General features: G+C 40.9%; 1 pseudogene; it reads left to right on the plus strand.

The window, feature by feature from the left end:
- The first annotated feature begins 39,720 nt into the window (after positions 1-39,720).
- LOC141657514 (ATP-dependent 6-phosphofructokinase 3-like) lies at positions 39,721-59,629 on the plus strand (annotated as a pseudogene).
- Positions 59,630-72,089: the final 12,460 nt, after the last annotated feature.

A 72,089-nucleotide genomic window follows, 5' to 3' on the forward strand; every position in this document is an offset into this window, starting at 1 on the left:
TGACTTACGTAAATATTAATACTCTATCAAATATTTACATAACGATCTTCAGCAATTAAGGTATACTCCTCAATCACATTGAGATGACATAACCATCATGTCTACCTTATGCCAACGACTTTGGTTAGAGGATTAGCAACAGTTGCATCACTCTAATTTCCATTGCTATTTTCCTTTTGTTCTATGCAATATTTTCATCACATAGAACCTTTTTGAGTACGTGTCTAAACAAGTTTTTAGACTATGGTTCTAATGCCAGTCAAACACTCCCACTGTTTTCACAGTCTCTCAGGAGACGATATTCGGCTAACAGAACTACTCTAGTTCCATTAAATTCCGGATATCTACCGTCTCTTTTACAACATCGGATGTTGTAATGTACTTATCTTTCGTTCATGATTTATACGTATAATTCTTATACAAATCCTTAATATGACATCTTTTATGTATAACTTCTTATACATGTATAACTTCTTATACATATAATTCTTTATTATGCACATAACACTTTTACATGCGAACCATTCCTTAACAAGGCCCATAACATCTTATAAGCATAGGAATGTTATCGTGTAACCCTTTTACACGAAATTCATAAATTCCTCCAAACTACAAGAGTAAATCCTCAGTGCTTCTCTTGTACTCAAGGATGCTCTTGATAATCATCTAGTGACACTCATTAGGAAATTATTGGTAATGACTTCTCATATTCTCAATATGATAAGTGCCTGACGGAAGCAGCTTTTAGCATATTTAATAGATCTTGCAGCAGAAGCAAAAGATATCATATTTTGTGTTCAACAAGTTGAACGAGTCAAGAATCTTATCACATAAGCCTCTTGACTAAAATGTTAATATCCATGGAGATCTATCTCATTAGATCCGGATATTTAAGATGCGCCATGCCACTCTCAAGTATTCACCCGATAATATTTCTACTTACTAATATGTCAACACATATTTAGACTAAGAAACATAACCTTAGCTCCCACTAAACTCCATGTATCATCATGGTACCTCGACAACTCGAGTAATACCATTCTGATTGACGACATGATTAAACTCAAAGTTCCAACTATTTGACGTATATAAGATCAAAAAAGGGATCTTTCAAGCATGCTAGGCTTCTTAGCATTGACAAGATCAACAAAACTTCTCCCTTCATGAGTAACATTCAAGGAGAAAGTTTCGTTATTCTTTTGTAGAATCATCCTCATGAGAGGCTATATTGCTAAGAACATACGAATTGAAAAAGGCATTTGGGTTGTCACAAACTCTCTATAACCAACTTAAAATTAAAACAACTTATGTAACCTTTATGACAAGATCAAGGTAACCTTATTTGGTGCAAAGTATTCGCCCCAAATCAAGTCTCGAAAATATCTTATGTTTCCTTCCTTATCACATCTTGTGCAAGAAGACCAATTCGAATTGCATGGTAACACGCCATCACATAGAGTTCATACTATAGAAAAGCCATTGATGAGGGTTGAAGATTCGTCACTTTCGAAAAGTAACGCAATATTATCGCAAAATTATCTCTTTATAACCACTGAGCCACAATAAAGAACGTCTTTTTGCATTGTACTCAGTTTGTGGGTCTTGGACTTTTGTAAGTTCAAAATTTCTCCCACTCTGTCTTTCATAAAATGAAAATCTTTCTAGAAAGACAGCATTACGAGCCACAAACTCTTTGTTCTCGTTTTGGATGAGTAAAAATCAAGTGGTTCAATTTTGGATAACCCTCACAAATATATAAATTGGTTCTGAACATAAACATTTATGGTCCCAAATGTATCAAAATGACAAGTTAGGGACCCTCCCTATCCATATCTCATATGGAGTCATTTAGGCTATTATAGTCGGGTTTTAAAGTTTTAGTGATAAAATAGCTTACAAAATTGCGAAAAAACTTCAAACTATATCTCATAAAGTTCGGTTTATCTTCTTGACTACACCATACTCTATGGTGTCCCTAGTAGAAGGTATATGTGAACTGGTTCACAATCTTCTTAGTGATCATCAAGGTCATTACTTGATATTACCCATTTGACCTTCAAAGTCATTACTTTGAAATTTCCGATCAACATTTTTGAACTTGTCGTACTTTTGGTTTACTACTTCATTTTTAAAATATTCCACGCTTCAAAAATCACTTTTATGTCTTATTAAATAGATACGAAGTATTCATTTCTACTTAACATTACGGTAAAAGTAATGAAGTATATATAACCTACTATTGGCCTTACACATCCGTATGTATAAAGTCAATCACCTCACTATTTGTGTTTCTTTTCTGCAAAAGAAAACATAATAAATGCAGATACACCATAAGATTCTCAATCAAATGGTTGTACGATGTGCTAATCGTTTATACGTTAAACGAATTTACTTGAGGTTTTATCAATTATGTTCACTGGATTAGAGACTTTAAAATCTACAAGATAGTATAATATTTAGTTTTCGTGAAGAATGTAAATACCTCTAACTTGAGTGGTCTAAACCAACCACCAAGTTATCATAGGATTAGATACAACCTTTTGTTTTAAATCACATGAGTGATGACTTCTATGTATAAATATAGATGATTACATTCTTTTAAAACCAAATTTAGGTACATTTGTCCCTATTGAAATCATTGCTACTCTAACATCATTTCGATACAGAAATGTCCTATGCTAGACGTCTTACGTTTTATCAATTCATGTAAACTTCTTTACAAAGAAATGACCCGTACTTGGTATCTCATACCAAGATAGTGGAAGTAGCCTATCCATTTAGTAGATGTCTCTTTCAACTTTGTTCTATCGCATACATCTAGGGTTGCTTCTTCTTAACTCCCACTCACTTTCACATTCCTCTTTGCTTCAACAAGCAAAAATGAATCTCATGAAGACCTCTCTTCATGTCATTCGTGATATTTTATACACTTAGTAAGAGTAAATTACAATAAGGTGAGTGCAACATGTGGCAAAATCTCAACTTCTTGCGAAATTGGACTACCTTACCGTTCAATTGTCATCATATGCCTAAACTCTTTAGCGCATAAACAATCGATTTGGCCTTTCTCGAAATGAGCCATTTGACGGTAACATATTGGAGTATTCTATGTGTTTTTGAAAACTCTTTTCGCAAACTTTTGAATTACTCTTGAGCAAATAAAACTAATATGTCATCATCATGACGGAGGTGTCACTTTCGAAATCAAGACACTCTTGATAAAATGTGACTCCCATTTAAACTCGTAATAAGAGTTTGCAACATGAAACCCCTTTTTAATATGTATGGACGTTAAGTTGTAAAAAAAATCGCAAAAATCGTTGTAAGCTTATGTAGGTGATTTGGTAAATCATGTTACCAATCATTGCTACCGAATTCCTTCAAAGAAACCGCTTTCTATGAAAGAACGAAACGAGTATAATAATATGTTGGAGCTTGTGTCCTCCACAATTAGTGTGATAACATTTATAAATCTCTTATAGGTTCACAAGGGTATACTTTGTATTTTACCAGTGGATTAACGATTACCTAATAACGGTTGGCTTGCTAGAAAGTTTGAAGTTATTATCATACTGATGGCGGTGATCAACTAGTCCCTAAAAGTCACACCTAAAGGATGTGTTTGAGAGATGTGATTATGGAAATGTAATCACATTGATGCCTTATATGACTAAAAGGTTAGTCCATGTATTTGACTAAACAGTTAGTCAATGTGTTGATGAGACGATTATTTAATCTAATTAAATAATATTAGTAAGAGACAATTAATCGTAAAATTAAGTAAATTGAATATAAACATTATATTTAATTAATGTATATAATGTTAGGCTGAACAATTAAGATGTTAATTCGTAATTAAATGTAATCGGTTATATTTAATTAGCTAATTATAAATATGCGATATTTATAGTTAAAGTATATTTTATACGAGATTGTTATAATATATGTTGTCAGGCCAGATTTAATAAATCGACTACAATCGGTTATGTATGGACTTATTAAAACGGGACAACATATATGATAATTAATAAAATGTACACATAATATACATTTTGATAACTACCCAAAAATAAGAAGATATTTCTCCTTATTTTTGGTTGGTAGTTTGACCGAAAAAAAGAAGAGAAAAAATCTCCCCTAATGACTCCTCTTTCACGGTTTAAAGAGGGAGAATAGGTTAGATTATTTTCTCATTCTTTTTGACCTAATTTTTCCTCTCATCAAAAATCACACAAAACCCTAAATTAATTAGTGAATTTGGGGATCGATTCTAGCAAGAACAAAAGGGCATTTCTCATATCATCTTGGGTGCAACGATTAGGCGAATATCAATTTTGATATTGTTCATAGGCCATATTTGCAAGGACCAAGGGTTGATTCTTAATCCCTATTCTATTTTGTTTATGCAATTCATTTATGACTAGTTTTCATAGATTATAATTTCGTTATAATCCTTAATTTTAAGGGAAGTATACCGATATTTCCTACAAGTGGTATCAGAGCCAAGGCCGCGAAATTATTTTTGTATGATTTTCATAAATGATTTAAACATAAATTTTGTAGAAACGGAAAAAAAAACAATCGGCTGAATTTTTTTTTTTTTAAAAAAATGCCGAATCTTTTTTTTTTGTATGCCGAGTTGTTTTTCGGTTTTGTTGATGTTTTTGTTCCATTTAGATTTATTCATATTATTGTTTTAATAGGTTAAGATGATAATATAATAAATTCGTAGATGTTTTGATTTAATTAGCATTAAATTGAAATGTAAATGGAATTGTTTTGATTAATGATGATTTTGGTTGTTGCTATATAGTTTTTGGCATACATGAGATTAAATTGTTGTTTAAGAATCATGTATCATTAATTCATATTGGATTAATTCATATTGTTGATGATTATGCCAATCTTGTTCTAATAGCAACTATAAACAAATTTGTTCATCTTAATGGTTTTGTTTTGATAATAAAAAAAAGCGCTGTTTTGTTTTTTTTTCAGCCGAGAGGAATAAGAAAAAAAATTTGTTTTTTTCGTTTTTTATTCTGCCGAGAGGGCATTTAAGAAAAAAAAAATTTTCTGTTTTTTTTGTTTGTGAATGTCGTGAAGAAAAAAAAATATGGGCTGCTATTTTTTTTAATTCGGGCAAGAAAAGAAAAAAAAAACTGTCTTTGTTTTTTTGTGCAAAATGCCGAGACAAAAGAAAAAAAAATTTCTGTTTTCCCGTTTTTTTTAGGCCGTGGTCTGTAAAATAAAAAAAGGGGTTCGGTTTTTGTTAGTTTTTGGCCAATATTGATTATACATTAAATTTATAATGTATGATTATTGTTGTGAAAAGGTTCACAAATTAAGATACCTAATTATTTTAAAGAGGTTTAAAATAATATTGGATTAATTCATATTACAAGTTTAATATGTATTAACATTGAATTTATTGCGAGTAATTGAGGAATTGTCACATAATTTGATCAATTAAAAAGGTGCTTTGGATAAATTAATCTACATAATTAAGGAATTATGTCTTGCATGTTTAATTTATTAGTTGATGCATTTTTTTTAGTTGAATGAATCATTGAATGGATTTATTTACGTATTTTTGCAATCGGTTGTAATTTGTAATACCTAGTGTGGCCTTAGTTAAATTATGTTTTCGTAATGATGGAAACATAATTTTTAATGTAATTTGAGATCTCGTAGCTCCTTTTGGTTTTCTTTTATTATTACGGTTTTGAAATTAGAATGTAAATAGGTTTATTATGTAATTTTTAAATTGTAATTTTGAGAAGATTAAAGATGGAGATTGAATTGCTCACTCCCGCTACATGGACCAAGATGGAACATCAAGACAAGCTTCTTGGGTCCTAGGAAGGATTCCAAAGTTGTATTTATGTTCTTTTTGGTAGATAGGCCACACTAGGACTTTATTTTTGTTTTACGTTTTACCGTTCTTATTGCTTTTCATTCACATGATAGTTAGTGCATCATATTCCGCCTAAACCAAACCACCTACTAAAATGCATGAAAATTGACTCATATAGGTTGAATGTTAGTTTTCATTGACATACAGATGTCACACTATTAAGCCATCACCTTAGTTTATTCATTCACGCATGCTAGATATTAGTTCACTTAAAATGAATTAAAATAAAGTTGATGGGATCTTCCTCTAAAACTGAAATTGAGACTAGTCTTTATAAGGGCAAACAACTATGAATCCCTTCTTCGTCGGTAGGCATATAGGACCTTACACTCCATATGACCCCTTCTACGTTGGGTAAGTAGTTTGTGTTAACTTAGTTTACCTCAACATTATGATGGACTAAAGATAGAATTTACAGAAATGTATCGACCAAGAATTCTAACAGTAGAATTAGCCAAAAGGTTGGCTTATCAATTTACAGATAATTGAGTCTTGGGATCATTTATATAATTCTTGAGGGAGGTCAATTGTATAAATGCTTGAGTCTTCGCTTATAACAGTATTGCATTAAGACTTAAATCATAACGATGAGTGTGCTTATTATATTTATTTTTCTTTTCGCAGTGTAGAATACGTTTATTTTGATAATACTGTTACAACAAATGGCTGGAAATAACGAAATCCCAATGCCAAGTGCCACACTTGGACGCGAGTCCTGGCTTAAAGTTTTCATGGACAACATGAATCAATTCACACGACTGAAGAATGATGGGTCCAACTTTGCGGATCGGGAGGCAAAGACTACGGAATCTTTGCCATTGCTGACGGTAAGCTCAAGTACTTAACTAAGCCAATACCGGTAAACCCAGGCCCCAATGCAGGAGTTAAAGAGTCACTTGCTTATAGTGACTTCGTCATAGAAGCGGGTGTGATAAAGAACGTACTCATCTTTGCAGTGGAAACCAATTTGCAGAGACGCTTCATTGCCCAAGGTGCAAATAAGATTTTCACCACGCTCACTAACGAGTTCTCAAAAGCACCGAGAATCGTTACTTATGAGCATACCTGTCACTTCTTTGATGCGGAACTCCAGAAGGGCCAACCAGTTAGCCCACACATTCTTAACATGATTGAGAATGTCTAGAAATTGGAGGCACTTGATTGCAAAATCAGTGAGAGCATAGTCATTGACCGCATGCTTCATTCACTTCATGATGGTTTTGCCCTTTTTAGGGCAAATTACTACATGAATGTCACGAAGAAAAGTCCTCATGAGCTACACTCACTTCTCGTACAGACCGAGAAGGATATGAAATTGAGTGGGAGCATGAAGCAAGATGTTCTCATGATTTCCAACAAGAATAAGGGTAAGGGTAAAGCTCCCGGTGACCTAACTGTAGGTAAGCCAAAGTTTAAGAAGCCAGGAAACGGTAAGAGTGGGCCTGGTGAGACAAGTGGCTCACAAGGAAAGGCAAAGAGCAAGGGCGGTGATATTGAGTGCCACCATTGTCACAAGACTGGACATTGGAGGAGGAACTGTCCCGTGTACCGTGAGGACATAAAAGCAGGCCGCGTCATTCCTGTTGGTATGTCATCTTATATTCATATGATTGAGATTAACCATGCAAGTTTTGGAACTTGGGTACTTGATACTGGTTGTGGTTCTCATCTGTGTAATCATTTGCAGGGCCTAAAAAACATCACACCTCTCGGAAAGGGTGATGTGGACCTGCGAGTCGGGAATGGAGCTAGAGTTGCTGCAGTCTCGAAGGGAGCATACGTAATCCAACTCCCTAGTGGTTTTGAGTTATTTTTATATAACTGTTACTATGTACCCAGTTTGTCTAAGAACATTATTTCTGTTTCCGTACTTGATAAAGACGGTTTTTCATTTTCAATAAAGGATAATAGCTGTATTTTCTCTTTCAATGAAATGATTTATGGCAAAGCAGTTTCCATGAGTGGAATTTACATCTTAGATCAAACTACAGATATATTACACGTGAATAATAAGAAATTAAAGGTTGGTGACAAAGATCAAACCTATCTATGGCATTGTCAAATGGGACACATAAATGAAAAACGTGTAAAGAAACTCGTCGAGAATGGGACTATTCCCGCATTCGATTATTCTACATTTTGCATGTGTGAATCATGTCTTTTCGGCAAGATGACTCGAATTTCCTTCAAAGGTGTTGGAATGCGCGCTAGTGACCTATTAGGACTCATACATACTGATATTTGTGGACCTATGTCAATTACCGCTAGAGATGGCTATAGATATTTTATCACTTTCACGGACGATTTGAGTAGATACGGATATGTCTACTTGATGAAGCATAAAAGTGAGTCCTTTGAGAAATTCAAGGAATATCAGAATAAGTTTGAAAACCAACTGGGTAGAAAGGTTAAAGCACTCCGTTCAGATCGGGGTGGCGAATATCTTTCAAATCAGTTTGATCAACACCTTAAAGACTGTGGAATCGTTTTACAGTTAACTCCACCTGGAACACCTCAATTAAATGGTGTGTCCGAACGGAGAAATCGAACACTACTTGATATGGTTCGATCCATGATGAGTCACACGGTAGTACCTGATTCATTATGGGGCTTTGCTCTTTTGTCAGCTGCTCTTATACTTAACCGCAGTCCGACTAAAGCTGTCGACAAGACTCCATTTGAAATGTGGAAGGGAACGGTCCCTAACTTGTCCTTTATTTGGGTGTAGGGCTGCGAGGCTTATGTCAAGTGGAGACACGAGGATAAGATCGGCCCGCGATCGGTCAAGACATACTTTATTGGTTATCCAAAAGGAACGTTTGGTCATTACTTCTATTCGCCTACCGAACAACGAGTTTTTGTTGCGGCTAGTGCAAAGTTCTTAGAGAAAGAATTTCTCGAGAACAAGACTAGTAATAGAACCTTCGAGTTATCGGGGATTCAAAAACCAACAACCGAGGAACAGATGGAGGAAGTTGTTCCTCCAAATGATGATGCGGTTAATATTCCTCAGGAACCTAGGAGGTCGGGTAGAGTCTTTAATCCTCCAGATAGATACATTGGTATGGTCGAGAGAGTGATGTTTTACTCCTAGAGAGTAATGAACCCGCTACCTATAAAGGTGCCATGACCTGTTCCGACTCAAAGCTATGGCTTGAAGCCATGCAATCCGAGATGGACTCCATGTATGAGAATGACGTATGGGATCTAGTTGATTTACCTAATAAGGTAAAACCTCTACAGTGTAAATTGCTTTACAAAATAAAGCATTCTGTAGACGGGCAACCAGATACCTATAAGGCACGACAAGTGGCAAAAGGTTTCACTCAAGTGCACGGATTGCATTATGATGAAATTTTTGCACCCGTAGTTATGCTGCGTTCCATTCGGATAATCTTAGCGATTGCCGCTTTTCATGACTATGAAATTTGGCAAATGGATGTGAAAACCGCCTTCTTAAACGGTTATTTGGAGGAAGATTTGTACATGGTACAACCCGAAGGTTTCATAGATCCTGAAAATCCTAAGAAAGTGTGCAAGCTTAAGCGTTCCATTTATGGACTTAAGCAAGCTTCTCGGAGTTGGAATCATCGTTTCGACCAGGTGATAAAAGAGTATGGTTTCACTCGATCGGTCGAGGAACCATGCTTATATATCAAGTCGAGTGGGAGCAAGATTGTTTTCTTGATATATTATGTCAATGACATACTCTTGATTGGGAATGACATTCCTCTCTTATCTTCGGTTAAAGGATGGTTAAAGAACCATTTCCAGATGAAAGATCTGGGTGAGGCACAACGCATATTGGGAATCCATATCTACCGAGATAGATCACGACGGATGTTATCACTAAGTCAGAAGTCTTATTTGGATAAGATTCTTGAAAGGTTCAGCATGACCAACTCCAAGAAGGGGAACCTTCCAATGACGTCTGGGATGTAGTTGAGCAAGTCTCAGTCACCCACGGCGCCTGAAGGGATTGAGCGCATGAGTCGTGTTCCTTATGCATCTGCAATAGGATCAATCATGTATGCCATGATATGCACACGTCCAGACGTGGCATATGCATTGAGTATGACGAGTCGGTACCAAAAGAATCCAGGTGAAACACACTTTGGATAGTCATTAAAAACATCCTTAAGTACCTACGGAGGACTAAGGATAGGGTATTGACTTATGGAGGAGATACTAAGCTATGCGCAATCGGTTACGTAGATGCTAGATTCCAAACGGATCGAGATGATTCAAAATCTCAGTCCGGGTTTTTCTTCACTCTTAATGGTGTTGCGGTCAGCTGCAAGAGTTCCAAACAGGATGTTGTAGCAGATTCTACCACTGAATCCGAGTACTATGCCGCTTCGGAAGCTGCAAAGGAAGCTATATGGATGTGTCAATTCTTACAAGGACTTACGGTAGTTCCTAGTTCGAATGACCCGATCACCATCTATTGTGACAATAGAGGTGCCATCTTCCTGGCTAAGGAGCCTAAGTCTAGCAACAAGTCTAGACATGTACATCAGAAGGCTCACCTGATCCGTGATTACGTGGAGCAAGAAGAGATATTGATTGACAAGATAGCTTCAGATGACAACATCGCGGATCCTCTCACTAAACCGCTGAATTATGATAAGCATGAAGGGCACGTTATTTCCATGGGAATTAAAGATGTTCCTGAGTTGTAGTAGTTGATTATGGATTCGATACATTATCTTTTTCATATACTATTTATAACTTCATCGTTTTATTACATATTTTGTTTTTCATGTGGATTGTACCGACAACATTGAACGCCACAAAGTGAACTGAATTACATTATATTTGTTTTGGTCCGTAATCGCCTACATGAGCTGATAACTCTGGCTATTATATTGTGCAGTCGATTGATGGTGGGTTCAACGAGCCATAAGTCAAATAGTTGGCTGATCGATCTCAAATACGAGTTATAACGATATCTCGTAGGACAAAAATTGTGACAACATAATGGAGTCCTAAATGTTCAAAAACATTCGGTGCCAGTTCGTGGATTGGACGTCCATTGTGTTCCTAGAGTCGATTCTTTTGACTATCGACTGTCTCTTGAGATTAAGGCAGTTTTTGGGTGACTTTGGTTTCTTTCTCATGGTCTGCCGTAACAGGAGGCTAAACAGATTTTTTCTGGGTCATTTCATACTGTGCTTAAATCTGCAGGATTCGAGTTGAAGAAAATATCCAACCTTTATCAGGTTTAGTTATTTCTCAGGGCCACTCGAGGAGTTGTAACTGAAATGCATGGCCATGCTCGAATGATGATTCGTTTATCAGTTAAGTTACTCTCTAGTCGGGGAAACCACTCTTGATATTGATCACTTGTAAAATACGACCTTTGTGAATATGGATTTTGCAAATTGTTTTACATTGAGTCGGAGAAATTTTAGGATATGAGAATCGGTTATCGCAGATACACTTGTGAGGACAAGTGGGAGATTGTTGGAGCTTGTGTCCTCCACAATTAGTGTGATAACATTTATAAATCTCTTATAGGTGCACAAGGGTATACTTTGTATTTTACCAGTGGATTAACGATTACTTAATAACGGTTGGCTTGCTAGAAAGTTTGACGTTATTATCATACTGATGGCGGTGATCAACTGGTCCCTAAAAGTCACACATAAAGGATGTGTTTGAGAGATGTGATTATGGAAATGTAATCACATTGATGCTTTATATGACTAAAAGGTTAGTCCATGTATTTGACTAAACAGTTAGTCAATGTGTTGATGAGACGAATTAACTGTCAAATTCGTAAATTGAATATAAACAGTTATATTTAATTAATGTATATAATGTTAGTTGGAACGAATTAAGATGTTAATTCGTAATTAAATGTAATCGGTTATATTTAATTAGCTAATTATAAATATGCGATATTTATAGTTAAAGTATATTTTATACGAGATTGTTATAATATATGTTGTCAGGCCAGATTTAATAAATCGACTACAATCGGTTATGTATGGACTTATTAAAACGGGACAACATATATGATAATTAATAAAATGTACACATAATATACATTTTGATAACTACCCAAAAATAAGAAGATATTTCTCCTTATTTTTGGTTGGTAGTTTGACCGAAAAAAAGAAGAGAAAAAATCTCCCCTAATGACTCCTCTTTCACGGTTTAAAGAGGGAGAATAGGTTAGATTATTTTCTCATTCTTTTTGACCTAATTTTTCCTCTCATCAAAAATCACACAAAACCCTAAATTAATTAGTGAATTTGGGGATCGATTCTAGCAAGAACAAAAGGGCATTTCTCATATCATCTTGGGTGCAACGATTAGGCGAATATCAATTTTGATATTGTTATTAGGCCATATTTGCAAGGACCAAAGGTTGATTCTTAATCCCTATTCTATTTTGTTTATGCAATTCATTTATGACTAGTTTTCACAGATTATAATTTCGTTATAATCCTTAATTTTAAGGTAAGTATACCGATATGTCCTACATAATAAATAGATGATGAAAGGAGGATGAAATGCACGATGTCATAGAAAATACATTAATGAAAATGAACGAGAAATAAGTAAAATCAACATTCAATGTTATAAAAACTTGATAAACATTTTTAACAAGTCCATTTATATAATGACCTCTCACTAAATTATATAAATGATTCCAAGATCCGTTTTTAGACAAAAATAGGCATCGCTTGGGCGAAACATCCCATAATTGTGTAAATTTGATAAGTCAACGCTTGACTAATTCTACCTTTAGAACTCTGGGTCGACGGATTTCAACAAACCCATCTACTAGCCCCGGAATACAAGACCGTCTTATACCCCGTTGAGTCCAACCAACTTTGGCGCGTGATAAACGTTATCACCCTACTTACCCGAGGTAAAAAGAGAACACCCTGCTTGGGTGAGCGTGGTTCTAATGAATAAGGAATTCATAGGTGTTAATAATTGGTAAGGCTAATCTCAATTTTAGATTAAAAGAATGTGAGAGATCTTGTCAATTAGTTATCATTCTCCTTTAAGTGAACTAACTAGGTGAATTTTCGATAACTTTAAATCGACAATAGAAAGATAAAAGCATGAAACCAAATAAAATGCATGTGTGGCGATTTCGGCATGATGACCTAGCATAAAATAAATAAAACATGCAAAAACGGATAAATCCTATTATGGCCACTTAGCTAATCAAATTAACTAGATTATTACATATGCGGAAACCAACTCCTTGGTGCCTAGCATCTTCATTGGATCATCATCCAAGCATGCACCGTCTTGCAGGATTTGGATCCTCTTCCAAAATTGCTCCATCTCGATGTAAATTCCGTCTTTTGGAAACGCCGGTAAAATTAACTATTACATCAAATTACATAGCTATTCCTATTATACATTAATTAATTAAATAAATAAAAACTATTAATTAATTATAAACCGACGATACGAGATCGTATTTAAATAACAAACAAATCGCTATTCCCTTACATTTCGGGTAACAACGATTAAAATAAACTAGGTCATACTAGGTACAAAAAATTGCATAAATAATTAAATAAATTACGTTCATTCATTCAACAATAAAAGTAAATAAAATGCTGTAACTTTCATGCCTAAATCGCCCCTTTGGCATAATCTTTAAAAAATGCTCGGTTTTGCGGAATTTATTGATTTTTACCCGTTAAAAATCAATAATCAACACTTAAATCTCATTTAAGCTCAAACTATTTATCTAAACTGATTTAGAACTCAAAATTAGTTCACACTAATTTCGTAGTGAGAATTAGTTTGAATTGATATTATCCATGTGCTATTTAAAACGGTTTTTATCACGACCTTGATAAACAATTCAAAAATAATTTTAACCATTACAAAATTTTGACATGAACATTTTGTAAATTCTGGAAAAATTCCAGGAACCTAAAAATCTCAAAAATTTAATCCAAAAATTTCGAATTAATTTTATGAAAAAAACATCCATATTTATCGGTTTTTATTGAATAAAATCCAATAAACATAAAAAAATGTGAAAACTTTTTCTAAATTTCACTTTTATCATATAAAATATATTTTGGAATATACCAAAAATTTTCACATCCATAAAGTTCCGTTTATTATTTTTGAATAAAATAATCGATTTTTATCGATTTTTAACCAATAAAAATCATTAATCATGCAAATTTTCATAACTTTTTACGAAATTTTATAGAACATTTTTAAAAGTTGCATGTGATATCATATAAAAATTTCAAGGTCATAATCCAAGTTAAACTATTTTAGTTAACCTCTTAACCAAAATACGATATTTCCGACTCGGTTTTCCATAAAAATGATTAAAAATAGCAAAATAATCCGCAACTCACCAAAATTGACCAAAAATCATTTGAGATCAAAAGGTACGCATGCAAAAATTTTTGTGCAAAAATCTTCATTTTAGCACCATTTATGAAATTAAAATTATCTCATAATTAAATTAAAATGCTTAAAATTAACATGCATAATACAAGCCAAAGCTCTTGATACCACTTGAAAGACAATAACCCCAAATTTGACCTCTTTAATTAGGTTATCAAAATCTTTATTTTATAAATTACTGGATCTATGTAATAGGCATGTAATATTTAAGCTATTTTAAATCTAAAAGAAGAGAAGGAAAACAATTTTCCTTACATTGAGAAAGGTAATATTGGGCACAACAAAGATCACCATCTTAGTTGTTTTTGATCTTAAAATAAATGGCAAGATCCTCCATCTTAAGCACCCAAGGTAGAACACCTCCTCTCTTAATCACCCAAGAACTTACCCCAAAATCTTACTAATATTAACTAGATATTATGTAAGATGGCCCTTGAAAAATATACAAATCTATTATTAACACTCTTAGTAATTTTTGTTTTGAATTATTAACTCTTAATAATTTTGTTTTGATTTTTAGAGAGAAGAACTATTTTTCCACATGCAAAAACAAGTGAAGGAAAAAAAATAAACAACACCAATGTGGTGTGTCTATAGAGGAGGACGGTTGGGGAGGGGGGGGGGGGTGATTTTCTTTCTTATTTTATTCCACCCAATGCTCATGTGAATTGGTTAGAACAAAAGTAAATATGGGAAAGCCAAATGTGTAAGAGAAATAATGGTGTTTAAAGCAACACACACACACACACACACACACACACACACACACACACACACACACACACACACATACACACACAAACACACACACACACACACACACACACACACACACACACACACACACACACACACACACACACACACACACACACACACACACACACACACACACACACACACACACACACACACACACACACACACACACACACACACACACACACACACTACCACATGCACTTACACGGTCCAAAGTAACCTATTTACGGGTCCATTTTGGTTATTATATTTGTCGCACAAATACGTGTAAATTTTATTTAAACATCGTTTTATGTTTAAATGCTTCCCGATTAATATCGTCTAAAACACTCCGTAAATATACGTGTACAACTACACATATATTTTACGTACCAATACTAATCACATTAGTCAATTAGTACTAATTTAACAATTAACTACTTAATCATTAATTCCTGTCTCAAATAATTTATTATTCAATTATCGCATAATTAAATAATAATTTCCGCGCCTCGAGTTCACAACTCGATATCTCTCTAAATTAATTTAATCGACTAACTTTTTAGTCAATTTATCAAGGGACTAATTAAACTGTATCTCATACAATTAATTAGCTTTCGTGTTGGGCTCGTTCCTTTAGGTGTGACTGAAAGGGATCAGCTGAACACCGGCGTCTCACGACAGTGATGTCAAACCCTAGTTGGCCAACCGTTACTGATATACGTTGATCAGCTGACTAGTATTGCCAATGAATATCCCATGCATATTCCTTAATGAGATTTAATAATATTATCACGCACTATTGTGGAGGACAAAACTCCAACAGAGGTTGCGTTGTGAGGCTCGCCAGCCATGTTGAATGTGTGTTGTGAGGCTCGCCAGCCATGTTGCGGATATGACGGGGCTCGCCAGCCGCGTTGTGGATATGATGGGGCTCGCCAGCCGCGTTGAATGTGGTGCGTTTTGAGGCTCGCCAGCTCGCCAGCCATGTCGAATGTGCGTTGTGAGGGTCGCCAGCCATGTTGAATGTGGTGCATTTTGAGGCTCGCCAGCCATGTCGAATGTGCATTGTGAGGCTCGCCATCCATGTTGAAGGTAGAATGACCGACTGTGGGAAATAGCCGTGTTGGACGAGCCTATTTCGAAAGGTCGTTTGAGTTTAGCGGGGTCTGTGGGGAGGCCTCCGATATCCTACTGGAGAATCTCGGTGTTTATATTGGATGTTTGTGGCACCAAAAAGGGATAGGCTCATGAGCCTGGCTCCCTGAGCGGCGGTGATTTTGAATCTCGAAGGGAGGTAACGGTTCTTATTGCCATTTGTTGGAAGTTTGTAGAAAAGGACAGATGTGTATTTTGCCATTTGATGCGTGTTCGGGTATAACGGTTGAAATTTTGTCTTCCCATGATTTGAGATTTGTGAAGGGTAGTGAATTTCACTATCCTGTTTGAAGGTGTGACGATTTTTAATGCCGTTTGTTTTGAATTTTGAAAATACCGAATTGGAATTTAACTATTTGTTTTTGTGATTTGAAAATGTTCTTTGAAAATCTTGTGAAAATAGCGAATATGAATTTCACTATGTATTTTTGTTTGAAAATGACGGTTTTTAATGCCATCGTTTGAAAACTTTGTGAAAATAGCGAATTTGAATTCCACTACTTTGTTTTTTTTAGAGATGACAGTTTTTAATTCCATCGTTGATAATTTTTTGAAAAAAGCGAATTTGGATTTCACTATTTTGTTTTTGTATTTGAAAAACGACGGTTTTTAATTCCGTCGTTGAAATTTTGAAATTTGTGTGGGAATTGGGCCAAAGCCCAAAATTCCGCTGAACAAAGCAGGGAATGCCTGATGAGGTGCGAGCCCTTTTGCGAGGGAATGGGGCTTCCCTGTTTCCTGTTAAAAGACGCGAGAAGTGGCTGCTTCTCATTGTCTTCGTCTTCCTCGACACAAAACCACGAAAAAACAAGAAAATCGCCATTTTTTGACTTTGTTACTTGCTTGATTTCGTGCCATTTTCCTTATGTCATCTCAAGGTATGTAAATCCTCTTGAATCCATTTGAATTTGTTTGTCTTTTGTTGATTGAATTAGGGCGAAACCCTAGCCCTCAGAAAAATTAATTTGGGCGTTTTTGTTTAACCCATTTTGAGTGAAATTGATAATTGGATTAGGTTAGAAACCTGTTTAGGAGTATAGGGGTGCTTTTAGTTTGCATTTTGGTCCCCGTTCCCGCTCCCTAGGCTCGAAAAACGTGAATGAGATGGAAGACCGTCTTATTTCACAATGCCATGTTTGTTTGCTTGAGTTGTGCACCCCACTAGGTTGCATTGTAGTCGGGGAAGACCGTCTTTGCTATATTGAACCTTCGTTGGGCGTTGTGGGCAAAATTTAAATTTTTGCCTTTTTGAGACAATCTTATGTCTGACGAAATAAGCGTCTGTTTGAGCTCAAATTGAGCCGGTTTGTTTTGAAATGGACCTTAACTATAGTTTAGGTCACTTTGAGATGTGACTAAGTCACGTTGTTTTGTTGTGGTCGTATTTTGAATTTTTGACCTGTTTGTGCCCGAATTGGCGTAAAATTGCCCCTTTTGAGCTATGAAAAATACATAGTTGTGTCGAGAATTTTTGTTGTTGTTTTAAGGGCCTTGTTATGTCTTGAGGTGTTGGGTGGTTTTTGAAATTTTTTGTTGTTGTTTTGACTCGTCTTTTGCTTTAAAAGAAGGGCGAGTTGTTTTTTGTGCGATTTTTGTGGAGTGTTTTTATTGGATGGGTTTGGGCAGGTTTTGTTAGAATTTGTGTCCTCCGACAATAATGCGATCACAATTGTCGATCAGGATGATCACATGTTTAAGTCTCATTTTAAGAATACATGTGGGAAGTAATATTTTACTGTCAACTGGTCCACACATATCGGTAATGATTGGCTGACTAGAGTTTGACATTACTGTCGTGCGACGGTGGTGATCAGTTGATCCCCTTAGATCATACCTAAAGGGTAACACTCTTAATTGAATATTTAATTGGTCGTATGACGATACGAGTCAATTAAATTGCTTAAAATTGACGGACGATTTTGGGAGTAATATTTACGTGTCTCGTTGTAATTAGACACGATCTAAGTAAGCGAATTGTTTTATTGCTTAGATGAAATTATTGTTTACGGAAACAATTGAACTGAATGAATAATTTAATATAAATACAAGATGTTGTAATTTATAATTGGTAAAGTGTTTTGGTACAAGTAATTGTGAATTACCAAGTCAATTTTGTACATGACGTATTTTATTAATACGTTGATTTTTAATATGTTAAAAATACATGACAATTTTACATGACTTGTAACATGTGACAAATTGACAAAGATAAAATGGAATCCATTTTATCCCATTTGGACCGAAATTAGGAGGGAGTATGGTGTTTATATTATGTTAAATTATTTGAGTGGAAACAGAATAATTAAGCCTAGTCTCATAGCCATGCAAGCCTAGTCTTTTCTTGGGAAGAATAGAGGCTCATGCATTGGCCTTTTCTCCCTCCCCTACCCGGTTTTTCCAACCTACACAAGCCAAGGGTTTATCTTTTGGTACATACACTACTCTTGAGAAGAATTAATTCATTCATTTTATCATCTAAAAATATAGAGTTTTAGAGAGATAAATTACTTCTCTTCTCCCTTCTCTTAAACCGAAAATTAAGAGACCAAAAACAATATTTTTGGGTCAATTTTATTTAAAATTAATATTGTTCTAGTATCAATAATATTAATTTTATTAAGAGGTTATCTTGAGTATTATTCCTTGGGAGAGATTCTATACTTGAATCCTTTGTTCATCCATATTAGGAGAGCTCAAGAACAAGTGAGTAGGAGAACTCTCTTGTGCCCAATAATCCGAAATTTCCAAATGTAAGAATGATGATTTCTTCTCTATATTTGCTTATGTTTGCATGCATAAGATCTAATTAATTTTATGATTAAATTAAATGGAACATATATGAATATGTTGAGTATTATGAGATATAGATTTCTAACAAGCGGTATCATGAGCCTTAGGTTGTTTGCATGCAAATGGGTTATAGTTTTTCCGAGTTATACGATTAACATATAAAACTTATATATTTGTGTTTATTATGATATATCACGAAATCAATTATGCATGTTAAAGTTTCTGATCCTAAAATATATTTAGGATATTTTGGTTAATTTATGGATTTTTATTTTTCATTTTATATAATAATGGCATTAGCTAAACTTCTATTTTTCCAGTGGTTTTTGGATATTTTTTCACATATATTATTTTTAGATGACCTGTAAATTTTCATAATTTTATGAGTTCTTATACTCGAAATATGGATTTTTCATGATAAAATCGAATTTAAAAGTGAAAATAGGTTAATATGAGAAATATTTCGAATCTGGTCATAAAACTTTAGTATGTTGTCACATGCAATTTTACAAGATGTGTGTAAAATAATAGGCTATAATGAAGTCTTTATGCATGATTTATGAATTTTTGATGAAAAATAGCATAAATAGTGACTTTAATTAGTGAATAATTGCTAAAACATACTTCATGACTAAAGAAAAACGTCACATGTTGCATTTTATTACCTATTTCAGATCTAAAATTGAAAAGTTGATAAATATAATTTTTCTCATATTTTTATGATAATATTTGATAAATCCGATAAACCGCAACATTGTTTTTCCTCGATGAATTTCGGAATTTTAACCTAAGTTTTTGAACATTATGAGTGTCATGGTATTTTTCCAGAATGTTCATGAGTTTAAATTTCAAATTTTGAATTTAATTGAAATTTTTATGATTTATTTGAAGTTTATGGCTTTTATTGTAATTTTAAATCCTTTTATGAACAATATTAAGAGATATAAAGTTAATTATAGTCAATATGTTAGTGGTGACTAATTTTGAGTCCTAAGTTGGTTAGGGTAATTAACTTGTGCATAAATATGATTTTATGTAATTTATTGTGATTTTAAAAGGTTGAATCATGCAAATCCGTAAAAACCGTTTAATATACGATATTGGCTCCTTAAAGGCGATTTAGCATAAAATTGGGCATGTTCATACATATTATAATGCTGCATTTTATTTATGATTGTCATAATTTTATTTTATGTAATTTTTGAATTATGTAATTTTACTTAGTATGGCCTTAGTTTTAATTGGTATTGCCCGAAATGTATGGGAATATCGATTCGGTTGTAATTTATTGTGATCTCGTATCACCGTTTTGTAATTTAATAGATTTATTTTTACTTTAATTACAAATGTATAATAGGAAATTATGTAATTTGTTATGTAATTTATTTATTCCGGAGATCCTTGAAGACGATGCCACTTAAGAAGGCGATCCATTAAAGACGGTGTTACCACGAGATGCGTGCCCAAGCCGAAGTTCAAGGGACCAATGGAGTTGGTTTCCGAATATGTAATAGTTAATTAGATTTTCTATTTTAGGAAGGCCATACTAGGATTTAATTTATGCTTTGCATTTTATTTATATGTTACATGCATCGCTAAATCGCCATAACTAAAACATGCATTATCATTTTAATCGAGTTTATCAACTGTGTCAAATACAATTATCGTAGTTTACCGCTTTAGTTCACTTAAAACGTGATAGATAATAAATTGACATGACCTCTCGCTAAAAATAAACAATTGAGACTTAACCTTACCAAAAAGTAGAAACCATGAAAACCTATTTCGTGAGGGAGTGCACTCGGCCACACCGGGGTACAAACCTTGTTACGTAGGGGAAGTGGGTGATAAATGTCTATCCACCGAATTCACGTTGATGAGGGTTTCATCGGCCACACCGTGCCCAAGTTAATGTGGGTTTGGATTATTGACACATTTATTCGAAATTTGGATTGAGCTCAACGGAAGTATTCGTGACCGTAGTCGCATGTGTTCCGGGCTATAGATAAATATTAGAGTAATTTTATCGACCAAGAGTTCTAAAAGTAGAATCGATTAAAGCGTTAATCCACAGAGTTATATTGATAAGGGATTCATCGGCCACACCGTGCCCATGTTAATATGAATTTGGGTCTTGGAATCATTTATATTAGTTGGGTAGAGGTCACTATATAAATGCTCATATCTTGTTAATTTATTTACAAGTATGATATTAAAAAGACAAATGTTAATATTTCCTTTTCCTCCATACTTGTAGTTCATTACAATGAATCCATCAAACGCTACTACACCGATAACTATTGAGTCTTGCCACAATGTTTTTGACGACGTTTGCTTCAACAATGATTTCGACACTACTAGAGAACTTCATTTTGGGATTAGTTCGGATGGAAACCTAAACTTCATCACTTCTTCAAAACCTCCTACAAGATCTCTTGTGAGCCGGTCTCAGGAAGACCGCCTCATAAAATCTATAGGATCTTTGTCCTTGGAAGATAAAGATGCCAAAACTAGTGGGAGCTCAAGCAATCAAGTTCTTGCTTCAAAGGGCAAAAGGTTCAAGAAGAAGGGAAAGAAAGGGAAAAACTTCAAGCAAGTTGAAGATGAGTGCCATTATTGCTATGGCATGGGACATTGGCTTCGGAATTGTCCCGTATATTTGCGAAATATAAGGGAAGGAATCATCGTTCCAAAAGGTAAAATTCCTAAAGAAATTTATGTTATAGATATAAATTATACTTCCACTACGACATGGGTACTGGATACCGGTTGTGGTTCTCACCTTTGTAATCATTTACAGGGTTTAAGAGACATGAAGAGACTTAGAAAAGGAGATGTGGATCTACGCCTTGGAAATGGAGCTCGAGTAGCGGCCGAATCCAAAGGAACTTATGTATTAGATTTGCCTAATGGATTTGAGTTGTATTTACATAATTGTTTTCAAGTGCCTACACTCTCTAAAAACATTATTTCTATCGCTATGTTAGACATGGACGGATTTTGTTTTGTCATTAAGAAAAATCGTTGTACTATTTCGAGGAATGATTTGGTTATAGGCCAAGCTTCTTTCATTAATGGCATTTACATTTTAGAAACCTCGAATCCGACTAATGATATCTATAACATTCAATCAAAGAAACTCAAATCAAGTGACCCAAATGAATCATTCATTTGGCATTGTCGATTAGGTCACATAAACGAGAATCGCATCAAAAGATTAATTTCGACTAATGTGATTACACAATTTGATTTTCAATCATATGGAACATGCGAATATTGTCTTCTTGGCAAAATGACTCGAAATCCTTTTAGTGGTAATGGGACACGAGCATGTGAACTATTGGGACTCATACATACCGATGTGTGTGGACCAATGAGTATCACCGCTCGTGGAAATTATGACTACTTCATAACCTTCACCGATGACTTGAGTATATATGGGTATATCTATTTAATGAAGCACAAAAGTGAAGCTTTTGAGAAATTCAAGGAATTTCAAAACGAAGTAGAGAACCAATTAAACAAAAGAATTACGGCACTACGATCCGATCGTGGTGGAGAATATCTTAGCCTTGAATTCGATTCACAGTTGAAAGGTTGTGATATTATATCACAACTTACTCCACCCGGAACACCACAACTTAATGGTGTTGCCGAAAGGAGAAATCGAACCCTACTTGATATGGTTCGATCAATGATGAGTCAAACCGAGCTACCAAACTCGTTTTGGGGATTTGCGATTCAAACCGCAATTAGATCCTTGAATAATAGTCCCACAAAGACAACCGAAAAGACTCCATATGAGATGTGGAAGGGAAGAGTTCCTAACATATCCTACATTAAAATTTGGGGATGTGACGCTTACGTCAAGGCAAAGACCGACAACAAGCTTGCCCCAAAATCCGAAAATTGCATCTTTGTAGGTTACCCCTTGACCTCTCGAGGATACTACTTCTACAAACCTCAAGAGAACAAAGTGTTTGTGTCTTGCGAGGCTGTCTTCTTAGAAAGTCAATTTATTTTCTAAGAGACAGAGTGGGAGAAATTTTGAACTTGATGAAGTTCAAGAGCCACAAACCGATGTAGAGACGCAACAAGATGTTCCTTCGTCATCTAACGCGGTTGTCTCTCCTCCACTTAGTAGAACGGGCCGTATTATTCGCCATCCCGATCGATATGTGGGACTTATCGAAGAAGATGGAACACTCGATGTGTTGCTTTTAGAAAGTGACGAGCCCGCCACCTACAAGGCCGCAATCTCTAGTCCAAATTCCTCCTTATAGCTTGAGGCCATGAAGTCCGAAATGGATTCTTTGCATGAAAACCAAGTTTGGAACATGGTAGATTTGCCCAAAGGGGCAAGACCTCTTCAATGCAAATGGATTTTCAAAGTCAAGAATGGCATAGAAGGACATGATTATGTCTACAAAGCTAGGCTAGTGGCAAAAGGATTTACCCAAGTCCAAGGTCTCCATTATGATGAAACCTTCGCCCCCGTAGCCATGCTAAGATCCATACGGATTTTGTTAGCGATTGCCGCATTTCATGATTATGAAATATGGCAAATGGATGTCAAAACCGCTTTTCTAAATGGGCATTTAGAAGAGGAGGTGTACATGAAACAACCCGAAGGTTTTGTTGATTCTAAGAATCCTAACAAAGTGTGCAAGCTTAAGAGATCCATTTATGGTCTTAAGAAAGCATCTAGAAGTTGGAATCATCGATTCGATCATGTGATAAAAGAGAATGGTTTCACTCGAAGTGTTGAGGAACCATGTTTATACATGAAATTTAGTGGGAGCAATGTTGTGTTCCTAATCTTGTATGTCGATGACATACTACTCATTGGAAATGATATTCCGATGTTGTCTTCTGTTAAGAAGTGGTTAGGTAACCACTTCCAAATGAAGGATTTAGGAGAGGCACAACGCATATTAGGTATCCGGATCCATAGAGATAGATCTAAGAGGATATTGGCACTAAGTCAAGAGTCTTATGTTGATAAGATTCTTCGACGGTTCAGCATGGACAAATCAAAAAGAGGATTGCTACCTATGGTAACTGGGACAATATTGAGTAAGTCTCAATCTCCCTCCGAACCCCATAATGTTGAACGCATGAAGATGATCTCTTATGCTTCCGCTGTTGGATCAATCATGTACGCTATGATATGCACACGTCCTGATGTCTCGTATGCCTTGAGCATGACGAGTAGATATCAAGGAAATACAGGTGAGAGTCACTGGATAGCCGTCAAGAACATCCTTAAGTACTTGAGAAGGACTAAGGATTCTATCTTAGTGTTTGGAGGAGACACCGAGCTCCGTGTTAATGGTTACACGGACTCAAGTTTCCAAACGGATAGAGATGACATGAAATCACAAGCTGGTTTCATTTTCATGCTCAATGGTGGTGCCGTTAGCTGGAGAAGCTTCAAGGAAGCTGTGACTGTGGATTCAACAACGGAGGCTGAGTATATTGCAACATCATAAGCTGCCAAGGAAGCTGTGTGGATCAGGTAATTCACGGAAGGTCTAAGAGTAGTACCTACCGCCAATGATCCCATCACTCTCTATTGTGATAATAGTGGGACGATCTTCCAGGCTAAAGAGCCTAAATCTAGTAATAGATCTAGACATGTACTTAGAAAATATCATGTAATTAGAGATTTCATTGAAAGAAAGGAAATTGCGATATGTAAGGTTGGGACGGATGACAATATAGCCGATCCGCTCACCAAGCCTTTATCGCAGGCCAAGCATGATGGACATGTTGCGTCCATGGGACTTAAACGTGTACCAAGTTTATGTTAGATTTTGAAATGAAATAAAAGTGTTGTTTTTGTTCATGTTCATAATCACATTTGTCTTTTATCTTTTCTCATACATTGTTATATCCAAACGGGTTGTAGTGACAAATTGAACCCCGTTAAAGTGAACACAGATTAACATAGTATTCGCCCATAGTCACTTGTATGAGGTGGCGTCTAAAAGTGACTAGAGTGTGATGTGATTGATGGCAAGTTCAAGTGCCATGGAGTCATATGAGAATGACTAGTTGATCACATAGCCAGACTATTATGAACACTATGTCTGGCCTTATGACCGCTTATAGAGTTCTGGCAAATTTATGTAGCCTGGTCGTGGCGAGAGCTACTATAGTATTCTAATGAGTCGATTCTTTTGAGTAAAGATTGTTCGCGTAAGATGGCACAGTTTCAGATTAACTTTGATTTGTGTTACTACGACCTTCGTAAATGGGGTCAAATGGGCATATTTTGGGTTATGATGGCTGTGGCTAGCCGAAGGGAATAAGTGCGATAGGAATTGTCAACCCCTAGTCAGGGTTATAACAATATCTCAGGGCCACTCGAGGATTAATGAACTGGAAATGTGTGGCCACGCTCGGAAGGTATCCATGGTGGATAAATTCCAGTCAATCAGTTATTCTCCAGATCGAGGAAACCACTCTTGATATGATCACTTGCAAGTACGACCTGAAAGACACCTTGCATTGAGTGGGAGATAGTAATAGGACAAGAGAATTGGTGACGCACACTTGTCGAGGACAAGTGGGAGATTGTTGGAATATGTGTCCTCCGACAATAATGCGATCACAACTGTCGATCAGGATGATCACATGTTTAAGTCTCATTTTAAGAATACATGTGGGAAGTAATATTTTACTATCAACTGGTCCACACATATCGGTAATGATTGCCTGACTAGAGTTTGACATTACTGTCGTGCGACGGTGGTGATCAGTTGATCCCCTTAGGTCATACCTAAAGGGTAACACTCTTAATTGAATATTTAATTGGTCGTATGACGATACAAGTCAATTAAATTGCTTAAAATTGACGGACGATTTTGGGAGTAATATTTACGTGTCTCGTTGTAATTAGACACGGTCTAAGTAATCGAATTGTTTTATTGCTTAGATGAAATTATTGTTTACGGAAACAATTGAACTGAATGAATAATTTATTATAAATACAAGATGTTGTAATTTATAATTGGTAAAGTGTTTTGGTACAAGTAATTGTGAATTACAAAGTCAATTTTGTACATGACGTATTTTATTAATACGTTGATTTTTAATATGTTAAAAATACATGACAATTTTACATGACTTGTAACATGTGACAAATTGACAAAGATAAAATGGAATCCATTTTATCCCATTTGGACCGAAATTAGGAGGGAGTATGGTGTTTATATTATGTTAAATTATTTGAGTGGAAACAAAATAAATAAACCTAGTCTCCTAGCCATGCAAGCCTAGTCTTTTCTTGGGAAGAATAGAGGCTCATGCATTTGCCTTTTCTCCGCCCCCTACCCGGTTTTTCTCCGTCCCCTACACTACTCTTGAGAAGAATTAATTCCTTCATTCTATCATCTAAAAATATAGAATTTTAGAGAGATAAATTACTTCTCTTCTCCCTTCTCTTAAACCAAAAATTAAGAGACCAAAAACAATATTTTTGGGTCAATTTTATTTAAAATTAATATTGTTCTAGTATCAATAATATTAATTTTATTAAGAGGTTATCTTGGGTATTATTCCTTGGGAGGGATTCTATACTTGAATCCTTTGTTCATCCATATTAGGAGAGCTAATGAACAAGTGAGTAGGAGAACTCTCTTGTGCCCAATAATCCGAAATTTCCAAATGTAAGAATGATGATTTCTTCTTTATATTTGCTTATGTTTGCATGCATAAGATCTAATTAATTTTATGACTAAATTAAATGGAACATATATGAATATGTTGAGTATTATGAGATATAGATTTTTAACAGGTTTGCCCTTGTTGTGTTTTGCGTTCGCAGGTGGTTTGTTTTTTTGGATTTGTCCATTTTGTGCCGTCGTAATGCCGAAATTTCGGTTGACCTTTTTTTTGTTTTGTCCTGATTGCAGGGGAGGGTTCTGGGCCCACTGGGTCCATTGCCAAGACTTTAGAGGTCTTGTTTGGGGCTGGGCCGGTTAGTACACCAACTAGTGCGCTCGAGACGGTGGTAGAGGATGCCTCTGAGGAGGCTGTTAGAGCCGAGAGAGCTATGGTGGCTCGTCACGAGGCCGTTGTTGGGGCTGTTGGTGCTGAGGGAGCCACGAGGGTCGGGAGGAGCCTGCTGTTGAGGTTGTTGGTGCTGGGAGGGCTCAAACGGGGTCTGAGGCCGGTACCTTTGGGAGGAGGGCCCCTCGGCCCACTAGACGGGAGCTTCAGAACGTTGCAAGGGTCGTTGAGAGGCCTCCTTCCCGTCGCGTGGAGTCTCGTGGGGGAAAGAGACGGAGAGTGGAGACGGATGCGGATGACGTCTTTGTTAAGAACTGGGATGTTAGACGGGTTAGAGCCCCTCAGGGGGTGAACCTGCGGGTGGTGCCTGTTTGGGCCGAGGGTTTTGATGGTAGCCAGCTGTTGTTGCGGCTAGACACCCACATCTCTTACCGTGCACACGAGGGCTTGGTTAGTTTGCTGCTCGGATGAGCTTTTGTTGTTTTTGTTATTTTTCAGACTTGGATAGGTGTTCTGATGCTGTTTGTTTCCCAATTTCAGGAGATTGTTACCATGAGGACTTTTTCAGGCTTCTAGACTTGCATGGGTTTCTACGACGTTCTCCGGGCCGGTACGAGGGCGTTGATAGAGAGGTCGGCTGTAGGGCCGTTGGTGGCTGCCTGGCGTGAGATTCACAGGGCTTCGATTAGGTCGAACCTGTGTTTGATTAGCGTCATGTTGGACCGTTACTCGGACATGACGTCGTCGTTCCACATTGAGTTTGGGGAGGTCGGTGTCACCTCGGAGGATTTTGCCATGATATCGGGCATCCCTGTGGCGAGACGCCTGTTAAGTTCCCGGAGACGCCGGAGAGAGTGTATTCCACCGTGGTTACGAGTTTGATCGGCAAGGTTGTGCCTGCGCTGACTGACATCACTTCATTCCTGATAGCCATCTCCTATGTGAGGGATCACTTCAGAAGGAGAGTGGCAAGTTTTGTTCCGGCGCCGCTGGCGAGTCTAGAGGCTGAGGCTGAGGCTGACGCGCAGGAGGCGTGGTTGTGGTACTTCTTGTGTACCACGTACTTTGGAGACAAGGGTGAGCGCTTGTCGACCAAGGTACTTCCTCTGCTTCCTAACCTGGATGCCTTGGGATAGTTTGACTGGGTAACGCAGGCTTTGGCGAGTTTTACCCGTTACCTACACGCTGTAGTTCATCCGGAGGTGATGGGGGATGGGAGTTCTCCCGCTTTGGTTGGTCCCGGCCTAATCTTGGAGGTACGAGCATTTTTGTGGTTTTTTGAATTGATTTTGATTTTGATTTTGTTTGTGATGGATGATGTCGTCGGGTCACATCCAATCAAACACATTTATAATACTCAACAAACAACTAGTTAGTGGTAAGTCGAGGTCGATCCATGGGACGGTGTGCTTTGGGTTCTAAGTCTATCTATCTCAATTTATGCTAGTGTCATAATTGATGGGGATTGTAGTTGTGTTCTAAACTAATGCAAGCAATGAAGTAAAACAAGCAATAAAAGGAAGGATGTAAACAATTGATTAAAAGTGCTAGGATATCATAGGGTCATAGGGGATTCATGGTGTTGATCATACAAACATGTTTACAAAGTTGCAAGCATTTAATGTTGTGGAGAAACCGAGTTGGTTTATGTCTTACGGTTCTTAGGAAGAGTTGGGTCCCGGAGCCGAATCGATTAGATTGTACAACACCTACAAGTCGACTTACTTTCCTCCTAATCAACTTCTATGCATGGCCTAACGAGACTCGAGTTGGTTTATGTCTTACAAGTCAAGTTGAATAGATAAGTGATGGTTGTAAATGCTTAGCATTTCATCAAACATAACATGTGCATAAAGTTGACATCACAACAAGCAAGCAATTCAATTGTGAAAACATATTAAATTAAGCATGAATCAATCTCATGTTGCTTTTCCCTAATTACCCACTAATCCTAGCTAAGAGACTACTCACTCATTATCAAGTTTAACATGCTAACAAGGTTGTCAATCATATTAACAAGGTAAAACATGATGAACAAGTAAGAAAGATTAACAAAAATTAAAACAAGGATTAAGAGAATTATACCTATGGAGATTCCAAGATAATAATGCAAAGAATAATAGAAGAAACTTGATTGATTGATGAAGGGTTGTCAATCCTCCAATAATAACCCAATGATCTTCAATTACCCAAAAGTAACAAACTTGAACAATAATTAAGGAGATATTAATGTGTAATTTTTGGAAAGATTAAAGAGTAATCTATTCTAATCTACTCCTAATTAAATCTAAGAGGAATTTCTAATGTGGAGGCTTAATCTAATCTAAGATTCCATGCCTTGATTATTTACAAGTGGGGTATATATAGTAGAGCTTAATTAGGTTAACTAAGGCTAATTTAGTAATTACATTTTTGAGTTCTAAGCAGGGAATTGCTAGTCTTTTCGGAGAGATGAGCATCTCAGCTGAAGACGCCACGATCCGTTCGTCCAGGAGAGGAATCCGCTCGGATTCTTGCAGGGGTGGACGAGCGTCTTTGGGCAAATCCGCTCGGATATTAGCAAAAGAATCCGAGCGGCTTCGAGGCTTGGACGCTCGGATTATCATCTTGGACGGCCGTCTTGTCCCTTTGGACGCTCGGATTCTACTTCAGAATCCTTTTCTTCACTTTCATCTTATTCTTCTAAAATTAGTCTTTAGTTCTTGCCTCCTCTTCATACTAGTCCATCTAATATCACCAATAAGCTTCCAAATATGCACGAAAGACGGGGAATTCCGTCTAATTGTCTTCTTTCCTACAAAACATACGAAATGCACTACGAAAGCAAAATAGAAAGCATTAGACGGATAAAATGGCTATGGAATGTTATAGTAGTATGCAAAATAGGCTCAATTTAGGGGACTAAATGTGTGCAAATAATGTTCATATCAGTTTGATTTTTGATTGATTTTTGAGTTTTGGTAATTTTTGAAAAATTGGCTGATTTGTAATTGCTGTGTTTTGTTACAAGCTTGGTTGTTTGCTTACTTCGTCCCCCCTGCGCCCGAAGATGACGGGTAACGTGCCTTTGGCATACCTTGCTGTGAGGGGTTGGACGGTGGCTCGGAAGAAGTCGACCAAGTCGACTTACAAGGACTGCAGGCGTCGGGTGAACGCCCTCCGAGTTGGTGACGTAAGTTTTTACTTCTTACCTCTTTTGTTTTGTAGAAACAGATAGAGTTAAGATGACTAGGTAACCGAGAAAGCCCCCTGTTAGTTGATTAGCTTTGCCTTGAGTGTAGTTTGTCGGGTGGCCTTGGGAGCACTACACAGGCGTACCATCTGCTGTCAGGGAGCATCTGTGACCTCGCAGTTCCCAGCGTTTGTACCTCGAGATGGCGATCGAGCCGGTTTGGTACTTGGGTGAGCGTTTATCTTGTCAGTGTTTTAGTGAGACCTTTGTGGTTCCGATCGATCCGCCTAGGGTGTTGTTCAAAGACTCGACACCCGATGAGGTTTAGGAGCACCTTCACGGCCGTGGGGGTGAGGAGCTGTTATTACGGGAGGCAGCCAACGACACTTTCCGCTTGTCGAGGCTTCGCTGGTACCCGATTGAGGTACATTTTCCTCTGTTCTTCGTTTTCATTGCCTCTTTTTGTGCTTTGGTGGAAGGGTTTGTTACCTTCGATGCGGATTCATGTTGTAGGGTGTCGACGTGCTCATTAGGACCCAGCCCCCAGCTTTCCCGACACAGACCACCTTTCAGGGCCGGGTGGTGAGGAGCTACAGCTGCGTCTACCAGAGCCTGCGGCTGCTGAGGTGACCGGCGCTGGCATGAAGTGGAGGTTGACAGTTCTGAGGGTGAGTTTATGATTTGAATACTCCTCCTTCTTTGTATTTTGCCTTGCATTTTTTGTTGTGTTGAAGGGCTTTTCTGGTTGTAGGTGTCGACCGTTAGTCATCAGGCTTTGTGGCGGATGGCTAACCGGTGGAGGGCACTTGCTGGTGACCTGGCTGCGAGGGAGGCTCGGCTTGCGCAAGTGCTTTTTGTTGGTTGTTTTTGTGTGTTTTTGTGTTGCATTTAACGTTTAGATCTCAATGACCTGTATTGTGGCTTGCGGGGTACTGCGGATCCAGCGGAGCTGGCTTGCGTCCGTGCTAAGTTGGATGCAGCGAGGTCGATGATCGAGTCACAGGAGCTGGGGATCATCAGTCGGGACCAGGAGCTGAGGCGTCGTGAGGACGTGTTGCGGAGCCGAGATGTGGAGATTGCCTCTCTCAGTGCTCAGTTTGCTGCAGCAGAGGAGCTTCGCGTCACGATGGAGTATGAGATGCTGTAGAGTTCTCCTGAGAGGGGCCCGAGCAAGAGGTGGTGTCTGCTTTGCCCGCGACTCCTCGTGAGACCGAGACTAGTCCAACGGGAGGTGTTGAGTAGTTGTAGTTGTTTGTCCGTGTTTTTGACTTTTGTTTGTACTTTTTGCGTGAGGCGGTTTGTATATATGTTTTATTGGATTGTAGTTTATTTTGTTTTGGCTTTTTTTTTGTGTTGTGTTTCGAAGAAGCACGGTCAGCTGCTGATTCCCTTTTCCTTTGCATTTGTTCCTGCATCGTTAGTGTAGAAAACAAGCAACAGGTAGCACATACGCATAAACGTAAACACGCAAAATCATTTGATGAAAACGAAAATAACCACGATGACTCGAAGTTAAAATTTGAAATTTGAAAAGAAATCTTGAAAATTCCGTGATAGGTAGTCACGTTTGGATTTTTCAAGTAAAAGTGATTTGAAATTTTGAGCAACTAACTCGTGTTTGAATTAAATTGCATCGAATTTTGCCGAAAATTGATTTGTAACTCGAAAAACTAAAACTCAAACTGTCACCGATGAATTTTAACAGAGATTTTGCGAGTGTATTTGATTTGATATTTGTGAGATCAAGGCTCGAATTTGTAAGAGCTTGAATTTTTGAAGAAAATTGACTTCGTGTTATCAATTCTCGATTTTTGTGGAGAAATGCGAAAAAGCGAAAATTTTCGGAATTTTCGAATGACATGGAAACGATCTGCCGCGGATCGGGGAGACTTGTAATACTATGGTTTTCTTTGTCTTTGGGTACTCTATCGAGTGGGACTTACTCTGTCAAGTAAGTATCTTTTTACGCAAAACAGTAGCTGACCTGATGGGTACTCGATCGAGTAAATGTGACACTCGATCTAGTAAGACACACTCGATCGAGTAAGTGACTTACTGTAATACCCAGGATATTTAAGAACTCTGTTGACCGACCTTGTTGACCAAACAGACCTTAGAGATGAATGGATGAGGGATCAGGCTTGAGACATGAGCTTTATGGGATTGTTTACTCGACCTAGTTGAGGCTACTCGGCCGAGTATCACCTATACTCGACCGAGTAGAGCCTACTCGGCCGAGTACTCCCGTACTCGACCGAGTATGGCTGCTGTTTGACACGTTAATATAAAATGCAAGTTCGCGAGATGACGTGTGTGGTGGCCGTCTATGTCACCGCCGACGCATATTGTTAGGTAAGTCTCTGCCTTGTGTTCTTTTGGATGATTCTTTGAGTATAGTTGTGTAATAGGAGGTGGTTATCATTGTTAGGATGCTTATTGGAGTCGTGCGTGGCTGTGTATGGATGTCTTATATGCGTTACGACGAGGTAGGGTTTCCTACTCAGTTTTACTGTTAATTGTTATGGCATGATTGTTTTGTGATTATTGTTAACTGCTGATCATCGGAGTATGGTTGTTGTTGTGACGGTGTTGGTGTGGAGAGGTTATGACAGCTTTGATGCTGTGTGTTGTGATTGTGGTGGAGTCACTTGCGGGAGTGGCTTCACACCCTAGTTCGCCCTCCATGGAACCCGCCACGGGAGGGGATGTGCACATTAAGGGACAGGGGTTGTTTTAGTCGCTCGTTGATGAGCTGGACTTGGTGGAACCCGCCACGGGAGGGGATGTGCACACCAAGGACCATTATTTGGATCATCTCAAGTTTGGTACAATTCCTTTACTCTTTAATCTTTATTGTTCATTTATTCATTCTATTATCATGTTTCTCATGATAATGAGTGAGTAGTCTTTTAGCTAGGATTAGTGGGTAACTAGGGGAAACCAACATGGGATTGATTCTTGCTTAAACCAATATGTTCACATGATTAAATTGCTTGCTTGTTATGATGTCAACTTTATGCACATGTTATGTTTGATGAAATGCTAAGCCTATGAATCCTTGCATTTACAACCATCTCTTATCTATTCAACTTGACTTGTAAGATATAAACCAACTCGAGTCTTGTTAGACCATGCATAGAAGTTGAATAGGAGGAAAGTAAGTCGACTTGTAGGTGTTGTACAATCTAATCGATTCGGCTCCGGGACCCAACTCTTCCTAAGAACCGTAAGATATAAACCAACTCGGTTCCTCCACAACATTAATTGCTTGCTTATAATTGTAAACATGTTTGTATGATCAACACCATGAACCCCCTATGTCCCCATGATATCCTAGCATCTTTAATTAATTGTTTACATCCTTCTTTTATTGCTCGTTTTACTATATTATTTGCATTAGTCTAGACACAACTACAAACCCAAACAAATTGTGACACTAGCATAAATTGAAATAGATAGACTGAGAACCCAAAGCACACCGTCCCATGGATCGACCTCGACTTACCGCTAACTAGTTGTATGTTGAGTATTATAAATGTGTTTGATTGGATGTGACCCTATGACATCACCCATCACTAGCCCACAGTGCATGACCCCAGAATGCAGCCGAGTGACCTGGCTGAGCGGATCTCCACTACTTTGGTGCTCCGCAACATGCATGAGATGACCCTTAACCAGGGCATAGGGACGCAGCTAGCACAGCCTGTCTGGTGGAGGGGACCGGGAGTGGACACGGGAGTATTCCACAGCTACGGAGTTGACCCGAGTTACTGGAGACCTTCAGAGGAGACTGAGTTTGGCTGCCTTGCGGGACCGTGGGGAGCCAACTATGGCAGTCAGCTAGGAGGAGATTCATCATCAGCAGCAGCAGGTTTTCCAGGTGCGAGCAGTTCAGGCGCGGGTACTTCTGGCGCAGGTGGTGATGATGATATGGAGGAGGGTCCTCGTTATTGACCTTGTGTTGTTAGATTGCTTGGAGTGGCTTCTTTGATGTTAGATTTATTTCTTTTGTGTTGGACTTATTACTTTTATGTCTGATTTTTACTTTCGGGATTTATTAGTTCTTGTGGATGACTGTACTTGGCCTTAAGGCCGTTACCTTTCTTTTGACTTAACTGTGGACCTCGTGGAATTGGTTATATTCCGTAGTGTGGTAGTATGTTTGGTTGCAGGTAACTCAAGATGTTCGATTGCAATTGTTGGCTCTCTGCCTGTTACAACTCGTCCGAGTATAGACAATACTCGACCGAGTAGCGCTTACTCGGCCGAGTATACTCTTATACTCGACCGAGTAGAGCTTACTCGGCCGAGTAACCTTTCATACTCAACCGAATTGTACTGTTACAGGGACTCCTGGTGATGTATGCTTATCAGCTGTCAGATGTATGTGGTTGTTTACATGTTAAAGTGGATAGGTGTTTCATAGTATCATTTAGCGTAAACGGCCTACGTTGGTATGTATGTACTTGGGGTAGTATATCGATTCATGAAGGTTAGACATGTTGTCACGGTCAACATGAAGGATCTTAACTTGGTCATAGTACTAGAGGAGTTCTTATTTTAGCGTGGGATACTAAAACATAGTAAGAACGTGTCATAACTGCCCCGAGTCTATACATTTGCATGTTGATGATTCAATGCAATCTATCGTAACTTCCCTGTTTGGTTACAGTTATATACGACCAACTGGATAAATGAACCTGGTGGTCGGTCCATGTCTAACGTAAAGGCTAACGAACAAAGTGTGATCATTTGTTAACCTCACCGCTGGTCTATATAGAATATTTAATTGCTGTCACATTCTGTTGCTATGAGTCGCAACCGTGTAATGTCATAGAGTAAGCTTTGTAAAAGTAAGTAAGGTCATCTATAGTTATGGGTAATGTCGCAGTTGGAACGTATGTGTTGGTTCGCGGAACAGAAAGTGTTTAGCGGTGAACTTCGGGGACGAAGTTCCTTTAAGAGGGGAAGAGTAATGTCGCGGAAATATTTGGAATCACGTGTATATTATGTATGTTAGTATTCGGAATTTGCATTATGTTTCCTTAAAGTTATATTCATAGAGTACTCAAGTGATATGAATGTTATACTTTGTACCTATGTTATACTGTGTATGGGTGTAGGGAACGTGGTGGTTGGGTTTTATTTTGTAGTTGTGTATGGCGGCTAGTTGTTGTATTGCTTTTAACAAAAGAGTGCGGATGAATTTATTAATTTCCGTAAATTATGTGTAATAGTTAGTGATTGGTATTGCTTGGAGGTATAGCTGTGGTAGATAATTGTTGCATGAGTAATGTGGTGCGGCGGTAGTGTCAGAACGGTTTGAGGCCGTACGCCCTTAGGTGGGTGGTGAGAGTCACAGTGCGTGACCCTGAAGTGGGCGGAGTGTGGACTGAACTTCGGGGATGAAGTTCTTTTAAGGGGGGAAGACTGTAATACCTAGGATATTTAAGAACTCTGTTGACCGACCTTGTTGACCAAATAGACCTTAGAGATGAATGGGTGAGGGATCAGGCTTGAGACATGAGCTTTATGGGATTGTTTACTCGACCTAGTTGAGGCTACTCGGCCGAGTATCACCTATACTCGACCGAGTAGAGCCTACTCGGCCGAGTACTCCCGTACTCGACCGAGTATGGCTGCTGTCGACACGTTAATATAAAATGCAAGTTCGCGAGATTCATTTCATTTTCTTTTCCCATTTCTTCGACAGTTTCTGTTTCTCTAACCCTAGCCTATCTCCCTCTCCTATCACCCCCATCTCTTCACACTCTAATTTACATAGCCAAAACCCTCACCATGGGAAGGACGGGATTCGGATGACGTGTGTGGTGGCTGTCTATGTCACCGCCGACGCATATTGTTAGGTAAGTCTCTCCCTTGTGTTCTTTTGGGTGATTCTTTGAGTATAGTTGTGTAATAGGAGGTGGTTATCATTGTTAGAATGCTTATTGGAGTCGTGCGTGGCTGTGTATGGATGTCTTACATGCGTTACGACGAGGTAGGGTTTCCTACTCAGTTTTACTGTTAATTGTTATGGCATGATTGTTTTGTGATTATTGTTAACTGTTGATCATCGGAGTATGGTTGTTGTTGTGACGGTGTTGGTGTGAAGAGGTTGTGACAGCTGTGATGCTGTGTGTTGTGATTGTGGTGGAGTCACTTGCGGGAGTGGCTTCACACCCTAGTTCGCCCTCCGTGGAACCCACCACGGGAGGGGATGTGCACATTAAGGGATAGGGATTGTTTTAGTCGCTCGTTGATGAGCTGGACTTGGTGGGATCGGCTGCGGTCACCCATTGGCTGCGTGGATTACCTGTTGCGATGGGTAATCTGGCAGGGCTACACACCTCGGTGTGTGGTCAGTTACTATGTGAGATCGGGAGACTGGGGAGTGTGGATGACCAGCTAGTTACCGTATTGATTGCATTATATTGTTTGAGTAATACTGACCCCGTTGTTGTTGTTTTGTAAAACCTGCGGTGATCCATTCGGGGATGGTGAGCAGTTGGCTTAGCAGGTACTATTGATTGTGGCTGCTAGGATAGGAGGGATCGAGTCATCACGCTACCAGTCTAGAGATGCCGTGTCATGAGTGTTGTAGTTGTATCTTTGGTGTAAAGAGTCTGTAATGAGTCACTTTGTATATGGTACATTAATCAATTATAATTGTTCTTTTATTGTCTAATTTGATCTACTTCCTCGGGAAACCGAGATGGTAACACTTTCATACACTGGAATGGTCCTTGGTAAGCGGTTCTGGTGTACGGGGGTGTTACACTTACTCGATCGAGTAAGTGCGTATTACGGGTTGTTTAGCCGGGTTTTATTAATAATGCGAGGTTAATATAAAAGGGACTCCGTCACTTTGTTTAATCACTTTTAACATTCTAAACCTTTCAAAGAGAAGAGTAATAGTTACGTACATCGCATCCATCGCATTGTTAACAAATCCCAAGGCTTGGTTTGTCGGATTGTCTTGTTCTTTACGCCGTTGTGATCGTTGTGTCGAGGGTAAGCTTCTTATATAATTTTCATAATGTTTTGATAAGTTTGATTAAACCCTACTTCGGTAGATTTTGATGGTTTTGGGTGTATTATGATGAGTAGATGGTAATTATGTGATTATGTGCTATAGGAGGAGGATTCGTAGAGGAAAAGTTCTGATTAGCTGCTGTGACGGTCTCGTGTGATTTGCTATTCCAGGTAGGGTTTCCCTACTCAGTATTGATTACATGGTGTTGTTGGTGATTAATTGTTGTTGTTGTATATCATATTGGTATTGGATTTGGAATTGGTGATTGCTGATAGTATATTGTGATTATCGTATAATTGTCTGTGGTTTACAAGGTGCGTCCTTGGCTGAGTGGAGTCACTTGCGGGAGTGGCTTCACGCCCTTGATTCACCTTCTATGGAACCCGCCACAGAAGGGATGTGGACATTTAGGAACTTGGGTGGGAACGGCTGCGGTCCCCCACTGGCGGTGTGGAATACTTGTTGCGATGAGTATTCTGGCAGGACTACACACTTTAGTGTGTAGTCAGGTATGTGGTGATGTGACAGAATTTGGTTGATTGGATTGGATTGTAATATTATTTTCTTGCAGCTGTTTGTTTTGTGTAATCAGTACGGACCCCGTTTAACTGTTTTAAAAACTGTGGTGATCCATTCGGGGATGGTGAGCAGTTATTGAGCAGGTATGAGTTGATGCGCATAGGATAGCTGGGTTGAGTTATCACGAGCTGTTTAATAGTCTTCCGTTGTGTTATGTACTAGTTTATTGCTTTTGGTTTGCAGTTTGAGGAATAGTTGTAATTTACTTTATCGGTTTTGGATTTTGATCTTGTATCACTTTAAACTATTCTATTAAAGTACGTTCTTTTATGGTCTATTTGATATTCATTGCCTTGGGTAACCGAGATGGTAGCACTTCCGTGCCTTAAGTGGTCCTAGTAAGGCACTTGGAGTATGGGGGTGTTACAAAGTGGTATCAGAGCGACGATTTTGGAACCTGTAACTAATGAAAACAATGAACTTAGGGAGTCAAAATAAAATGAACCCGGGTAGGAGTTGTTAGGAGCTAATGCTAAGACTTTGGAGACGTCCTAAAGTCGCGATATCGCCCTACAACTTTGAACCAGTCACAATGGGGTGTGTCATGGGAACGTTATCTGTTTGTCTAAGTATGTTGCATATTTATATAGAATGTGAATTGGTGGATGAATGCATGTAGAGGATGGGGAATGTGATGGTGAAAGGCGATGAGTAGTATGAATGTGTATGATGATTGTTTAGCTGGAATTGTATGATGAATGTTTTGTAACGTGGCATTGTTAGAAACATGTGGAGTAGGATGTTGTTTGTGATATACATAAACATGTGGAGTAGGAACGTTATCTGTTTGTCGTTTGGTATATAAACATAGTTGGTTGGTAGTGTTGAGATACGCATGCGGGCAGTATACGAGTCAGCATGACTCGATCGAGTGGGTGGCACTCGATCGAGTAGGTGAGTAGCTCGATCGAGTGGGTGTGACTCGATCGAGTGAGGTGTTTTTCGTTTCTAGGCAGTAGACTGTTTTTTGGCACTCGATCGAGTAGGTAGGGGCACTCGATCGAGTGGGGTCAGCTCGATCGAGTAAGAGTGTGGTTTGATCGAGTGACGTTTGGATGCTATTTGGTCAGATTCTAGAGTCGAGGCACTCGATCGAGTAAATGGGCAACTAGATCGAGTGGCCTCAAGTGGATCGAGTGGGGTGTGAGGCTCGATCGAGTAGGTTCAATACAGGTCATATACGTGTTTGCGATATGGGATATGTGTTTATGTTGCCTTTTCTATATAGTTTCAAGATGCCGCCAAAGAGAAACGTGTTGTATGCCAGGGCTGAGAACATGAGCATTGATGAGATAGTTAAGATGCTGGAGCACCAAGATGCTCTTACTGAGGCTCTAAAGAAGTTCGGGAAAGATAAAGAGGCGGGTGTGGATTTCGCCAAGATAAGTATAAACATAGCGAGGTTTAATCCAAAGGAGTACATGGGCACGGGTGCGCCAATTCTGCTAGATAATTGGCATAGAGAGATGGAGAACATACTTAATGTGGTTCATTGTCCTGAGGATTTCAGAGTGGAACAAGCCGCGTTCTACTTGAGGGATGCGACTGGAGAGTGGTGGGACAAGGTTAGGAAGAGTGCCTTGGACTTGTATGTGAAACAGGGGTTGACTGCTATACCTTGGGGTGAGTTTAAGCGGGCTACGAGACGCGAGTATGTGCCGGAACATGTGCGTAGTAATATGAGAAAGGAGCTTGATGACTTCTGATATGACAGTGGTCGAGTATTATCACAAGTTCAACGAGAAGTATAGGTATACAGAGGACATGGGGCTGAACAAAGAGAATTTAGCATTGAGGTTTGAGAAGGGTTTGACACCCAAGATTATGGAGAAGCTACCGGTAGGAGTCCTTACTGATGTTAATGAGGTATATGAGCATGCCGGGAGAGCTGAGAGGTTAGTAGAGATGGCTAAGGAGAACAGGGAGAGAGCTTCTATAAAGAGGAAGGTTGAGAGTGAGAATGGTGGTCTGTCTAGTTATAAGAGGGTTGGCCATAACAAGGTGAGAGCTTACTCTTCGGGGTCGGGGTTCAGTGGTGTAGCTTCTTATGGGCGTGGCCGTGGTGGTGGTAGTAGCAGCTGGGGTTTTATCTTGCTTTAACTGTGGTGGTGTGGGCCACAAGAGACATGAGGGTACCAGTGCTGTGGGCAGGGGTTTTCATAGGCAGTCGCAGGGGAGTTTATCTCAGGGTCCATCTTAGAGCTATGCTAGTAACAGGCCGGCGGGGTCGTGGAATAATCAGGGTGGTCAAAGCAACAATGATGGGGCTAACCGCAATGGTGGTAATTCATATCAAAGACCAGCGACGAACAACAACCAGGGGTCGGCTGCTAAGCCGTCTACATCTACTACTACTGTCCAGGGAGGTGGACAGAAGACCAGTGGTAAGATGTTCATGATGGAGAAGAAAGCAGCTGAGGATGATGCTCGCGTTATCACGGGTACTTTTCTTGTTAATGGAGTCTTTACCTTTGTTTTGTTTGATTCGGGGGCGTCACAGTCGTTTGTATCATCGAGTCATGCTAAGCTTTTGGGTTTGAGAGAGTATGAGTCTGTAAAAGAGGAAGTTTTTGTAACGTCGGGTGAGTCTGTATCTTGTGGGCGGTTGTATAAGGGTGTGTCTATGATAGTTTGGCAGGTTGACCTACCAGTGGACTTGTTAGACTTTTCTTTAGATGCTTTTGAGATGATAGTTGGTATGGACTGGTTGGGTAAGTACAAGGCTAGAATAGACTGTCACCAAAAGAGAGTCTCTTTGAGAGGTGCTAAGGGAGTTAGTGTGTCTTATCGTGGGTTTGTTGTCAAACCCAAAGTTAAGTTGATTGCAGCAGTGACCTTGAAGTCTTATCTGAGGAAGGGGTGTCCGTTGATCTTAGGCCATGTGAGAGATCATAGTATGGTGAGTCCGATAGTTGAGCAGATACTAGTGGTGGGGGAGTTTCCAGATGTCTTTCCGGAGGAAATACCGGGTTTGCCATCGAAGAGGGAGATAGATTTCAGTGTTGAGTTGAAACCAGGGACGAGACCAATCTCTAAGGCCCCGTACCGCATGGGTCATAAGGAGTTGGAGGAGCTGAAAAAATAGCTGGATGATTTGATTGAGAGGGGATACATTAGACCTAGTGTATCATCGTGGGGAGCACCAGTCTTGTTTGTGAAAAAGAAAGATGGGAGTTTGAGGTTGTGTATCGACTACAGAGAGTTGAACAGGGTTACTGTGAAGAACAAGTATCCTTTATCAAGGATAGATGATTTGTTTGACCAGTTGAACGGGGCAGCAGTCTTTTCTAAGATTGATCTGAGGTCAGGTTACCATCAGGTGAAGATTCGGGATGAGGACATACCGAAGACAACTTTTACATCGAGGTATGGTCACTATGAGTATGTTGTGATGCCGTTTGGGTTGTCTAACGCACATGCAGTGTTTATGGATTTGATGAACCAGGTCTTCAGTCAGTTTTTGGATCGGTTTGTGGTGGTCTTTATCGATGATATCTTAGTCTATTCCAAGATTAAAGAGGAGCATGAGGAGAATTTGAGGTTAGTGTTGCAGACTTTGCGAGACAATCAGCTGTATGCAAAGTTGTCTAAGTGTGAGTTTTGGCTTGAGGAAGCTGCTTTTCTGGGGCATGTGATTTCAAAGAAGGATGTTGCTGTGGATCCTTGAAAGATAAAGGCAGTGACTCGGTGGGAAGCACCGAAGAATGTGGTAGAGATCAGGTGTTTCTTAGGTTTGGCAAGGTACTATCGTCGGTTTGTGAAAGACTTTTCCAAGATAGCCAGACCTATGACAACATTGATTAGGAAAGAGAACAGGTTTTGTTGGGATGAAAGTTGTGAAACGGCGTTCCAAACATTAAAGGAGCGTTTGACTACAACTCCAATCTTAGCACTACCTAAAGGATGTGAGAACTTTGAAGTGTACACAGATGCCTCAAAGAGTGGTTTGAGATGTGTGTTGATGCAAAACTGGAAAGTAATTGCCTATGCTTCTAGGCAATTGAAGCCTTATAAGGAGAACTATCCGACACATGATCTGGAGTTGGGTAGAGTTGTGTTTGCTCTCAAGATTTGAAGGCACTATCTTTATGGGGTGACCTTTAAGGTGTTTTCAGATCACAAGAGTCTCAAGTACATCTTCACTCAAAAGGAGTTGAACATGAGACAGAGGAGGTGGATGGAGCTGATTGGGGATTATGACATGGATATTATATACCATGAAGGGAAGGCTAATGTGGTTGCAGATGCGTTGAGCAGGAAGAGTGTGCATTCTCTTCGCACAGCTATGTCTTTGATGAGGTTGAGAGATGAGGTGGAGAAGATGGGGATACATATGATACAAAAAGGGGATGCTAGAGGGGACTTGACAGTGGAGCGAGACCTTTATGATGATATTCGCAGGAAACAGGCTTTCGATCCTAAGATTGAGGAGTGGAGAGCTGGAGTAGAGAAAGGGATATTGTCTCGATTTTCTATTGATACAGATGGCAGTGTGGGATTTGATGGGAGATGGTGTGTTCCTTATGATAAGGAGTTGAAAAAGGTGATCATGACAGAGGCTCATTGCACACCATATTCGGTACATCCAGGCGGTGACAAGTTATATAAAGATTTGAAGAAGACTTTCTGGTGGCCAGGGATGAAGAAGGAAACAGCCGAGTTTGTGGCTCATTGTTTGACATGTCAAAGGGTTAAGGGAGAGCAGCGACGACCTCAAGGTAAGATTCAGTCTCTTGAGGTACCTGAGTGGAAATGGGAGTCTATCTCTATGGATTTTATAGTGGGTTTGTCGAGGAGTCAACAGGGTAACAACATGATATGGGTAATAGTTGATCGTTTGACCAAGTCAGCTCACTTTGTGCCGATGAAAGATAATTGGACGAAGATACAGGTAACGTTGGCTTATAGGAAGCATGTGGTTCGTTTGCATAGGGTGCCTAAGGATATAGTGTCAGATAGAGATGCGAGGTTTATATCACGGTTTTGGAAAGAGTTGCAGGAGTTGATGGGAACTACTTTGAAGATGAGTACTGCATTTCATCCTGCGACAGATGGACAGACAGAGAGGACCATCAAGACTTTGGAGGATATGTTGCACGCTAGTGTTATGGATTTTGGTGGTATCTGGGAGGAGAGATTGGATCTGATTGAGTTTTCTTATAACAACAACTATCACACGAGTATTGGTATGGCACCATTTGAGGCTTTGTATGGGAGGAGGTGTAGGAGTCCGATTTGCTGGGATGATAGAGCTGAGGCAGTGGTTTTAGGACCACAGATGGTACAGAATATGGTAGAACATGTTAAGCTGATCAGACAAAAGATGAAAGCGGCCCAGGATCGACAAAAGAGTGATGCAGATTTACATCGTCGTGACATAGAGTTTCAGGTTGGGGACAAGGTTCTTTTGAAAGTGTCTCCTATGCGTGGGGTCATGAGATTCGGTAAGAAAGGGAAGCTGAGCTAGAAGTTTATCGGACCATATGAGATTTTGGATTGTGTGGGTGAGGTTGCTTACCGGTTAGGGTTGCCAGCAGCTTTGGATAGAGTGCATAATGTGTTTCATGTGTCTCAGCTATGGAAGTATGTGAACGATCCTTCACATGTGTTAGAGGTAGAGAACATAGAGTTGGATGAGTCCTTGTCTTATCTTGAGGTGCCAAAACAAATTCTTGATCACAAGGTACGGAAAACTAGACATGGGGAAATAGTGTTGCTTAAGGTTCTTTGGTCTAACAATGAGATTGAAGAGGCTACTTGGGAGGCGGAAGAGGCTATGAGGGAGCGGTATCCGTCTCTTTTTGATCAGGTATATGTGGTTACGGGGACGTAACCATGTTCCTTTTAGGGGGGTAGGAGATGGTTGCATATGGTTTTTGTATGTTTTATGTTGGTTTTAGTACACTTAGTAGTTACCTTGAGTCGGTTTGGGTGTTGTTTGGGAGTCGTGTTTTGAGTTTTGTTTTGAGTTGTGTTTATGTTATTGTGTCGTAATGGAGATAGTATGTTTTGTTTTTGTCTATGGGTTGAACTTCGGGGACGAAGTTCTTTTTAAGGAGGGAAGACTGTAATACTACGGTTTTCTATGTCTGTGGGTACTCTATCCAGTGGGACTTACTCTGTCGAGTAAGTATCTTTTTACGCAAAATAGTAGCTGACCTGATGGGTACTCGATCGAGTAAGTGTGACACTCGATCGAGTAAGGGACACTCGATCGAGTAAGTGACTTACTCGAGCGAGTAAATACGTATTACGGGTTATTTAGCCGGGTTTTGTTAATAATGTGAGATTAATATAAAAGGGATTCCGTCACTTTTTTTAATCACTTTTAACATTCTAAACCTTTCAAAGAGAAGAGTAACAGTTACGTACATCGCATCCATCGCATTGTTAACATATCTCAATGCTTGGTTTGTTGGATTGTCTTGTTCTTTACACCGTTGTGATCGTTGTGTCGAGGGTAAGCTTCTTATATAATTTTTATAATGTTTTGATAAGTTTGATGAAACCCTAATTGGGTAGATTTGGGGGTTTTGGGTGTATTATGATGAGTAGATGGTAATTATGTGATTATATGCTATAGGAGGAGGATTCGTAGAGGAAAAGTTCTGATTAGTTGTTGTGACGGTCTCGTGTGATTTGCTATTCCAGGTAGGGTTTCCCTACTCAGTATTGATTACATGGTGTTGTTGGTGATTAATTGTTGTTGTTGTTGTATATCATATTGGTATTGGATTTGGAATTGGTGATTGTTGATAGTATATTGTGATTATCGTATAATTGTCTGTGGTTTGCGAGGTGCATCCTCGGCTGAGTGGAGTCACTTGCGGGAGTGGCTTCACGCCCTTGATTCGCCTTCTGTGGAACCCGCCACAGAAGGGATGTGCACATTTAGGAACTTGGGTTTATTGCTCGGATGCGATGAACGGGGCTTAGGTGGGAACGGCTGCGGTCCCCCACTGGGGTGTGGAACACTTGTTGCGATGAGTATTATGGTAGGACTACATACTTTAGTGTGTAGTCAGTTGTGTGGTGATGTGACGGAGTTTGGTTGATTGGATTGGGTTTTAATATTGTTTTATTGCAGCTGTTTGTTTTGTGTAATCACTATTGACCCCGTTTAATTGTTTTAAAAACTGTGGTGATCCATTCGGGGATGGTGAGCAGTTATTGAGAAGGTATGAGTTGATGCGCATGGGATAGCTAGGTTGAGTCATCACGAGCTGTTTAATAGTCTTCCGCTATGTCATGTACTAGTTTATTTCTTTTGGTTTGCAGTTTGAGGAATAGTTGTATTTTACTTTATCGGTTTTGGATTTTGATCTTGTATCACATTAAACTATTCTATTAAAGTACGTTCTTTTATGGTCTATTTAATATTCATTGTCTCGGGTAACTGAGATGGTACCACTTCCATGCCTTAAGTGGTCTTGGTAAGGCACTTGGAGTATGGGGGTGTTACACGACTAGCCCTTCCCCCCTAAAAAAAGGAGAGAAAAACCCGTATGTTTAAAGTTGCGTCATGGAAACCGTGTCGGATTTCGTAAAACGCAAAAACGAGGAAATATGAGTGCGAGAAAACACAAAAATTCCCGGATAGGCCCGAAGAGGCGCGAGCCTTAAGGCGAGAGAATCTATGTGTCAGGAAGAAACACATGGTGCGGATCCTGAGGACCAGCCCAAAGAGGCGCGAGGCCAAGGGCGATGGAAGTGAGCTTCCCCTTTTTTCGGAAAAAAAGGCTGATTATTTTGTATAAATAGAGACGTTTGTGCTTCATTGTTTCATCATATATACAAAAACCTTTCTTCTTCATCCACAAAATTATTCATGGATGCTTTCGAAAATAGGTTGCGACATCGATGTCGGGATTTGTCGCCTCCCGAGAAATACCAACTCGTTGTAATGGGAGTTGGTCCATTGTTGGTGCTTCGTCAAGTCAAGGTGCAATCCTCGTTTCTTGAAGCATGCTCTTGTTTTTGGGATTCGAAACATCATGTTTTCGTTTTCCCGAAAGGCGAAATTTGTCCTCATGCCGAAGAAGTGGGCGCCATTGGTGGGTGGTCGGGTTGTACTTCGGTGCTTCCTCCGACTCGGTTGTGCTACAAAGAGAAGTTCCGTTCAATGTTGGGCTTGTCAACAAGTCAAGTGAACTCTCTCCTTGCTCCCTATGATGTTGATATGTTTGCTCTTATTAACATTTTCTCAAACCGATTGGATGTCAATGTCTCGGAAGTGGCTAGGAGAAAGGCTCTTGCCTTTTGCCTAGTGCATGCATACCTCCTTGTCGATGCCTTGAATAAGGAGGGGTCAAAGTGTTATGGTAGTATGACCCTTGTGCATATAGTTGAGCTATGGAGCATGGCAGGGATCCATCATGGTTGGTGCTTGGCGAGATCATCCAAACTTTGGACAAGAAGAGCTCTTATGGAGAAGCTCCTTCGTTCGGATATCCAAGGATCCTCCAAGTGTGGCTATTGGAGAGGCTAAGGTATGTAGAGCCTCTAGTCGATTTTTCTTCTTATTCCTTTCGTTACCTTACTATGAGGAAGAAGTTGTACTCGGATAGTTTTGCATCCATCGAGGCCTATTGGACCTCAAGATTGGTGGAGGAGGGTGGTCCTCATATCCGTTGGGTGGTGGCATGGCGGCACTTGAGGTCCTTCACGGGGTTGCCCGCTTCGGCCGCTACTGAAGGTTACTTCCTTCATATATCCCGAAAGGCTCATGAGGCAAATGGGGCGTCAACAAAAGGTGCCCGCTCAAGATACTCTCGTCCAAGATAGTGTTTTCCGGAACTCTAAGCTCGTGGAGGTCTTTGAAAGATGGTGGGCCACTCAGCCGATTTGGGAGGTACAAACCCCGTTGCCACGACATGGTTAACTCCCGCTTATGTCAAGTGGTCAAGAGCTCAAACCTTGGAGGAAAGGTCCAAATCTCGTAAGGACGAGGTCGTCGATTTGAAGTAAAGAGAGGTTGGCAAGGCCATCCGTGCCTTCTTTGATGATTTTGTCGATGGAGCTAGCCCGGTTGTAATGAGGTAACCAAATAGGAGAAGCTCGGGTCCAAAGAGGTAGTGGGCCGGGTATGGGCTCGACTTGGACTGAGTATGGGGTCTTGCAAGAGACCGGAGGCCGTCGCTGTTGTAGATCCGTTGAGGATCCGTTCTGAAGAGGAAGCTCAAGCTAGGCGGGCCAACAAGAAGAACAAGGGGAAGATGTACCCTGAGGGAAAAGGCAAGGGTAGAATGGAAGAATGAAGACCTCCATTACCCGTTTTATTATTATGTTGTATTAGTGCTTTGAGTTTTTATTATGTTGTACTAGCTATGTATTGTTTATTTTGTGCTAGTTTTACTATGTGAGATGTCTTCTGCATGTATCTTGTTGTATATAAAGACCATTTTCCCGTTTTTCCTCGTCCAAGTATGATGTGATTAATATCTTTTACGCATTTAGGGAGGATATAGAGGTTTCTAAGCTCGGAATACAATATCATTAACTCCTAAATCTGTCGATGACATCCATAAACGTGGCGACACAATCATTGATACTTCACAAGGAGGGCATGATACCTCAAAGATAGTTGATAGCATACAGGATCGCGAAATAAATCAGGTGAACTTTCAAGAGTTTTAAGTACTCTAAAGACTTGTTGTCGTACGATAATTCAGAATTCGCCGACCATGTGATAGTTAATTGTTTTTTAGTCTTAGGTATATATAATAGCAGGAGACGGTACTCAAAAAGGCGCATCAGTAATTTTTGAGGTATTTATTTTTATATATGTTTTGGTAATTTTCTACCGAATTAGGTTAATTAAGGTCAATGTGGTCTTACTCGTTGTATGTTGGTTGAGTTGTTTACGTTAATGCTAAGTAAAGAAATTAAAGACGTAAATTAAGATTGACACGTGAGATTTGGTGACGCGGAAAACCCAATGTGGGAAACGACCGCGGGAAGGGACGGTACCCTTCCAAGGATTGCACTAGCTATTAATTTGACAATGAGTACAATGGAGACGGAATGTAAATCTAGCTAGCACAACGTGTTATATTTGTGTGATGGTCCTTGAATGAATATTCTTCCTCGTCTCCTTGGCTATTTATAGGGTAGGAACCCTAGACGTGTCCTACTCCGTCTATGGTAAGCAATATTAATCATACCATACTTCTTTCCATAAACCCCTCCTTGTACTCTGTTCTCCCTAATCTCCCTGAAATCTCCCTGAATTCTCCCTGATGATTCTTCAATGCGCGGGCTTCTTCCACTCACAGGCCTTTTGTAATTGCCAAGCTTCCTCGGCCCAAATCATTAGACGAAACCTGATGGGCTTGTTCCCTATTAGGCCAATGTGTGGATTTTGACCCAAACAGTTTGCCCCTAATTCCTTGTGAGATACGTCTCAAGGCGTCGAATAAGGAATTACGGATTTTAAGTCTTGCGCCGTCTTTCACACAACTTCCCAAGCACTTATCATTACCCCTACCCCTTCTCCTCATTTCTCGCGCTCCTCTTCCTCTCTCCTCCTTTATAATCTCAAGTCCCTACCTTCCCTACTTCATTAATTCTGATATTCAATAACCCCTCCTTCTCTCTAAAACCCCTCTTCTTCCCTTCGCTTCATCGCCGGATTCCGCCATTTCACCGCCGCTTTTCACCAGGTACTCCTTTCTTGCAATCTTTCTTTGATCCTCTTCTTCTTTCCTTCATTTCACCATGGGTAAAACTCGTCACACTGCCTCAACCTCTGCTCCGATCGACCAAGATCCTACCTTTCCTTCTCGGAATCTTTTCGTCCACCGCCATGACTGTGACTCCTCCCCGACCACCGCCGATATCCCTTTAATTAAGGAAGTGCTGGGTCTCGACGACGGGGTTGATGTAGCTATCCCTGAGCCGGGCCAAAAGGTGGACGCCGTCCGGGCAGGATGGGTCTGCTTTTACCTTTACCCTTTTAGATATGGTCTTCGTTTCCCCTTTCCCAAACTCATGCAAGACTTCCTCCGGACCAATAATTTTGCCATGGCACAAATCTCTGCCAACATCTGAAGGGTACTCCTCTACTCCCTGTCAGCTAGCCAGAACACCAGCAGCACCATCTCCCTGGGTGAGCTGGCTCATATGTATGAGATCCGGTCCTTGGGAAGAGGTCAGTTTTCTTTTCGTGGCCGTGGTGAGACTCCCTTCAGGCATGTGTCAAAGTCGAGGGATGAAAAATGGTTTGAGATTTCTTCTATCTGAGGAAAGCCTGTATTCAGCCACATGCTGAATATATTTTTGAAGACTGGGTCATAACCTCGAGTAAGTAGCTTCCCTGACGCCTATTTTGCTTCTCCAATGCTTACTGGCTTACTTTCTGCTTTTCTGCAGGCCCCTGCAACCTGACTCGTCTAGGTGACCCGACATCTGCCCGCAACAAACTGTTTTGCATCTCCCAGTCTGAGAGAAAGTTCCCTGATCTGCTTCTTGGTTTTTCGCCTGCCTCCTCTTCCAATCCACAACAATCAGCCCACAGTAAGTCCTCTGGTATATCCTCTTATACTGTCTTACTGGTTGCTTGTTAACCTGATGTCTCTGATGCCTGATATCTTGCTGTTTTACCTGGTATTCATGACACCTGATGTCTGGCTAATGGCAGGTTCCAAAGTTGATCCTCTAGAGGCTATCTTCCAAAGTGCTAAAAGAAAGAGGGCTGCTGCAATTCCTTACGTAGCCTCTGCCTCCAAGAGAAGTGCCCCTGCTGCCTCCTTCCAGCCTCCTCCTACCCATTCCAGCGCCACTCGTCCCGAGCCTTTAGAAGTTAGCCCGCTGTCATGTCATCCTCCTACACCACCTGCTAGTCCTGCTGGTGCTGCCAGTGGTGGCCTCATTGCTCACTTCTCTGAGGGTTTTGGGAACATAGATAAGGTGCCGTGCTGTCCTGAGATCGACCAGATCCTCTTCCCCTCCTTGGTGGAAGCCTTCTCAGAATTCTCCCCAGAAGAGATGGCTGAGAATGATGTGCACGACGCCTTCATGGTAAGTATTCTTCCTCTGCTACCTATTCTGAGTTATTTATGTCAAACCTGCTAATCCTTCCTTTTCTACTTTCAGGCCTTCCAGTCAGCTCTTTACAACAGAAAAATGATCAATGTGGTGCAGACCACTAGTTGAGCCACCAGTGCCAGGAACCAAGAGTTGTCTGGGACCATTGCCGACTTGGAGCAGCAGCGCTCTAATCTTAGGGGACGTGTGGTGGAGCTGAAAGATGAACTTACTAGTGCCAAGAAGAAGTTGAAGGAGGGAGCTAACCAGCTGGCGCGCACCCAGGAAGTGTACTGTACTTTTGCTGACTCCCTTAAGCGCTCCGATGAAAAGATCAGCAAGCTGATCACCCTCGCCACCAATATCGTTGCTTATGCTACCTGGCGAGGTAAGATCAGCGGGATGCGTGCTGCACTTGATGAGCCTCCCACCCTGCAGACTATAGAGGGAGAAGAGAGGCAGCTGGAGATCCTCTACCCTGTCCAGCATGAGTTGAGTGTGCTGATGCCTGAGGTTGGCGAGGTGAACACTCCTGCGCTGATAGAGCAGACAGCTGCAGAGGAGGCTGGTTCCCTTTAGGAGGCTGCCATGGCTGAGGGAACTTAGGAGGCTGCTGGTACTGAGGGCGTGCAACCTGGTCCTGTACCTGAAATGGGAGGTCAGCAAGAGAATGCAGTGTAGGTGCCAGAAAAGGAGGTCATTGATCTGGCCTCAAGTTAAAAGTTTTTATTTTTAAACTTCTTTGGATGGTGGTCTGACCCTGTATGGGCAGATTTGTAAAATTTTAAACATTTTGTCTTGTGTTTTCCCGTCGTGGTGATGGTTAACTGCACTTGGGGCCGTGTTTTGGCCATATTTTGAAATGCCCCTTGCCTTTGTTTTGGCAAGTTTTATTTTTGTCACAACTTGTGTTGCTTTGTTTTTTACTTATATACTTAGCTTAGGAAGCTGCCGTGTCAGCCTGCTGGCCAATTTAGGCTAGTCATGTCAGCCGGACGAGGCTGCGTTAGACTCAGCTAGCTGCCGTGTCAGTCCAATGACTGATTTAGGCATATACCGCACTTTGGGTGAAGTGGCCGTGTCAACCCATGAGGCTGATTTTGACCAGTCGTGTCAGCCTGAAAAGACTGATTTAGACTTAGCTAGCTACTGTGTCAGTCCAATGACTGATTTAGGCGTATGCCGCATTCTGACTACTTAACCTTGTTCATGGCGCAAGGTGTGTTCATCATGTTTAAAGCCAACATGGGCATACCTTAGGCAAGTTTATCGTCATTCTAGGACCAATGGAACGTTGTAGGATTCTGGTAGTTCGGAGATCCTTGCACTCTATATGTTTGTGCATGCATGCTGGGGCCCTCATTGATTGCGTCGAGTACTCCGTATTGCGAGCTACGTTTTGGGGGTGGTATCCAGGGTAGCTGGATGGGCTTTAAGCTGTCAGCCAGGCTTCCTTTCGTATGTTCCACAAGTCGCCTGGTGAGGGTGCTCCTACTGGAGAATTTAGGTTAGGCATGTTGGAGTGCCGTGTGCCTTGTCACCCCGCGTTTGTAGTTGACAACCCTTCTAGCAACACTTTCAATGTACCATAGATATTAGAGTCCAGAGTGATGCATTTAAAGAAGCCTGAAAATAGAAAATTCCACCAGAGCAATGTGAAGTACCTGATGCTGTCTCATGGGGTGCCAGAGCAATTGTGGTCCCAGGAAGCTTACAGACCACATAACTCCAATAGTAGTTTTTAAAGTTTCAAAGAAATAAGAGAAAAGAAAATGGAACAAAATTGGTAGTATGTCTACTACCATTTTTTTTTGGCTTTTATGGATACACTACTCTGTACACTAAACTCTACTTATTATCAAAAGTGATACCTCTTTAGGTGAAGTATGTTCCATGGTTTGTGTATGAATTGACCGTCCATGGTCATTAATCTATACGCCCTATGGCTAACAACGCCTTCTACCTGGTATGGTCCTTCCCATTTGTAGGCGAATTTTCCTGCCTTACGATTCTTTGTGTTTTGGAACACTTCACGGAGAACCAGGTTTCCTACCTCCAGGAGCTTGACTTTTATGTTCTTGTTGTAACTTATGGCGACTGACTGCTTGTAGGCAGCCAGACGTATCTTTGCACTTGCTCGCAGGTCATCTATCGTGTCAAGGCTCCTGATCATCTCTGCACTGTTCAGTTCCCCTGTCATACATCCATACCCGTGAGTTGGAACTAGAACCTCTGATGGAATCACTGCTTCCGAGCCAAACAGCAAGCTGAAAAGTGTTTGTCCTGTTGCTGTCTTTGGTGTCGTTCTATCTGACCATAACACTAGTGGCAACTCATCTGCCCACTTTCCTCCTAACTCCTGTAATCTCCTTCTCAAATTATCCATGATGATCTTATTGCTAGATTCAGCATGCCCGTTGGACTTTGGAGTCCTGGATGCTGACTTTTTCAGAGAGATGTTCCACCTAGCATAATATCTTTCCGCGTCGTTTGAGATGAATTGTGATCCATTGTCACATATAATTTCTGTCGGGATACCAAACCTGCAGATGATGTTACGTCTGATAAAAGAGATGACATATTTGTCTTTTACCTCTGTGAACGCTTCTGCTTCTATCCATTTGGAAAAATAGTCTGTCATTGCTAGCATCCATATTCTGTTTCCTGTGGCTCTAAGCAGAGGACCCACTATGTCCATTCCCCACGTCATGAATGGCCAGGGAGAAATGATGGGATGTAGGGGCTCTGCTGGCTGATGGATCATTGGCGCTGAGCGCTGGCAGGCGTCGCACTTCCGGGCATATTCTGCCGAGTCTGCCCTCATTGTGGGCCAGAAGTAGCCTTGTCTGAGGGATTTGTTTGACAGACTCCTGCCCCCTGTATAGTTTCCACATTCACCACTGTGGAGGGCATGCAACACAGCTTCTTGCTTATCCATGCATCGTAAGTAGGGTCCTGCCAGCGACTTTCTAAAAAGCACATTGTCAATTAGTATGAATCTGGAGGCTTTCATTTAAAAACCCCTTACCTCCTTCTTGTCATCTGGCAGCTTGCCGTGCCTCAACCAATCTAGGTATTGTCTCCGCCAGTCCCAGTCATCTGTCTGACCATCTGGCTGATCGTCTGGCTGGACCGCTATTTGGCTATCTGTAGTTGGTATAACTGCAGCCCCATCTTGCTGATTTTCCAGTTCTCCTCTGTCTACCTCTTCTAATTTTTGGATAGAAGATTCCAGCATGTGTACGATGGGGATGTTAGATAGCTCCATTGGTTTGAAGGTTGCCCCCAGAGTTGCTAGGGCATCCGCCTCCACATTCTGGTCTCTGGGGACCTACTTGAGCTTGCAATATTTGAACTTTGTTTCAGCTCCTTGCCACCTTTAAGTGGGCGATCATCTTTGAGTCCCTGGCTAAGAATTAATCATTCACATGGTTAACTGTCAATAAAGAGTCGCTGCATATCTATAGATTCCTAACTCCTAACTCTAGGGCTAGCTGCATTCCTAGTATTAGGGCTTCATACTCTGTTTCATTGTTAGTTGCCTTAAATTCACATCTTACTGCTTGCACTATCAGATCTCCCTGCGATGATCACATGATTAGTCCTACACCCGCCCCCCTGTTTGGAGGCTCCATCAATGTGCATCTGCCAGACTTCTGCTTCCTTGTTCCCTTTGAGGGTTAGGATTTCCTCGTCTGCCAGATTCTGGATAGCTAGGTTGAAATCTGACACAAAATCTGCCAGTGCTTGCGACTTTATCGATGTTCTTGGATCATACCTGATGTCATATCCAATAAAATGTACGGACCATTTTTACATTCTGCCTGACACCTCAGGCTTCCTCATTACCGATTTTAATGGATAATTGGTCACGACATGTATGGTGTGGGATTGAAAGTAGGGGCGCAATTTGTAAGATGCAATTACAAGTGCTAATACCAATTTTTCAAGAGATGTGTACCTGGTCTCTGCTGGAAGCAGAGACTTTCTTACATAGTAGACTGGCTTTTGCTCCTTGTCCCGCTCTCTGAGTAGAACCGCACTTACTGCTACCTCTGTCACAGCTAGATAGAGAAACAGTGGTTCTCCTTGCACCGGTTTTGATAGTAGTGGCGGGGTGCTGAGGTAGTGCTCCAGCTCTCTGAATGCCTGCTCATGGTCTGCAATCCACTCAAACTTCTGGCTCTTTCTCAATATGTCGTAGAATAGCCTGCACTTGTCTGAAGATCTTGAGATGAATCTGCTCAAAGCTGCTACTTTTCCAGCTAGCCTTTGCACATCCTTCGGTTTTTCTGGTGATTCTAGCTGTAATACGGCCTTAATCTGCTCAGTGCTGGCCTCTATTCCCCTTTGAGTCACGATGTAGCCCAAGAATTTGCCGGATGAAACTCCAAAGGTGCACTTGGATGAGTTCAGCTTCATTTTGTATTCTCTGAGGGTGCTGAATGTTTCTGCTAGATGCTGCATGTGATCCTTAGCTTTTCTTGACTTCACCACCATATCGTCGATATACACTTCCATGGTTCTTCCTATTCGCTCTTTAAACATCCGGTTGACCAGCCTCTGATATGTGGACCCTGCATTCTTCAGGCCGAAGGGCATGATGTTGTAGCAGTATATTCCTCTCTCAAACATGAATGCTGTCTTCTCCTAATCTGCTGGATCCATTTTGATTTGATTGTAACCACTCCAGGCATCTAAGAATGTTAACATTTCATGTCCAGCTGTCGCATCCACCATTGCGTCAATGTGTGGCAGTGGGAAGGGGTCCTTTGGACATGCTTTGTCGGTGAAGTCCACGCACACTCTCCATTTTCCATTCTTTTTGGGCACCACTACCACGTTTGATAGCCACTCTGGATACTTTACTTCTCTTAACATGTTTGCTGCTAGCAGGCTGTCTACCTCCTGGTTGATCAGTTTATTCCTTTCGGCTGCGAACTTTCTTCTTCTCTGCTGGATAGGCTTGTATTCTGGATCTACGCTGAGTGTGTGTGTTATGATGGATGGGTCTATTCCTATCATGTCATCATGGGACCACGCGAAATAATCCATATTAGCTTCCAGGAACTTGAATAGGTGTTGTCTGAGGTCTCCTGTGCATCCTGCCCCTATTCGCACGGTTCTTTCTGGGTGCAACTTGTCCAGGTTGATCTGGTCGAGCTCCTCGGCTGGAGGTTCAATGTATTCGTCCTGAACATGCTGACTCTGTAATTGTTATGCTGGGGGGCTGGCAGTGCACTTTAACGCTTTCTTGTAGCAGCCTCTAGCTTCCTTCTGGTCTCCTCGTATTGTCTCCACTCCCCATGGCGTGGGGAACTTTACGCATTGATGATATGTTGAGGAGACTGCTTTCATCAGATGCAACCATGGTCTTCCAAGAATGACATTGTAGGTAGATGGTCCATCTATGACCAAGTACCTTACCTGTTTATTGACTCATCCTGCATAGGTCGGGATCACTATTTCCCCCAATGAGTTAGCTGTCTCTCCACTGAACCCTACCAGCGGGATAGTCTTCTTCCGCAAGTCCTTCTCGCTGAATCCCATGTTTTTTATTGTTTTCAGCATGATTAGGTTGACCGAGCTACTAGTAGCTACCAAAACCTTTCTAACTGTACAATTGGCCATTGACAGTGTTATGATAAGTGCATCATGATGCTCCTGTCCGTCATGCACTTCTTCTTCGTCGAAAGCAACAGCAGGCAGGTTGTTGTAAGAAATTATGCAGGAAGTTTCTTGTCTATCTTCTTTAGTCTCAGTAGCACGCCTTTTGGCTGCTGAATATGTCAATCCGCTTAAGTCTGAGCCGCCCGTTATCACGTTTATTATCTTTGTGCATGCAGGTGGCGCTGCAGGCTTTATGGAGCCCACCTTATCCTGTTGCTTTCCCCCACGTGGTAATAGGTGGCTCAGTTCCCCTTGCTCGTATAGGCGCCTAATCTCCCTGCGCAACGTGTAGCAATCCTCTGTGTTATGCTTGATGTCACGATGGAAGTCACATTTTTTCTTACTGTCTTTTCGCCATGACTGTCCTTCTACTGGTGGCTAGGCCACCTTACCCCGTCGCCCATCTCTATGAGTGCTTTTAGGATTCCTCCGATGCCAGTTGTAAATCCATACTCTGCTAACGTGGGGAGTTGCTGATTCTCTTCTCTGTTGTCGATTCTATTGACTCCCCTACCATATGGCATGTATCTTTCCTCCTTCTTGCTGGTGGGTTGCTTTCTATTTGACTTCTCCATAGCTAATGTGCTGGATACGCTTGGTGTACTTGGTATGCTGGCTCTGGCTAGGATATCTTCTTCTAGTCTGATCGCAGCTGCTGCCTTCTTCTGCACCACTTTAAAGATATGACAAGGGTGCATATTTAGCTGCTTATACAGGTCTGACTCATGGTTCAATCCCCTTCTGAAGGCTTCCACTGCTGTTGATATGTCACACTCCCGTGCCGCCACCTTCTCATTGTTAAATCTAGTGTTGTACTCTCCAATGGCCTCACTTGCTCCTTGAGCAATTCTGTACAAGTCGCCTGCATGCTTCTGTGGCTTCCGACTGCTTGCGAATTGCTGAGTGAATGCGTTTACCAGGTCGGCAAACGTGGATATTGATCTATTAGGCAAACTTATGAGCCATCGGAGTGGTGGCCCCGACAGTGTGGATCCAAACCCCTTGCACATACATGCTTCTTTTACGTGTCCTACAGCTGTCAATGTCATCATCTACTGCTTGTATTGGCTCACGTGGTCAAAGGGAACTGTTGTACCATCAAAGAGAGGCATGTTTGGATTTGTGAATCCCATTGGCATGACAACAACAGATATGACATCCACGAATGGCGAGTCAGCATAACTATCGGGTGTTTCCTTCTCAAGTGGAGGTGGCAGTCTTGGGACCCTGCTCAGCATCTCTCTTAGCTCTAGATACTGCTAGTTGGTCAGGCTTCCTGAGTCCGAGATACGTCTGTCTACTATCTGCTCACTTGGAGTGCTGCTTCCAGGCCCGAATTCTAGAAGGTTCTGATGCGGCGTGGTACCTAATGGGGTTGAGGTCACGATCGTTCCCTAATGCCAGCTTACCTGCGGATCCTGCATAGGGTGTTTGGTTAGTTATCACGAGGTTACCAACTCGGATGTTACCTAGTTGTACTTCCACGCGGCTGACAGGCTGCCAGTTGTGTGGTGTGAGGTATCAAAGTCCCTATGGGGTTATCCTTTCTCCTGTTGGTACTGCTGTCAGATCTAATCTTGTTACCAATTCAGCTGGTATTTGTCGAAGTTGACTCCTACTGCCTGATGCCCCTTGGATGAGATCTACAACTGGGGCCCGACCTTCATCCTCCGTGCTTGCTGGTGTGCTGGACTGTTGCTTCAGAATGTCTATCTGGGCCCAGAGTTCCATGTTCCTCTTCTTTGCCTCAGCTTCTGCCTTCTTCTGGTCTTCTCGCATACCTTCCATGACCTTCTGGAGATTTTGCATGCCACTAAGCAAAGTTTGTGTTGGACTTGGCGGTGGAGTAAGGGTTGAACTTGCTGTTCCCCTATCTGATCTGGGTTGTGCCGCCACGGCAGGAGTTTTAGGAGGCAGAGTGACTTTTGTCCCTGATGTGGTTCTTGATGTGTGTCTAGGGGCTTGAGTTTGTGCCGCTGATGCTGGATTTTGAACTGGATTTGGTGGTATCGACGGCTGACCGCTTCCTGACACAGCTGATGATGTTTGTTTGTCCATTATATGTCTAACTAATTAACGATTGACGACCACAATGCCCCACGGTGGGCGGCAAACTATTTTGGTAATTTTCTACCGAATTAGGTTAATTAAGGTCAATGTGGTGTTACTCGTTGTATGTTGGTTGAGTTGTTTACGTTAATGCTAAGTAAAGAAATTAAAGACGTAAATTATGATTGACACGTGAGATTTGGTTACGCGGAAAACCCAATGTGGGAAACGACCGCGGGAAGGGACGATACCCTTCCAAGGATTGCACTAGCTGTTAATTTTATAATGAGTACGATGGAGACGGAATGTAAATCTAGCTAGCACAACGTGTTATATTTGTGTGATGGTCCTTGAATGAATATTCTTCCTCGTCTCCTTGGCTATTTATAGGGTAGGAACCTTAGACGTGTCCTACTCCGTTTATGGTAAGCAATATTAATCCTACCACCCTTCTTTCCATAAACCCCTCCTTGTACTCTTTTCTCCCTGATCTCCCTGAAATCTCCCTGAATTCTCCATGACGATTCTTCAATGCACCGGCTCCTTCTACTCACGGGCCTTTTGTAATTGCCAAGCTTCCTCGGCCCAAATCATTAGACGAAACCAGATGGGCTTGTTCCCTATTAGGCCAACGTGTGGATTATGACCCAAACAATATATCAAAATTGTCTCTCGTTCTAAGCTTGCCCTAATTATAGATTTCGAGTTATTCACCTCCCACCAAATTTTGCAGGAAACTCGGAGACGAGGTCTAAAAGTCGCAGTTGTTGGGATCCCCAAGATAATTGACAACGATATCCCGGTACTTGTCATGCTTTTAAATCAGTTTCAGTTGCTATATTTTAAAGATAAAATTTCTTAGTGTACATTTCTTGTTTGTTTGACGTTTTAGGTCATAGATAAATCTTTTGGTTTCGACACAGCAGTGGAGGAGGCACAGAGAGCAATTAAGGCGCCCCATGTAGAAGCGGAGAGTGTTGAGAATGGTGTGGGTGTTGTCAAACTAATGGGACGCGACAGTGGTGAGTCTTTCAATACCCTATTTATAGTAAGTGAATACATGCTAGAATAAAACAACCTATTAACCCATATCTTTTCTTTTGAATGCTATAGCAACAAAAGTGGCATTTACACACCCCGAGTTAAATGTATGAAAGCGGTGAAACCGCTCTTTGTGTTCTTTACTTACTGCAATATTCATGATTGATTGATTTCGGAGAAGCCTACCCCCAAAAGTGTGAACGTACTTATAAAAGATGATTCGTGACAAATTAATTACTGATAAACACATAATGAATATACACGAGTATTTGAGCTGGTGTCGAACGATGCTCATTCTTGACCTGAATTTCTCCATTAATCTTGAAGAACCTTAAAGTTGCCCTTTTGAGTATTTCAAGATGGTGTTCTGTTGACTATTGTTTTTATTTAGGTTAATCACCCCCGTCAGCTACTGTTTTGAGTTATAATTTGGTTTTACCAATCCATGCAGGTTTTTTAGCTTTGTATGCAACTCATGCTAGTCGGGATGTCTACTGTTGCTTGATCCCAGAATCTCATTTCTATCTTGAAGGACCCGGTGGGCTCTATAAATACTTGGAGAAGAGGCTTAAAGAGAATGGGCATATGGTCATTGTAGTAGCTAAGGGTGCTGGACAAGATCTTCTTTCGGAAAGCATGCGTGAATCGTGATATGCGTGAGAAAGATGCCTCATGGAACAAGATGCTTCAAGATGTTAGCCATTGGATATCACATAAAATTAAGGTGTGCATTTATTCGTCATTTGGCTGTATGAAGCTGTGTGGACTCACAACTAATGTGAAAATTTCTTTGAGCGTGAGAGAGACAATTAATAAGAGGCTTGTTTTAAATGTATAATGGGTAGTGAGTGACCTTTTGTTATGTCGTTCTCTCTTGCAATGTTTTGCACTGTACTCATCATTTTTCACTCAACTAAGGTATGAGTATGACATACATGCTATTTGACAGGATTGTTTCAACCATAAAATGTGGACAATAACTCTCAAGTACATTGGTCTGTCCTCAAACATTCTTTCTGAAAATTGGTGAGGCTATCCGGTTTTGACTAATGATCATTTTCTTGACTCGGTAAAACATGCAATTTCAAATCAGAACACGTTGAGGAACTTGAATTGAAAGGGATATTGTGGTTGCTAGTTGTAAAACTAGGGTAAGGTTTGTTGGTTGCTAGGGCTCAAGGGTAGTATTTCTTGAATTGGTTTAGGTTGGTCGGGTTTGTGAAATCCTCCCCGTCTAGGTCACTCAGTCTCACTGCGCCCCCGAAAGTTTTTTCTTGACCAGGTATGGTCCGACACAATTGGGTTTGAATTTCCCCCTCGGATCGACGGGTAACGGTGCTCGAACCGACTTGATGACCAAGTTGCCTTCTTTGATGTTCCTGGGTTTGACCGTTTTGTTAAATGCCCGTTGTATACGTCATTGGTATAGCTGGACGTTGTGCAAGGCGTTGAGTCGCCGTTCGTCTAGAAGCATGAGTTGTTCGAACCTTCGACGAGTCCATTCCGCCTCGGGAACTTGACTCTCCAGTAGGATGCGTAGAGATGGGAACTCCAACTCTACTGGTTAAACCGCCTTCATACCGTATACTAGGTAGAAGGGTGTGGCTCCTGTTGGTGTTCGAATGGAGGTTCGGTATCCCCAGAGTGCGAATGGAGGTTTGCTCGGCCAATCGCGGTAATTATCTTGCATCTTCTTGATAATGGTGACAAGAGTTTTGTTTTCTGCATCTACCTCTCCGTTGGTTTGGGGACGATAGGGGGATGATCGATGCTGCTTGATTTTGTATTTGTCTAGCATAGCTTGTGTTTCCGCCAAGAAGTGAGAGCCTTGGTCGCTGATGATTTCATGATGTACCCCATATCTGCAGATGATGTTGTCCTGGATGAGCTTGGCCACTTGTTTGGCGATCAAGACTGCATAGGACTGTGTTTCCACTCATTTGGTGAAGTAGTCGATGGCGACGAGGACGAAGCGATGCCCTTTTGTGCCCACCTGGTTGACCTTCCCGATGATGTCGATGCCCCGTCATGGTGTACAAACGGGATGGTGGTATGTGTTGTATGTTGGCGAAGATTTGGCAATTGTGGCAATGTTTGATGTAGTTTTTTCAATCGGCTTCCATGGTGGTCCAGTAGTAGCCTAAACGCATGATTTTTCGGGTCTGGATCATTGCGCTCATGCGAGGGCCGCATTCTCCGTTGTGGACCTCTTCAATGACTTTTTTTGGTTTTATGGTGATCAATGCAAAGGAGAAGAATCCCTTGGGGTGTTCTTTTGTATAGTTGTTCTTGGTTTATCACGAATTGTGATGAAAGTAAACGGATGACTCTTTGTCCTCTTGTATCAGAGTTGGGAGGGAATTTGGTTTTGGTTTTGTAGTTGAGGATGGCTTAGTACCAAGGTTCGACATAGTTCTCCTCGTCTTTGCTGATGGCGCAGATGTGAGCTGGCTCGCTCCTTCTCTCGACACATAGGGGCATCGATGTCATGTTGTCAGGTATGTTGACGAGCGCGGCAAGTTTTGCCAGGGCATCAGCAAATTGATTTTCCGCTCGTGGCAAGTGTAAGTAGTCGACTTGGTCGAAGAACTCGGCCTCCTGATTAATTTTTTCTCGGTAGGGTTCTAAGCTGTCGCTTCGGATTTTCCATGATCCGGACACCTAATTGATGATGAGTGAGGAATCGTTATGGACCCTCAGTCTCTTGATGCCAAGTGTTATGACTGCTTGTAGGCCGATGAGGCATGCTTCTTATTCGGCAGCATTGTTGGTGACGGCGAAGTCCAGTTTGACTGAGATCAGAACATGTTCTCCCTCCGGTTGTATTAGGAGGATTCCTACCCCGAAGCCTCTCAGGTTTGATGCACCGTCGAAGTATAGGTCCCATGCGTCGGTGTCGGCACAAACGATGTCTTCGTCAGGAAGTGACCATGTATCGGTCGTTGGATGCTCGTTGACGGGATTTTATGCCAGGAAATCGGCGACTGCCCTTCCCTTTATAACCTTGAGGGGTAGGAATTTTAGGTCAAATTCAGAGAGCATGAGTGTCCATCTAGACAACCTTCCGTTTAGTATGCGTTTTTCGAAGATGTATTTGACCGGGTCCATCTTGGAGTAGATGTGAACCGTGTAGCCGAGCATATAGTGTCGCATCTTCTTTGTTAACCAGACCAGGGCAAGGCATGTCTTTTCCAGTTGGGTGTACCTTGTCTCATACTCGGTGAACTTTTTACTGTTTGTGTTAGCATGGCTCCCATGGCTGTGTTGTTGACAGTCAGATATAGGGATAATGGAATTCCTTTTTGAGGTGGCATGAGGAGAGGAGGTTTGGATAGGTTTTCCTTTATCCTGTCGAAGGCCTTTTGACAGTCGGCGTCCCAATCGGTATGATCGGAGGCGCGAAGCTTCTTAAAGATTGGTTCACAAATCATAATGACCTTGGCTATAAAGCGGCTGATGTATTGGACTTGACCGAGAAACCCTTGAATCTCCTTCTCGTTCTTAGGACGAGGCATTTGTTGAAGAGCTTTGATTTTGGTAGGATCAATTTCGATGCCTCTTTTGCTGACGATGTGTCCCAGGAGTTTTCCGGAGGTGACCTCGAATGCACACTTCTGAGGATTTAGTCTTATGTTGTATTTCCGCAGAAGAGCGATGAATTTCCGGAGGGTGCTTATGTGGCCGTCCCGTTCTTTGGATTTGACGATCATGTCATCGACATATACCTCCACCTCCTTTTGCATCATATCATGTAGGAGTGTTTTGGCGGTCCTTTGGTAGGTCGCTCCGACGTTGATTAGACTGAAAGACATGACTGTCTAACAATATGTACCCCACTACATAGTGAATGCAGTCTTTTGTATGTCTTCCTCAACCATTTTGATCTGGTTGTACCCAGCATACCCATCCATGAATGATAATAGGGCGTGCTCGGCGGTGTCATCCACCTAGTCAGAGTATTTAGACACTTTGATGAACCTGGCTTTGAACTGTTTGTCTACCTCTTCTCTGATTTCAGGGCCCATTCAGGGCGCATATGGCGCAACTTTTGTTTCACGGGTTTAGCTCTGGGCTTAATGGGTATCTTGTACTCTGCAATCTCCCTGTCGATCCCAGGCATGTTTTTGTAGGACCAAGCGAATACGTCCTTGTATTTGTGTAGGAGGTCGATGAATTGCTGTATTTCTGAGGGATCAAGGGTTATCCCTATCCAAAGTTCTTGAGGTTTGTTATCGGTTCCTACGTTAATAAGTTCGGTCTCCTTAATGATGGGGGTCCTATCTTCTCGTTTGTCAAGTCCTTTGGCTAGGTGATATGGGTAGTCACTCAAGTCAAATTCCTCATGTTCGTTCAGAATTGCATTGCAGTTAAAATGAGACGAGTCATAAGCAAAGTTAGCGTTCATTAAGTCGACTTGAGCGAAAATATCGGATAGGACAGACATCTCATGGGCAGTCAGAGGCAACACAGCAGAGGAGGTGGACCCTGGAATAAGCTCCAGGTTACTACCTTCCATGGGAGTGGGGATAACCTTAGTTCACTCAGCCTCTGAAGTAGCCACAAGCTTGTGATAAAACTGTGGAAAGGGGACCTTGACCGGGACATCAAGAGTACCAGGAGCTAGGACATACTCTTACTCAGACTCAGACTCTTCTTCAATTTCCTCTTTGAACATAGGGCCTTCTCGAGTTGTGAGCTTGAGGATGCAGCCTTGGCGATCGGTCCACTTGACAGTTTTTCTCCAGCCTTGTGCAGCTTTCTCTGGGTTAGTATCAGAGGTTAAGGCTGTGGGATTGAACTGGTTATCCTTTAGAGCGATGTTGATGATGTCCTCATAGCCGAGGTGCTCGATATTGTCTTCCCCGAAGAGAAGACTGACGGCTTGCCCGTCGAGGCATGGGGTCGACTCATATTTGGTCGACGCAGATTTGGTGTTGTCGGGGATGAAGTAGTAGTCTTGAAAGACTTCTACACCCGGGTGCTTGACCTTAGCTACGGAGTCATAGATTGGCTCGGGAAAGCCGTTGTAGAGCTCGAATTCTCCCTCGGGGACGAAATATCCATTGAGATTCAAATGGTAGGGACGGAGGATGACTCCGTGCTTTTTGCGTTTCCGTATTAGGAGGTTCATCTCCTAGATGTCTTCATTGGTAGGCTCATAGCCTAGCCCGAAGGGGATGTTAGGGACCTTGGCCTGTTTCAAGGGAGGCAATGTGCTCTTCAGTGGATTGAGGGGTAGACCTAGGAAATAACCTTGGCGCATCAAAATGCGGTTGACTCTGAGGTTGGAGAACGGGTCACAATCAAAGGTTGCTGATTCATCGGTTAGGGCATTCACAGCTTGGAATCCCCATATTTCACTGTTGACCTCCTCAATGACTTTAGAGGCTATTCCCTTCCTCATGATATCCTTGATCGGGGAAGCAGGAATTGTGATTGTTTTCCCGTTGAAAGGGACCCTGATTTTATGATGAAGGGTTGAGGTGATGGCCTTGACGGCGTGAATCCAGGGGGCGCCTCAGGAGCATGTTTAAAGAGGCATCGATGTCGACCACCTAAAAACTGGATTGTCTTTCGAAGGGTCCAGTTGCAATGGTCAAGGTGATAAGCCTCGCAACCTTACGACGAGTGCCGTCATAGGCGTGTACTCCTTAGTTAGTTGGGACCCAGTCAGCTTCTTTGATATCCAGTTTATGAGCCGTCTTGAGGGGAATGACATTGACCGCAGATCCGTCATCCACTAGAACCATAGGCACATTCTTCTTGAGGCGTTGTACGGTGATGTACAGGGCCAGGTTATGGCTGCCTTTGAACGGAGGGATATCTTCGTCAGAGAAGATGACCGGGTTGCTCAGGTCGGGGACATCCCTTGTCATATGTGCCACCACTTCTTCAGGAGAGGAGGTAGAGGGAACTGTCAACTTTCCCAAGGCTTGTAGCAAAGCCTGTCGATGTTCGAAGGATATAGCAATCAGCTGCCAAATTGAAATTTCGGCCTTTACTTTTTGCAGTTGTTTAAGGATCGAGTTTTCGGAACCTTGGGTTAAGTGTCCGCATCCGGGACAATTTGGTCATTCGTCGTTGGAATGACTTTTGTATTATTCGGGTTTTGATAGGGGCGTCTGGACCGGGTAAGATGACCGATCTCTTTTGCTTGTTCGCCCTTTCCCGAAACCATGTAGACATCCTCTACGTCGTTGATAAAACGCGTAAATGCATGAATGGGCATCCACAAGTTTGAACCTAACATGCGAGCTTTCTATGTCGGTTTGTTTATCCAAGTATCAAGTATTTGATGTCAAGTTTGATTTAATGTTGATTTGCATGCGAGACGGAAACTAAACATCCATTTACTGAGTTAGGTTTATGGTGCATAACGTGATCCATTTGTCTTAGTAAGGCATTGTGCAAATACAATGTAAAAGAGCAGATTTGTCGGCTGATCCGTCCTGTATTCAGGTTAACCGAAGTCGGGATCATCCTAGACAAGTGCTGGATGGAAACAGGGTCTGCATCAGCCAGCCTGTTTAGGCGCGAGCCGTCAGGCAATGCAAACAGGCCTGTCCTGGTTTGAAAAATGGAAAATGATTGGCCTGTTTAGGCGCGAGTCAGTAGATTGTCCAAGGGGCGTCTTCTGACTGTTAAAATGTTTCTAAACGGTTTGAAGAGAGGGTGTTTGAACCCGTCTTGGTTTGAAAAGGTCGTTTAGACCGCTTTTGTATTGATGTGAAGAACGGGACTTGAATAATCATCATTGTATTGACAATATTTGATGCCGGGTTCGGTTTTGCAAGCTTGACATGAATAGTTTTGAAAATGATTATGAACTAATTGTTTTAAGTTCATTTGTTTGTGATTAGTCAATGTTTATCATCGTACTCGAGTTTAAAACCGATATGGTATGTTTATGACTAATATGTTTGTTTTGAAAATGTAAAGAAATGAAATAAAAATGTTTTAAAATACCTTTTAAAATGTAATTAACCAAATATCACCGGAACACGGATCAAACTGTCATGGTATTAGGAACCAAGAGTGAAAATGTTTTACGGTTAAAAGTTTATCATGAAAATGATTTGTAATATTTAAAATGGTAAAAACCGATTACAAATAAGAAATGAAATAAAGAGGAAGATAAGACTAAACACGGCTGGATTAAGGCCTGAGAGGGGGTTTAGGCGCGAGCCTTCCTGCTATACAAGCAGCCCATGTCTCAGGCCAAAATCCGGTTGTGGCTCATCTAACCTATGTTTGAATCATGTTATGCATATTTTAGCATGTTATAGTCATAAAACAGATGAAAAACATGATAGAAGAGGATTTTTACACCCTCATACTTACATGCTAGGCTTGAGACGAGAAATCAACGAAAGTGTGTCAACTTGTTTGGTCGGAAAACTCGGTTTGAAAACCGTTTTAGCAATGTAAAAGATTAATTTGAGTTTAGTGATGGTGTAGTTGGTCGAGATGGTCGGTCAAGTGATTTTATGCACGATGACGGTACCAAACAATGTGTAAGGCTTGTATTTTTGATCGATAGGTCGAAAACAAGTGTCGGTTTGTGACTTGAGAAGTCGGGTCTTGAATTTTAAGGGAGAGATGAGGGGGCGGACACTCGCGTAAGGTATTATGGTGTGTGGAGGTGTGTATTTATAGAGAAGTGGGTGGTTGTATGCGTTTTGACCGATGTGGCCTCATGGGCTGCTCGAAGAGGCGCGAGCCATTTTGCGGATCTTCGAGGTGTCTTGTCACTATCACACAATTGAAATCATGATTTGTTCTATCCTATATTTTGGATGACATGATTTGTACTTGACCATGAAGAATTCCGGGAATACTTAACATGGAAGTTTTGGAAAAGTTTTGTTTTTTTTGTTTGACTCGGTTTGACTCGTAGTTGGAGTCGGGATTTGAATTTTTGAGTCGGTTTTTGGTCCGGTGTCGGTTTTGACTCTAGTTAGTGTCATTGCGACCCCGTCGTCATGCATTAAACACTCCAGGTACTTTTGAAAAGTTTTGAAAAGTTTTGTTTTCGAAATCGTTTTAAGTTTTCCGACGTATAGTTGTACAAAACTGTCGATTAAACGCTGCGATTCCTAAGCATGTTGTAGTCCGATAATCATCGGGTGTTTGTTGGAGACTCGACAGATACTGGGTATCTACACATAAATGTAAAAAAATGAATAAACGTGAACTATACAAATTGCAAGTCGACTACCATCAATGTCATCTGTGCTATGATACTCGACTCCGAGTCCAAGGCGTGGCTCAAATCCTGATCACGTCAACAAGCAAAACCTATACTTAACCCGCTCCCCATATGATCGAAAATATCATATGGATCGACACAGGCCACTCCGAAAATAGGTGACAATTACACAGACACACATCACCTTAGTTTCAACAAATAAAGTGAGACACAACTCAAAGTGTGTGAGTATGCAACATAACTATAATATAAATGAAACGCTATCAAACAACCAACATGCCGGTACCGGGACACGCCCAGACGTACCCACAACCACCGGTGCCAGGGACACACCCATCACACCACAACTCACAAATAGGTACCGGGACACATCCAGACGTACCGGGCCCGGAAGCCAACTGGGTCCCCTGCTAGATGTCGTGTCTCAACTACACGCGTCCCTCCAAACTCAAGTCATTAATGTTCACATCTCTCTTGGATTCGGAGGATCCAAGAGGCGACTCAAGTGGAAGATGGTATCCCAACCGCCTTCCGTCTCCTCAACAACAACCAAACAATCACAACTGTCATATCCTCCAGTACACATGACAAATACAATAAATGCAAGAGACCACACAATATACCAATTACCGACTCATCACATCATCTTAACCAATACCATGTCATAATGCATTTCCATAACATATGAATTCACGACAACATGTTATAATACACTAACTACTAAAACATGACTCACATGACCATACAAATATATTAAAATTGAGTAGGATTAACCTAACTTTTAGCATACTCCGCAAGCAATCGAAATAATAATAATCTTCCACAAAAACCGTCACCTAAATATAATTAATTACTAACTAATCTAATTAAATAAAATACGAATTCAATTAATTAAATAAAAACCCGTCTTAAGCTATTTAAATCCCGACTCGTACTCACACCCGAACTCCCTCCTAGCCCCGGCAACCACCACCTCCGTTGCCACCGTGGATCACCAACACCGGCCATGGTGGTCCACGGCTAGTCCTAAAACCGTAGAAACCACCACAACAAGGTATGACAACAACAACACCAACACAAACACACATTGTAACACCCCCATATACCAAGGTGCCTTTCCAAGGACCACCCTAGCATATAACGGTGCTACCATATCGGTTGCCCGAGGTAAGTATATAAATAGTGACCATCAAAGGAAAATTATTAAAGTATAAAGTTAACTTATTACATGTCTCAAAATCCAAAATCCGAAATCCAAAATATAAAGAATGTAAATCAAATACAACTGAAAAGTATCCAAGGTATCATGATAGCGGAAACTAAGAATCTAGGTGATGACTTCCCATCCTCGATCCTGCAGCTAATATGAAATCATCACTTGTCAATATCTGCTCACCATCCCCAAATGGATCACCATAGTTTTAGAAAACATAAACGGGGCCAGTTCACTGAATAATCAAAATAAGAAATCACAAATTCAACCAATAAAATCCAATCCAATCATAGAACCATCCTCTAAACTCCATTAGTAACCAGTAACTGATTACACATCCAAGCGTGTAGCCCTGCCAGATTACCCATCGCAACAGTTAATCCTCACTGCCAGTGAGGGATCACAACCTTGCCCACCTAAGCCTCGCTCATCACAACGAGCAATAATACATGTCCATTATTGTGCAAATCCCCCTTGTGACGGGAACCACAAGGGGCGAATCAAGGGTGTGAAGCCATTTACGATGATGACTCCACTCAGCCAAGTATGCACCTCGACAACCATAGACAAACAACAACCAAGCCAAATATCCAATAATCACAAATTCCATAACAATACTAATCATGCCAATACATCAATCATTATCGTCTTAAATCAATTAAACAAGCAACTTAGTAGGGAAACCCTACCTTATAATGAATCTGAATCACAAGTACACATCGGAAGCTAGAATTGTTCATCTAAAAATCCTTCACCTAGCAATAATCACAATCATACCAAGAACCCCTTCTTCCCAAACTAACAATTAGGGCAAAACCCTAAAGACAACATGCATTTTAATATGCAAGGGCTCACACAATTTGACAAACCCTGACAGTCAGACAAATGCATAATTTCAGGGAATGCAATAAACTTCAAAAATCATGTAAAAATAGCAAATGACCTTAACAAATTATGAAACTTGGCGACAATTTAGTTAATATAGTGAACTAAAACTGTACCAAAATTCAGGATTTTACAAGCCCTCTAAGTATTTTTAATAATTAGAAAACCAGACTGAAACAAAAGAGAATCATACAATTTTCTCAATAGGATTGAATGACTGTTTGTGTTTGAATTTGGTAAATAAAAGGGGGATATAATCAACAAACTATTTTTCAAGAAAGCACGGGAAATTAATCTATTAATTTGGGAGTTTAAACAGAACTAACTCAAGCAAGCACAGAGCTAAACTCAATTCAAACAAACAATATGACTCAAAACAGTTCAAGCAAGCATAAAGCTGTTCTAAGACACGCCACAGATCCTTAATCACCTTCTATGCAAGCTCAAGAAGATATTAAGTCTAACATACAACTAAGACTCAGCAAAGTTAATAAGATTTGAAATTTTTGAGAGAAATCTCAAGGTTTTTCATTAATCAAGTCTGAGTAATGCAGACTAGGGAAGGGTCCTTATATAGACCTTCCTGGTGAATTTTAGTTTAATAAAACCCTAGATATCTCCATCTAAGGGCAAAGAATGTCTTTAGGAAGCAAACAAAAGCAATAAAATATGTTACAAACGGATACAAAATGAACTAAAGCAAGCTGAAAGTAAAAACAAAAGAGTTGCAGTCATGATAGTGACAGGTTGCTATTTGATTGTTGAATTTCTTTGGCTGGGAGTGTGAGGTCAAATGGCCTTGATTCAGGCACCAACTGATGCTCAAGGTGTTATCTGGAAAGTGTTGAAATAGGCCAAAAGATTCTTGCTAGAAGTTTTTCCCTTGTTTGGCCAGAAAATGGCAATTCTACTTTATCCATTTTACCCTTTCTGCAACTTGCCTTTTGCTTGAGTTTCCGTGAAATGTATTGGAAATTAGGCCCGGATCCCTAGGACTAATTTGGACCTAGTTGAATAAGGATTTAGCTGGCCAAGGTGGCAGCTGGTGGTTGATCTGGAATGTGTACTTTTGGCCAGGTGAGGTTGGGCTGACAGTTGAGGTGGCCTGAACATTGTTGTTGTGATTGTTGTTAGCCTGATTGTCGCTTGCTATGGCTGTTGTGGCTTGGCCTGTGCCTCGCAATCCTAGGCTATGGCTTGTCAATGTAAGACTATGGCTAGGCTATTCCTGGCTCCCCTTCAAATAAACAGTGGCCTGGCAATAAGCTCCTGCTACACAACATACTAATAGATTAACAAGAAACTTACCAAAGAAATCGGGACAAAAGACGGAACTAGACTCACGATCGATCAAATAGCCTTGGGAGTGATTAAGGGTGATTAGAGAAGTGAAGAACGTAGTTTAGGTTTTGATAAAATGAATAGTAACTGTTAAACGAAGTTTATATAATCTCCAATCACCTTAAATCAAACCGCGGAAATTAATCCGTCAGACCGGTTACTCAGTCGAGTACCTGGGGTACTCGGTCGAGTACGCCTTACTCGGCCGAATATCTCACTAATCGACCGAGGGTTCCTCGACAGTAACCTGACTAGAAAACACAAGACACCCTACTCGGTCGAGTTAACCCTATTCGGCCGAGTAAACTAGACTCATAAAACCGTGGTATTACAGTCTTTCCTCCTTAAAACGAACTTCGTCCCCGAAGTCCATACCATACCCAAAACAAAACAACACTAACTACCTAAAGACAACATCAACAACTACTCAAAGGTACCAACAACACCAACTATGACCAACAAAACAACTCTACTGTAGCTCAAAGATACGAACAACATATATATCTCCACCTCAAACTAACCTAAATCATGCATGCGACCATCTACTACCCCCCCCCCCCCCCCCTTAAAAGACAACGGTTACGTCCCCATAACCAAACATACTTGATAAAAAAGGTGAGGAAAGCGCTATCTCATAGACTTCTCCGGTTCCCATGTGGCCTATTCCACATTGTGATTAGACCAAAGTACCTTAAGTAAGACGGTTTCACTATTCCTTGTCTTGCATACCTTACGATCGAATATCTCCTTTGGAACCTCTGGATAAGTTGGAGACTCATCTAGATCAATATTCTCAACCTCAAGTACATATGACAGATCACTCACATACTTCCGGAGTTGTGATACATGAAACACATTATGGACTCGATCAAGTGATGGTGGTAAAGCTAGCCTATAGGCTACTTCACTTATCTGGTCTAAAATATCGTAAGGAGCTATGAACATATGACTCGACTTTCCTCTCTTGCCAAACCTCATCTCTCCTCGCATTGGTGACACTTTCAAGAGGACCTTGTCACCCACCGCAAACTCAGTGTCCCTGCGATGCAGATCCGCGTAACTCTTCTGTCGATCCCGAGATGCTTCATCTTCTGGCGAATCAAGTGAACTTGCTCAATCATATCTTGCACCATCTGTGGCCCCAAAACAACAGCCTCAACACTATCATCCCAACACACGGGACTTCTACACTTCCTTCCATACAAAGTCTCAAAACGTGTCATCCTGATACTAGTGTGATATCTATTGTTGTATGAAAACTCCATCAAATCCAACCCATCCTCCCAACTCCCACCAAATTCCATGGCAGAAGCTTGTAACATGTCCTCTAAAGTCTTGATGGTTCTCTCAATTTGACCATTTGTCGCAGGATGAAATGCTGTACTTATCTTTAAGGTAGTTCCGATCAATTCCTGCAACTCTTGCCAAAAACGTGATATGAACCTCGCATATCGATCCGACACTATATCATTTGGCACCCCATGTAACCGAACCACTTGCTTCCGGTACCCAAAAGCTAACTGAATCTTACTACAAGTATCTTTCATTGGAATAAAGTGAGTTGATTTTGTTAGACGGTCGACGATAACCCAAATCATATTGTTACTTTGCTGGGTCCTTGGTAACCCCACAATGAAGTCCATAGAGATCGACTCCCATTTCCACTCCGGTACTTCAAGTGACTGAATCTTACCTTCTGGTCTCCGTTGTTCACCCTTTACTCTTTGACAAGTTAAACACGTAACCACAAACTCAGCAACATCTTTCTTCATATTAGGCCACCAAAACGTCTTCTTTAAGTCCTTATAGAGCTTGTCACCACCCGGATGTACTGAGTAAGGA

Source organism: Silene latifolia, chromosome 1 (genome assembly GCF_048544455.1).
Source record: "Silene latifolia isolate original U9 population chromosome 1, ASM4854445v1, whole genome shotgun sequence".
NCBI classification, from domain to species: Eukaryota; Viridiplantae; Streptophyta; class Magnoliopsida; order Caryophyllales; family Caryophyllaceae; genus Silene; species Silene latifolia.